A 72,089-nucleotide genomic window follows, 5' to 3' on the forward strand; every position below is an offset into this window, starting at 1 on the left:
ATGTGGCAACCGACTCCTATCACATCCCAGACATGGGGTTACATTAGCATGTCAGGAGAAATTATTTTGTTCGAAAATTACATCTTGCAGTTGCTGAAGATAGGATAACGCCACAGGTAGTAATACGTTATTAATGTAGGATTGAGGGTTTATGTTTCTGAACAAAAAAGCTAGAGGTGACCTGCTTCCAACTGTTATAGTACCTTAAACCATAACGCACTAGTGAACGCATCCTCACAATCTTTCTCCATGTCTATGGCGGACTTTTCTACAACCATCGTGAACGCACAAACAAAAACGGGACTCGTCACTGAAAACAATCCGATTTCACTCCTGATTTCAGTGAGCACGTTCCTGACACCATGCCAGACGCAGCTATCTATGTCTATTGGTTAATGTCCCATGAACTCTCTAATTCTTCTATAAACTGATCTCATGGATATCTAAAAAGAAGACGAAAAAAGACTCAAAGTCTCGGTCTCAACGTTTATATTAAGCTAAACAGTGACACGTGTTTTGCTCATACCAGCATCATCAGATAAATACAATTAACTTTATTAAATATAATTAACTAATTAATTATCGCATGAGCGAAACACGTGTCACTGTTTAACTTAATATAAACGTTGAGACCGAGACTTTGAGGTTTTTTTGTCTTCTTTTTAATTTAAACCAGGTCTCTGAGAAGAATTGACACCTTCTTTAAATTTCATGGATATTTGTTGACCCGTAGCTACAGTCCATTCTTGTCCAATTGTGCTGCTTGTACTAAAACGGTCTCTAAAAGCAGAAGCCTTCCTTCGCGATTGTACAGACCACTCTATCCAACATCGCATCACTATTGTGGCATTCTGGCCAACCCTGTTTTCAATATCCTGAAAGGACATCCTATTTTCTCAAAAACATTTCAATATATATTCATACATATACAGCCATTACTCGCTGACGAGTATTTGACACACATCAGAAGATGGTCACGCAAGGCGTTTTCTTTCATGAGCTTTTCTGTAACCGAAAAGCCCGATACGTAATGCTATCTGTCTACCGCACTCCGGATTCAAAAATCTCATTGCTTTGTTGCCTCTTTACTTTTTAGTTGTCGCTGTTAAGTGAGTTTACAATAATTCTTCTCCAATGAGTTCTATTGTGAGCTGCTTCTTCCCACACGTTCTGCATGTTAATCCCCTTTAAGTTTTCGCGGAAAATGTCCTTGTACCTTCTGAGTTGTCCACCCGGCCTCCCCTTACTGTCTACAAGCTCACCGTAAAGCAGAGATTTTGGTATGCGATTTTCTTGCATTCTGCATACGTGACCTGACCAGCCCATCTTAATCGGGATTTTGTAACCATGACTTCAACACTCTCGCAGTTAGCTTTTTCGAGGACCGATACGTTTGAGACATGATGGAACCATTTGATTCTTAAGAGTTGTCTAAGGTGTCTCTGTTGCAGCTTGTTTAATGCGTTCATGTGTCGTCGGTACGGCGCGGCATGTGGCACCCAGGTTTCGCTCCCATACAACATGATGGCGATTATTATTGCTCGGTAAACACTGTCTTTTAATTTCCGGAACGCTCTTGAGGCGCTGCTAATCTTGTGCTGAATTTCAGAGTCGATATTGGCCTTTTCCGAAATCAAACTGCCGAGGTAATTGAATTCCGCTACATATTCCAATAGTTCTTCTCCGATTTTAATAACATTGTTGTGATCTTCTGGGGGAGTGCACATGATTTTAGTTTTGTCGATGTTTAGCTTAAGAGCCAAAGCCTCATATGCCAGGTATGTGTGTTCAACATTTCTTGTAATTGCTGTAACGTTTTTGCAACTAGAGCGCAATCATCAGCGTATTGAAGTTCTGTGATGAATTTTGTACATGTTTTGCCTTGAGTCTTTTTATGTTGAACAGACCGCCGCAACAGCAGTCCAGCAATAGTGTGTCGGGCATCTGAAGCTCCTAGAATAAAAAACTTGAGAATTTTGTTTAAGATAATTTTGTTCGAGAATTTTGCTAAAGTATGTATGAGGATGTATTTCCGGAAAATATTTTAACTTCTATAGGGTGGCTCAAAAAAGTGTGAGTGGATCTGGATGATTTTTTTTAAATAAAACACCCTGTATATTATTGCATTTTTGGCTTCCTTTCAGATCACTTTACATCATTCTAAGATATGAATAAATCTATTTCTATAATTTCAGAGATATTAAAAAATATATCAAAAATATATGTTTTTCAACACTTCTTAAAAAAAATATTAAAAATACAAGAACTCTTCTGAAATCAAAACTATATTAGATATTTACTTTAGAGGTTCTGGTTCTTACTTTGCTATAAATATGGTAACCGTAAATCATACAGGATGTTCAATATTTTACGCCAAACTTTCAAAAATATAAAATAATTTTTGTTCGTTTTTTTAAATGGAACACCCTGTATATTATTTTTTTATTTGATGGAGAATTAAAAAATGAAAATTTTTTGTATTTAAAGTATTTCAAAATGTTTAATAGTTTTCCGGATACACGCAGTATTATTTCATATATGGCGCTTTCAATGGTAAAATACGAGAGAAAAATCATTGGGTGGCTTTGATAAAAATTTACTGTGGAAAATGCCATATGAAATACAAAACCGGGAATATCTGCGAAACTGTTAAAAATTTTGAAACACTCTAAATGCAGAAAATGTTCATTTTTTAATTCTCCATCTATTGAAAAAATAATATACAGGGTGTTCCATTTAAAAAAACCAAGAAAAATTATTTTATATTTTAGAAAGTTTGGCGTTGAATTGTGAACATTCTGTATGATTTACGATTTCCATATTTATAGCAAAATAAGTACAGACCATCTAAAGTAAATGTCTAATATAATTTTGATTTCAGGGTAGTTCTTGTATTATTAATAATTTTTTTAAGAAATGCTGAAAAATATATAATTTTTATTTATTTATTAATATCTCTGAAATTATCGAAATATATTTACTTAGGAATATGTATAGTGATCTAAAAGGAAGCCAAGAATGCAATAATATACAGGGTGTTCCATTTAAAAAAAATTATCCCGATCCACTCACACTTTTTTGAGCCACCCTATAGAAGTTAAAATATTTTCCTGAAATCCATCCTAGTACATACTTTAGGTTTGCACTTAAACAAAATTCCCAAGTTTTTTATTTTAGGAGCTACAGATGCCCGACGCACTATTGCCGGACCCTGTATATCTAATGCCCAATCCTCTCCTCTGCAGTTTGCTGTCCACTATAATGGACTGCGCTGCCATGAATATGTTGAATAGGAGAGGCGCTGAGACCCATCCTTGCCTAACTCCTGTATTTGTTAGGAAGGGATCGCTCAGTGATGCATGATGTGGCACTCTTAACTTGTTGTTATGGAGTATTTCTATATTATATATATATATATATATATATATATATATATATATATATATATATATATATATATATATATATATATATATATATATATATATATATATATATATATATATATATATATATATATATATATATATATATATATATATATATATATATATATATATATATATATACAGGGAAATCTCAAGAGATCTATTTTGTTGAAAAAGTTTTGATAATCAAGAAATATTAATTTGTTTCTCAAAAAAAATGCAGTGGCGTACAATTGACTTTAAGCCAATTAAACTAGATTCTTTCAATTTTTTTTAACACACTGTAGATCAAAAAGGGATTACTTTAGACTCCGTGTTCATATAAATTATTTTTAGTAAAAACAGATGAGAGAAATCAGACCGCAGACCCTTTTTATAGACTACTTAAGAACCACCCTGCATATAAAAAAAAGTAGTTAAGAAAGTTAAATTAGTGACACAATTATTTTTAACTCAAGAACGGTTGGACCAATTTTAATGATCTCTGATTTGTTGGATTCGTCTTCGACCTGAATATCAAATTCACTAACAAATAATACAAAAAATAAATTAATCTCCCTTATATGCGCTTCTAGCTTTAGTTTTTGCTAAATGAATTTACCAAAAACTAAAGTAATGTGCAACGAACTAATGGAAAGAAAATTTTATTAACATTCTAATACACAACACAACACAACATTGGAAATAGTAGAAGAATATAACATATATTTGGAACAACTAATACACAGTTCAGGATCTGTACTACCAGAAATAAACAGAAGAATTAAGTTAGCATGGAGTACTCTTTTAGAAGAAACTCAATCATATTCAAATATAGAATGCTACTCTATCTAATGAACAAACCATTCGACCAATGTGTACTACCAGTCATGAGCTATGCATGCAAAACCTGGACACTTAAAACGGACATCATAAGGAAACTGCAGGTCGCACAACGCTCAATGGAACGAAATTATGCTGGGAATAACCAAGAGATACCGTAAAAGAATAAAGTGGATACAACAAAAGACCCAGGTAATAGATGATCCTAGCATCCACAGACAGTGGCGCATCTAGAGATTGAGTCTGGGAGTGGTAATGGCACTGGTAATACTATTTAAAAAAAGTAATAGATTTAAATTAAATTTTCGCTCAAAGGTATTGTGACTATGGAAAAAATAAACTTTTGATGTTTGAAAACAGATTGTTTCTGGATTGATATTATTAACTTATTTTGTGACAATTTTATTTTATATACCAGATTTTCTTATTTATAAATTTCTTCCTGGGAGGGGTAATTACCCCCATTACCGCTCCCGTACATGCGCCCCTGTCCACAGAGTCAAATCTCTCAAATGGCAATGGGCAAGAAGAACGGACAACAGAGGGACCACACAAATTACACCATGGCACCCACGAGGAACTAAGAGACCTAGAGGAAGACCGAACCCGAGATGGGACCATGATATTAGGAAATTATCAGGGATAACTTGGGCCCGCATAGCCAACCATAGACAACAATGAGCCCAACTACAAAGAGAGTATGTGAGGAAGGCTAAACCATAATTAAAAATGGTTGAATAAGCAGAAAATAGTGATAATGATGATGTGGGCCTCGAGTTACTTGTAGAAAATACTTGAACCAAAATGTAAACAAAAAAATAAAGAACAAAATGACAACAACTGTTAAATCGATTGGTCAAATCAATAATTACAGATCAATTCGTTAATCAGTCATTCGAAGCACAAGACACGTGACGTGAAATTTTGTGACAAGCACACTTGTCACAAAATTTCACGTCACTATTAAACCTGGTTCATAATAAAAGTAGTTTAACACTTCACTGAAAAAAATATTGTTCATAATATTAATGAACATTGATTATTAACTGTTGTTTCATTGGGACAATGATTTTTTTCATTAATATAATGATTTGTTAATCATAGATCGATGTCCTATTTATTAATACTATGAATCTAATTTCATTAATATAATGAAAATCTGGTTATTAAATTAATGTAAGATTTTCATTATTATAATGAACGCATTCTTTATTTTAGTGCTGAAACTTTAATAAACACATATTCATTATATTAATGTACTAAATTATTGATTAATGAGTTGTACATTGTGACAATGAACAATGTTATTAATACAACGAACACACTACATTATATTAATGTACGCGGTTATTAATATCATAAATATAATATTAGGTTTTAAATGTCCGCCATGTTGATCGGTTACTTTGGCACTTTAATAACGTCTCTGTGGTTGAGTTATTCAGTGAGGCTTTAGTTTCATTAGAGCGGTTAATTTATTGTGTTGGCAAATAAAATTCCGCTGTGTGAGATCTCTGGTGTGGGTATTCATTAAAACAGCGGTTTCCAAATATGTTTCAGAAGATAAAAAACAAAAGAAGAAAAACATAGGAACAAGTCGAGGCATGGAACTGATTATGGTAAATTCGAATGTTCTTTTAATATTTGACATTTTAATTATTTTGGTATACGTCTTTTAGAACCGGAAGAAGATGTTGAGACCTACCTTCAAGCCCTCAAATTCGACAATTTAACATCGGACCCACTTGATGCGACTTGGAAAGCCTGTTGCAAATTCGTCTAGACGTTATCAGGTCTAAGGATACAGCTAATATAATGAAGAAATGGTCTTTTTATAGAAATCCCTCAGGATATCGACTGGTAAATTAATTTTCTTATTATAATTTACCCTAAAATTAATAATAACATTACTATTCTCGTCGATTCGATTTTTTAAATTTTTAATTTGTATATGCTATATCGAGTTTAATAAATTATTATTAGTTTATTACACTTGTTTTTTATTAATAATCCCTAATGGAAAAATTTACTGTACTCGTAAGTAAGTCGGCACTATTAGTAATTTTGTTACCTTTGTAGCTAAGGGCTTGTTCAATTGGAAATCTATTTATAGTAGAATTATTTCAGGTAGTTGGCTGGGAAATGACTATCAATGACATTTCATATCAATGACAGCGATTTTCATCATCGATTATACGGTGTAACAAGAGTTACTAATAGTGTCGACTTTTAAATGTATAACTAAATAGGTTATGAAATTATTTCATTGTATTAATGATAACGGTTCATTAATACAATTAAATAAATTTCATTGTATTAATGAAACGGTTCATTAATATAAGGATTTAGGTACATTATATTAATGAAATCTGTTCATTGTACCAATGAATGTCTTCTTCAAATTAATGAACACTGTTCATTGATTTAATGAACTTAAAGTTCATAGAGTTAATGAATTACTTTTCATTGTGCCAATGAAATCGTTCATCGGCTCAAAATTATTGATTTAATTCATTATATTAATGAACTTTTTCATTATATTTATGTCGACTTTTGGTTCAGTGTTCTAACACGAAGGATAAGTAATAGCCTTGCTACTGAAAATCAGTAAAATTGTTTTGTTGCATATAAAAACCCCCAATTAAAATGCAGTAAACATTTTATTACCTACGTTGCACCAAATGAAATGAAGCCAAAGAAATTGAATTGAAAGCAGTATACAAAAACCACTCAAATGTAATCACTATGTATTTAAGCGTGAAAATAAACACCATAAACCACGTTTAGTCTTGTTTATTGTACTCGGTTGTTATTTAGTAGGTACCTATTAGTAGGGGAGTCCAAGTGGAAATTTTGGGATTTACGCAGCAGAATAACATAAGGGGAGAAAACTTGCACCCTGTTAAGAGTCTATTACACTGTACTGTTAGGTTTGGTTTGGTTTTTGGTTTGGTTCTCAGGGGTCGGGTAAAGCGGGTGTGTGGCCGAAAGAATTACATATTATATTTCAGAAATCTGCCTAGGGCTCACCCAAAATTCAAAACACACGTGCTTTGATTAAGGCTTGATTAAAGTTTACACACTTTAGCATTTGCCATAAAATAGCGAGTAATTTGTTACAAAACCATATATATTATATATCACTATAATCACAAAACTTCAATCTATTTCCGTATTGTAACGGAATTTTAAATTATGTCTTTGTTTTCGAGAATATTTCACTCATGTACAAAAAATCCCATATGAAGCGGGCTTTGGAAGCGGGTAATTTTCGGCGAAAATATCCCACAAATTGTCTAAGCGACAATGACACATTTGTCACTTAGACGTAAATTATTTTTAATAGGTATTCTAAAAATGTCTCGGATTTGGAAACGATTCTTTAAGTGCAATTAAAGAAAAAGTTGCCTAAAGTAAGACGAAAAACACTATAATTGATTAATTATAGTGGTGGGTGATTACCAGTATGTATGGAAACAGTTTATAGACTTTATAAAAGATAGAAACTACTCAAATTCAGCATCTTCAAGTACCGCAACGGAATCTAAACATAATAATTTTTATAACTGTGTTTTTCACTACAATTCTTCATGTAATTTTTAATAATAATAATAATAGCTCCCGTGTATAGCGTTTAACGCCTTGGGAGTAGCAAGGTACAGCTTGCCATACTAGAGCCGTTCGGTATACAAGGAAGGTAATGTGGCTAGCACTACGCTTCAACCGCCTATTGTTACCTCAGGACTGTGAATCCCAAGCACTCATTTAAAGCTGAGTGGACCTAGGTACCCAAACTATTTTTATTTTAATAAAAATAGTCGGCTGATGAAATGCCGGGTGGCATATAAGCACAACGTACATGATTATGGCAAACGCATGGAGATAGAGTTATCTCATTGGCCGATGCCAAATAACAGTACATATTGCTATACAGGCGCCAAAAAATGTACATTCTGCCACAGAGTTTTTCTTCGCCAAATAACAGTACCTATTGCTCTGCATATCTCAAACTGATGTACATTTTGCCATCTCAGCTCCCGCGCTTTTGTTTTTGGTTTGGTTTGGTTGAGTCATTATGTCGTTTATGGAAGCACGGCCTGTTGAGTTGTTTGGTTGATCTTTATTGATTAATTATTTTACCTTGCTGCACTTGTCTTGTTGGTCGGCTAGGTAAAACATGTAAACACCAAGCAGAAGTTTATTTATTTTATTATGACCTGGAAGCAAATAATTCTGAGATCCGTTATCAAATTTCATATTTGGCATTGGGTGAAAAGGTTAAAGGTTGTGAAGTTAGTTCGCAAGAAGAAACATATGCGTCCAATTTGGCATCCACAACTGATTTATGTGAACAACATTCTTATGCAGAACTAAATAATGAAAGCAGTCACAATGAAAATTACCCAGTATCTGAAAATCAAACGCCATACAATAACACTGAGTCATCTTCACTTGAAGCATTGTTAAAACTCATGCAAAATTGCCACACAAGATTTAACACCAGTGAAGCTTCTATCCAAAAATGTTTAGCTCGAATCAAAAAAGTCAACACCAGAAATTCATGGGAGAGTCTTCTATGCACGGCAGGATCCAGTACCCCTTTAAGACGTTGTCGTACGCGCGGCATTTCGTGTACAACCAACAACCATTGCCAGAAGAAGACCTGGTATTACAAAAGGTAGTAAGAGGATGCCCAGCCAATACCGAAAAAAACCAAGAGTATTAAAAAGAAAACGAAATTTACATCTAAATGTGGAACGTAACACTGCACATGCAAAATCACATGGTAGTGGACACTAGAAACTAAAAAAATATGTTTAATATTTAAATATGTTTAATTTCTGTTAATAAATGTGAATATTTTTTGTAGTTTTTGTATTGCATTATACTCATATATATATATATATATATATATATATATATATATATATATATATATATATATATATATATATATATATATATATATATATATATATATATATATATATATATATAATATATATATAGCATATATATATATATATATATATATATATATATATATATATTATATATATATATATATATATATATATATATATATATATATATATATATATATATATATATATACAAATATTTAAAAGATATTTTAAAAGTAAAACTGCATTCTCATGCAGTTTTACTTTATACCATATATACATGGCGAGGACGCGATATATATATATATATATATATATATATATATATATATATATATATATATATATATATATATATATATATATATATATATATATATATATATATATATATATATATATATATATATATATATATATATATATATATATATATACAAATATTTAAAAGATATTTTAAAAGTAAAACTGCATTCTCATGCAGTTTTACTTTTATGCCATATGTACATGGCGAGGACGCGAGTCTGACAATAAGTACTGTTATCTGACAAACACATGCATTTTTAATTCACTAGCAAAACGTACATGACTGTGACTCCCCGCAATGGCAGAACGTACTGTTAACTGTCATGAACCAATCAGAAAGCGTAGATACGGACCGTTTGCCATAATCATGTACGTTGTGCTTATATGCTGCCGGGTGTGGGATTCGAACCCACTACCTTCAGATTGGTAGACGAGAGCCTGTACCTCTACGCCACCGGGCACCTTCATGTAATTTTTAATTTCTAATATTATAAGTTCTGTTTCATTTTATTGCTTCATTTATAAATAGATTTTTTTTAATATGTTGAAATAAATGTTTTTAAAAAATCTATGTATTTTCATGTTTTTTATTCGGGAAATATTCTACCGAATTACACTCGTACATCAAAATCGGCAATTGTCAGTAAAAAAACAGCATTCGTTTATATTCATATTTTGGAAGAGCCCTCCCCCTTCGGAGTCGTGCTCTTATTGCATAATATGAATATAAACTCATGCAGTTTTTAGACAACATGCTTTCATGAAAAATAATCGGTAATTTTGATGCACTTGGGTAATTACTTCCGAAAATTTAGTCCAAACATAAGGAATATTTTGTTGATGTCTGACCATCAAAATCTTAAAAATAAAGAAGTTGTCTAAAAATGTGCTACAATATGGATATAGTATAATCCTTAATCTTTAATTTCCTTCTGCATTTGTGTAAAAATACCTAGCCAGTATTACATAAAACGTTAAATGCCGAAAGCTTATTTTACTACTTTTTCGGACTAGTGAAATGGACTCTTAAGTATTCCCTCCATACATGGACCTTTTATAAGGGAAGTGCGTGCAGGGCAGCAGATCAGAGTAGTAAAAAAAAAAGATTAAGGTTAAATTAAGACAAGTTGCGTTGCAGAAATGTGTGCATTTAAATAATCTGACGATTTAACCGTGAGATAAGTAAATGGAGTCACAAAGTTGCAAAAAAACGTCATCTTGACATTCTCGAGCGGCACTTTTTTTATTTTGAGGGAAACTATTCAAGAATCACGGAAATAACATAATCTGCCGATTTTGAGAAGCGGAAGTAGCTAAAATCATTAAGAGAGTGTAGTGCTGAGAACTGTGTATTTTTAAAAATCTGCCATGAGTTTTGGTCGCCTCCAAATCGTTAGTCTTTTGAATAGGAGCCTTTTTAAGCTTCACTTAACATCCCTGTCTAATATCTGACGCGTTATAATAATTTTTTATTTCCCATTTTCTACCCCTTTGTACGGGCATCCACTCAGAACAACCGAGAAAAATCATAAATTTTCCTTGATTTAAGTAAGAGCAATCTTTAGATTGTCACGGGGTTTAAAACAGGACACTGGTCTCCTCAACAAACACCTCAGTAGATTGAGGATGGGAAACAACGGCGAATCCAGATTCTGTGGGTAAAATGGGGAAACACCAGAACATCTCATGACAGAGTGCGCCGACACGACAACCGTTCGTGCCATAAACTTTCGTACGGCTGATATCGGAGATGGAAAGCTGGCCTTTATGAAGCCGTCACAGATACTGGCTTATGTCAAAGCCCTGAGACCGTATGACCTCGTTATACCTCAAGAAATGTGAACACACAGTAGATCTGAGAGGTCGCGATGATTAACCCCTCCCCTAAACATTCTATGGGCATCCCCGCCATGCAATCCTACAGATTAATATTCCTCCTGTGAGAAACACGTTAGACACATGCACTATTAATATCTAAAAACGCCCAAGTATTTATTTGTAACTAGCCAGTAAAAGAGCATACATCATATAACCTTTTTTCCTTTTTAGTATCTTTCGCAATAGATCCTCATTAAGGTTTCCGAAACTTCAGCTGTTTTTCGGAAATCTCGGTACCGCGCCTTCCGGAACCGGAGGAACTGGAGGAACCGGAAATTCCCGGTTTTCACGGCATTTTCGGTACTAGCTAATTTTTATTCAATGATGATGCAGTTTGCCAATCAGCAAGCAATGGATGATTTTCTAAAGTAAGATCGATAGAAATTAAGTATTTTAAATAAAATAATATCAAATTATTTTATTTAAAATAACACATGAACACAATTGAACACAAGCGAAGAAAAAACAAAAAATATACAGGGTGGTCCGAACTGTATTCCGTAAAAAAGTTCGTATAAATGTATGTTCTAAAATGCTTAGTTTTGGAGATACAGGGTGTAGAAGTTTCATTTTATTTCGATTTTTTCCAAATAATTTCTGAAGTAACGTCAATATTTGGATGAAAATTGGTGGATGGGTGTTTTTTGACATGAGAAATTTGATTTTGATGTCAATATGACCAAGAGACCTTTTTTATGTAAAAAAATCGTAAATGTATATTTTTTTACTTAGTAGTTTTATACAGGTACCGACGAAAGTTATTACTCTTCAAAACAGTTAAAACACATGTAGGTGGCGCCCCCTACAAATAGGAGTAATTTTGACATCAAAATCAAATTTATCGTGTCACAAAACTCCCAGATACCAATTTTCATCCAAATATTGACGTTACTTCAGAAATTATTTGGAAAAAATCGAAATAAAAATGAAATTTCTACACTCTGTATCTCCGAAACTAAGCATCTTAGGACATACATTTATACGAACTTTTTTACTTATTTTGATCTGTGGTATATGCTACCGAAGTTTCCGGAATACAGTTCGGACCACCCTGTATATTAAAATTCGCATCAAACAACATAAACCAACTTAAGTAGATTTGAAAAAAGTCTTACATTATCTCTTACAGCATTTTTGAATAAAAATTCACAGATTTTGCAACATGCGCAACCATCATAGGCGTATTGAAAATACCAGACACAAGTTGGCGGTTGTCGACGAAAAAAAACTTTTTTTTTACACACCCCTTAATTTTAAATGAACTTATTCGATACTTTACGGTCACCCTTATAATGTTTACTACTGAACTGTGATATTTATTTCTTGGTTACAGAAACCATGCAATGTAAGGTCGTGGCGGTAAGCAGCAAAAATAAATTGCATTAATAAAAATTAATGTAAAAAATAAAATTTGGTTACAAAAAGTTTTTATTATTTTTCTAAAGTAATAACCATAAATATAAAATCTTGACACTTAGTGATGGTGGTTTCATTATGTTGTTTCTTGCATTGGACTTTATTAATTAAATATAAATCTGAAACAAAATTTCTTTTAACGGTAGGTACCTATAATTTTTTAATATTAATTCTGAAAAATAAGAAAGTAAACGTAATAATAATTAATATTGGTTTAAAGGTCGAAACTACCAATTTGATTAGATTATCGATGTATACATTACTCTGTTTTTTTTTCTCAGGTAAGACAGACGATGACAAGAAAAGCAGATGCCATCCCATACCAATCTATTTATTTTACTTAAAAAGTTTCCAATATTTTTTAAGTTAGCTATGGATGGGTTTAAATATAAATCCGTCATGCGTAGTCTCTTGTTGTTTTTAACCAGTTTTATTGGTTTATTTCAAAAATGACAGATAATATTTCAATTTTACTGGTTTGACGGAACGATGAACGACAAACGGACGCCGGATTAGGATTCTAAGCCCCTCAATTTTAATATCTTTGACATGTGTGCCTGTCCAGAGGCCTGTCATAAAATATTTTTGAAATGCTGCGAATAAGAAACTTCTTATTTCTTATGAAAATCATTTATATTATCTTGGCTCTCCGAGACGTTTTCCATATCCGTATATACACCAGTGGTAAGTCACGGTAATATTTATTAGCCATATTCATATTAGGTATTATTACTTACCTTCCTAATTTATATTTCCTGTTGTCTCTGATGGTCCTTCAAAATCTTCCAAGGTCGATAAAGAAGTACCGATTGTAGTTACTGATAAAACTTTCTTGCGATTTCTATAGGCTCGACAACGTTCGACGTTTAATTTACGTTTTCTAGCTTTTTTCTTTTTAATCTTCTCTAGTATTTAATATTTTTTTAACGAAGATTCAGTTAATGAACGATGAACCGTTTCGCTTATCCGCCATTTTTTAAAAGGTACCACAGACCACTTGATTCGAGTCATCACGTGAACTATTGGATTTTATATTTATATATTATATTTGCATTTTATATCCGATTCAACTTATGTCTTCCGATCTGATTACTCCTACACTGATATAATCTGTATTACGACTTATGCTAGGTTAATTAAGGAAATTTGCGACCAATTTTGAATTAAGTTATACTGCAAAGACTAGCATAGCCTATGATTTGTCGTTGTCAATTATAATTTAAAAGTAAAAATATGTAAAAATATTATTTTTATAAAGCCACAAAGGAGAATAACAAATTGATAATGATTAAATAGACCATCCAAGAGATAATGAAATTAAAAAAAAAAATTAAGTTTTAACTGTCATAATTTACTAAGAAAAAGCAGTTCTAGCATAATTCAATAGGTTCAAAATTTACTCGACCATTAGTCTTTACCTTTTCGATAAGTTATGAGATCGTTGGGATACGAGAGGTGCTTAGACATTTTCATTTTCAAAAACGTCTTGTATTTCGAAAATGAATTTTACTTCGAAGTGCAAGTAAATTAGTGGATATACCTAAATACGCCAAATAGGTATCTTTTTTTCAAGTAATTATGTTTATAGAATAGGCGAGTATTGTTTTAACAAATACTTATACGTATATTACGTCAAAGTACAGAGGCAACATTATTTTTGATGTCGACTGTAAAATAATGTGAAAATTAAGGGAGATATAAAAACTGATATACTAATACATAAAACATGATAGAAAGTTTAGCAAATATTATATTACAATCAAAAATAACATACATGCATACATATAAATTTAAAATGTGGTAAAATACAAATATGAGGTATGGGTGCAAAATATAACATGTGCATTGGTGGCTTACACACTGGATAAAATCAAAAAAGTTGCTAATCAATTAAAAAATGCAATAAAGAAGTTAGCGTCTTTTTAACTTATATTAATAACAACTAAATTATACTAAAATCAATAAATTTTACAACTAGACAATTCCATAATTTCGGAGAAAAAAGAATATTATCATATGTATCGATTTAAAGTCTAAAGCACTTCGCTATTAAACACTTAAGAAAATCAAGAAATCAGATTTAATTAACTAACCCAATTTCGTAAGGACGCAACTGAAATAAAAATTACAGAACTGTATTTATATGAAAAAATACATCTTGATACATGGAAGACGTGTACTAAATTTACCAAACCAAACCAAACCTAACAGATTTTAATCAATTTTCAACACTTTTAACATTTCGAAGCGTATTTTAACATTATGGATCATTTTATTTACGACCTCTACCTTATTTCGGCCTTCGAACGACCTTGCCCTATTCCATATTCCTATAACGCCGGCTAAACTATCGACGTGTTGACAGGCAGGTTATCGAACCCATGCGGCTCTAGCATGTCGTTTTTTCAAAGATGGGTCCCATATAAACGCGGCCAGAAGTATTTTCAATACTAAAAAAGCAAACGGCTATAAACATAACATAAAATATAATTAATACATTGAACAACACTATACTACATAAAAAATAACATATTTAAACTTCAATAATTGGTAATACACGTTTTAAAAATTTCAAAAGGGAAAAGAAGTAAACACAATAGGAAATAACATCATCGCTGTAACAAGAATCTCAATCTCAGAAATAAAAGTACGTCCACACTATGCTCACTCAAACGAGACCTAATAGTATTGCAAAGTAAACCAGCCGCAGCCGAAGGAAAACTCTTTCAAGTTTGACGCTAGTTGGCGGAATTGTTAAAAGATGGTCATATGCGACAAATAACACCCACGATCTCATCTTTCCTCAAAAAGGCGCATTTCAATCTTCAAAAGAACCGAAAATTAATTTCGAATCCCGGTTCTTTGATGACTCAAGAGAATCCGGAATTCCCGATACTTTCTAGACCAGGATTTTCCGATTTTGAACTCTAGTCCCCAAGCTCCAATCCCTTATAATCCCCTTTTAACGCCTTGTGCTTCCCTACTATTATTGTATTCGGTTGTTATTCAGCACCTATATTATGGTAATTTCTCTGGTTTAATGTGTTAGAATTCCATTGAGAAATAATGCCATTCTGATTTTATCGTCGCTTTTGTACTAAATGCTATTGATTAATGAAAAGCGAGACAAGCATTGGGGTATATGCAAATTAAGGGTGTGTATGTTATACGTCTATCGTATAGTTCAATGAACGTCAATGTGTGATATAGCCACTCATACACCAGCGAATTTGGTGTGCGGATTTGTCTGCGGACTTGGCTTGTCACGTACCAAATCTCTCGTATTTTGGAAGACACAATCTAGCCCGTCAAGTTGGTCTGCCGTTAGATCTTTGCCTGATTAAATTTTTTGACGTTTTATAAAAGCGTCCACGGACTTTCTCCTTCGTTCGTTTTTTAGACCAATCTAATCTGAGAGATCAAGCCTGCGGATTTGGCCCGTGACAGGCTTGGTCCGCCACAGACTTAGCTCGCCACAGACTTGGTCCCCAAACAAAAAGTTATTATCCGCGGATGTGGCACGTCAGCAATTACGTGGAACGTGGAGTTGAACCATTATTTGGCGTAACTAGCAATTTATCCTGGGGTGGGCATGGGGGGACTAGAGCTTTTGTTTTTTTAAGAAAAATAATTTTAAAAAACACATTTTTTGAATAAAACGTTTACATGAATTTCATTATCAATAAATTTCATAGACTTGGATATCAAACCGTGTTCCCGTAGATTACTTAAATACCTACAAATTTTAAAAAAATAAAAATTAACACGCGTTTTTTGAACACAACAAAATAATTTTAACTAAACAAAACTAAAAAACGTCATTTTTACTGCATTACAAGCAAATAAGAATTAATACGTAGCCAAGAGTCATAATAATTCAGGATTTCTCTGGGTGGTGCCCAGCAGTACGTGGGGGGGGGGGCGGCACCCCCGGGTACCCCTGTTGTTACGCCAATGAGTTGAACACCTGAATATAAACCTACAGAAAGCTAGTTTCTGACCTAAATAAAACGTCATCAGTCAACAATGGACTGGACTCATAAGGACATTATCATCTATGATATACTGAAATTAATAGGTGCATACAATGTCACATAAAGTAAAACGTATGGAATTTTTTTATTTTATTTTATGGAGTGATATGTACTTGAAATAGAAAAAGGACCACGGATCTCGAAAGGATAAAGTGAAGACCAGAACGCTCAAATTAAAAAGTAACAGCGACTTGACATTTAAATCAAATTATTTTATGATGACTAAATGGTGAAGGGTAATTTGTGAAGTGTAAAGTGTATATTAATAAAATTAAGCATTGTTTTTATTTTTTAGACTAAATCATGCAGCAAAAATAAGGTGAGAATAGTAAGTATGCGTATTTTAATAGTTAACGATAACAATAATTATAAATAATAAGTAAATTTGTTGTTTATAAAAACATATTATTATTCATTATTCTGTCATGTTTTTCTTGATAATATGGCGAAGGTACATGCAATAGACAAATTTTACTAATTTTTTTCAATGTAAATGAATATCTTATGATTAATTTGATAGCATGTATAATATAATTATTTTTTGATAAATAGGATATAAAACTCCTATCAAAATCAAAGTAATTCATGATTGTTTTTAGTTAGAGCCAACTTCTCCTATGAAAAATATATATTATTTTATAAATATCGCAGATTAATAATGAAACATTACTGTAAGAAATCGCCTAAAAATTAATCGAACGTTTAAAAGTTATAATATTGGTTTCTTTTGTTGGAAAAAACCGCTATATTAAAATGATAGTTTAGTTAGTCTTTAGAGAGAGAATGATCTAAATCGTACGGATTTTTTTATTTTTAAGCACTTTATATTTTATTTTTTTAAAATTTAAGTTCAGAATTCATATAGACACAAATTAGCCTCCCTAGCAATACATCAAAACACAGGACAAAAAAATATTTTGTTTGTAGATTCTAATAAAATATTCTATTGACAAAATGGTGAAGGTAAAATTAAAGTCTATAATAAGAAAATAAAAATTAATCCTTAAAACGTTTGTTTTTATTTTTAAATTAAAATTTGCACTAAACATACAGGAGAAACACTATGTGTACTTTTTCTAACAGCAATAAATACCTGTAATGTTATACAGGGTGGTCCGAATTGTATTCCGGAAATTTAATTCTCTATAAAAAATAGAAACTTCTCGCTATATGTCCTAATATGCTTCGGCTCGGAGATACAGGGTGTAGAAGTTTCATTTTTATTTCGGTTTTTTCCAAATTATTTCTGAACTAACATCGATATTTAAATGAAAATTGATGTCTGGGTGTTTTTGGGCATGAGAAATATGATATCGATGTCAATATGACTCCTACTTATAGGGGGAGCCACCTTCATGATTTATTCTTATTTTATATTGATTTAAAAAGTTATAACTTTTCGTCCGTGCCTGTCTTTACCTGTCTCATCTCAAAAAACACTCAGGGACCAATTTTTATCTAAATATCGGCGTTAGCTCAGAAATTATTTGGAAAAAATTGAAATAAAAATGATACTTCTACACCCTGTATCTTCGAAACGAAGCCTTTTACGACATAAATGTATACGAACTTTTTTATTTATATTTATCTGCAGAATATGCTGCCAAAGTTTCCAGAATACATTTCAGACCAACCTGTATAATAAGTAATTTTTTATACGTTAGCCATGGAACTTGTTTCCATGGCTAACTAAGTGAATTGGTTTAAAAATCATAAGAATTGACTTTAACGCAGTAATTTTTCGAAGAAAAGATATTATAGCTTTTTAGTGATATATCACTAAAAAACTTAAAAAATGGCGCTTTTTATGAAGTCACGGCCAACTATGGTTTCCATTTAAAAAAACCTATGTTTGTGTCATATGTCAAAAATGACAGGCTTTAGAAAAAAACGGAGGACACAGTCTCATTAAGGATGTGATTATCTACAACTTTTATCTGAAAACTTTTTGTCTAAAATAGATTATAATGGAATTACGGACAATTTTTAAAAAACCCGAAATTTGTTTTTTTCGAAATATCTAGTAAGCCATCAACTTTTTCAAAAATCTGAAAGGCGCATATTTATGACCCCACATAACTGCAATTCTTTCCCCATTTAACCGACTCTCTATCTCCAGTAGTTTCCGAGATACCCATAGAGAACATCGTAGGAATCTCACCCTGTATATAAAATACCTTTTTCTTGACAATATGGCGAAAGGAAAAGATAAAAATAGATTTTACTTATTTTTTCAATGTGATTGAATCTTATTAATAATTTGATAATATTATTTCTTTAATGTATTATCAAATTTACTTCTTTAATTTTTTCAATATGGATAAATAACATAACAAATAAGTTATTAATAATTTTATAGCATTATTATTATTTATTGTTGAGTAAGATAGAAAAACTACTATCAGAATCAAAGTAAATCATAATTTATGACAATTTCTAGTTTTTAAAGCACAATTATTATAATTATTTATTATTAATAAATTATTTTATGAATATAGTAGATATTAATTATTAATAATCTAAAAACGTTTAAGAAAACACCTAAAATTAATCGAACATTTAAAATTGATAATGACGATTCTCTGTGATGTAAAAGCCCGTTTTATAAAAATCATAATAATATGTATATAAATATAAACTGAAAAGTTTTGTTACTTTATATTTTTACGGTATTTCCTTACTTCAATACCATCTATGTACATACAAATATACCAGGTAGGTTTCATTAATTTAAATAATTTTAATACTCAAATGTTTAGCTTGGTAACTAAATGGATAATCGAATTATTAGTTGTTGTTTAATATAATTAAATTTATAAGAATATAATAGTCTTATTAGCAGACAGGAGAATTTAAATTACTAATATCTCTCTGAGAGGCTTTCTACACGTTTCTGTTTATTTGTATGTTATTATTTATAATTTTAAAGGTAGTATGATTAGTATTCATATTCTTAAATCTCGTTAAATCATCTATATCCATACTTCAAAAATCATTAAAACCATCGAATAATACTCTAATTACTTGTGCTGCTAGATTAATAGTTATTTTTAAACTTTTATTTTTTATATTTTTTTAATCTCTTTTTTGCAGAGTTGGAAATAATCATGATTTTAAAAAAAAAAATAAAAAAAATATGATTTTTTTATTTAAATCAGATTTTTTTGATTTTAATTCAAAACAATATTTAAACCAAACCAAACCAAATGACTAGGACTTATTTCCAATTAAAGTCCTATCCTAAATGGCTAAATCTCTACCTCGATACCGACAACAATTCTAACAATTCTACGGGGCGTGTGATTTTTCCATCGGTCACCAATATATTCCGCAAAAAAAGTCGTTCGCATCAGATGAAAAGGATTTGATTTCAAACGTCTCAAAAGTATTAACTTTTGTCATTTTAACACCTAGACATAAAAGTAAAACACTGTTACGCCTAAGCACAAAAGTACAAAAATATATTATTAAACTGATATTAAGTGTCAAATTCAACGAGTGTACAAATTGTTACTCGATTACTGTTTACATTATTTGCAATGTTTGAAATTCATTAAAAAAATATTTGTAACGTTTAAAAAAAATAGTATGTTCTATTTGGAGTAAAAATGTACTTTTTATGCCTCACTGTAACGCCGGAATAGCTTTACGATAGTCCTTCAAAGGTACAGCATCGTCGAAGAAAGTATAATTTTTACTCCTAATAAAACAATACACTATTGTTCGGAAATAGTCTTAAGTCGAGAATGAAATTAGTATGTATTATCTAATATCAAAGTGTAAAGTACTTACTGCAGATCAAAATGTCGGTAGGAATTTGGAAACATACAACCGTTTAAAAAAAATATATATAACAACATATTTTCTGACAACGATTGTAGATTCTCGGGAATGAAAATATAGTCCCTCTATAAGTAGAACCTAGTTCTGCATTAGACTTTGCGAATGATATGTATTCGAATAGCGAATTTTTGTAACTTATACATAATTTTTAAAATCCCTGCATTTAGCGGTCTAATGAATTAACAAGAAATTAGTTCAAAAATCGGTCCAACAATTAAATTGATGAATAGTTTTTTATATAGTTTTATAACGTTTACAATTATTTTTCGATTTATTATCTGTTATATCTGTTATAGAAATATTTTTTATAGTTTTCTAGGACACATTTTTATAACTTTTACAGTTATTTTTTGATGTATTAAAAAGTTTCAATAAAATATTCTTTTTTGATTTAAATCACATGATTAAAATTAAAAAAATCACTTGATTTAAATCACGATTTAAATCATGCCAACCCTGCTTTTTTGTATATTCTTTTCATTGGAGAACTTAATTGGGAATTATTAAATAAATAGAGCAGATTTTTTATCGTAGATTTAATTAATAAGGAAAATTAATATCAACTTTTATTTTAAGCAATTTTAGTTCAAGAATAAGCTAGCATCAAACAAAACTAAAAAACTAATAGGAGGAACAATATAGAAAAAACTAATAGAAGAAAACACATTTTTTTCCATCATAATCATTTCTTTTAATTTCCACAATTTTTACATCTAACAAAAGTTTCTATCAACCAATATTACAAAATTAAATAACTTTCTCAAAAGAAAAATATATACATGACTAGCAAAAATATACAAATTTATATATCTTACAAAAATTATTCTTAATAAAAAATCAGTCTAAAAGATTCTCTATTATTCCTAGTAATATTTATTTATACAAAAAGAAATTCAAGACAAGGTTATAGAAATTTAAAAACTTAGAGAAGGTATATTATATTATGTGTTCAAATATAAATCAACCTGTACAAATACTGAGGTAGAATCTAAAATTAGTTCTTATAAAAATAATCAACAAAAAAAATATTTTTAAACATTTCTGGCCTATCAAGAGACAAGTGTAAGTAACTAAGAGTGAACAATCTATAAAATTACAGCATCATATTCATAATAATCAAACCAAATGATTGAAAACGGAACAGCATCTTGCAATTATTATATTTAAATTAAACTGGCCTAAATATAGGTATGAAAATGGTAATATTCAAGCCATATAAGTACTACTTCTATAGGCTAGTAAAGATTTTAAGCACCTACAAAGAGAGTGCAACCACAACAACATGCAGAATGCTGTGAACAAGGATAAAAAAGGATATCAATTGTTAGACCGCGTGTGGTGCATCGGAACATAAAACAGGAAATCTCAGGTAAACGAAATTTTTATTTTGAAAAGATAAATTGTTTTATGTATTATTACTCACTAGCCTTATGGAGAGTTTTACTTATATGATTCAAACATATGGTTACCAAAAACAAATTGAGGTCAATATTTAAGGTAAGACATTATATCCAAGGAACTTCACGTAACCCTTAAACTCATTACGCACTTAAACGATACAAATATTCCTAAAATAAATAGCTTTTTAACAAAATCGGGGATGTCTAACTTCTGGAATACATAGCAGCGCACAGTCGTAGCTGGAAATCTTTGTAGAGGAGTTTTCCCCCTAGCGGTACCCTGGACAGGAACATTCCGGGGGACATGAGGCACAGAGCTTTCCCGTTCATGAGAAACCTGGAAGGATGGACATCGGGAAGACCGTGGACTTGGGTGGTGTATCTCAGCCATTGCATGACGTGTTCTCTGGACCACTGACGAGGATCTGGAAAAGAAAAATCAGAAAATAGGTAAATAGATTTTTCCAGAGAATATTTAAAATTGATGTTGAATTAACGTTTATGTTGACGCGATATATGGACGAATAATTCATAGTTTGCATCAAGCTAGCCAGTTTTTAACAACAAAATTTAACTTTTCGTAAGAAAGTGATGTCATGTTTAAAACATTTAACTAAATATAATAGATAAATATTTGACTGGCAAATGGGATTCCATCAGTTATTTTTATTTCTATCACGAGGGTCGGTTGTTATTGTTAAAAAGTACATTTGTTTTCATATAGATGTCTAGAAATTGGTATGTTTATATGAGAATTTAAAAAAAAACACAAATTTTTCAAATATAGATTTTCGAAATTCAGCCAGAAAACCTATTTTACAGCCATATATTATTTTAAATGTCAAGTATGACAGATACCCGAAAGCTAAGAAGTTTTTCTGATGTCAGTTTTAATCTGAATATAAAGCAAAAACTATCGCCGAAGTCAATATCAAGTGAAAAAAAGTTTATATATTATAAAATAAAAAAGGTCCATATGATGCGGACCTTATCTGTAAAACAGCCTCTACACTGTCTCTGTATGTTTTGCGAAATATTTCTGGTAATATTTCGTGAACATTTCGCAAAACATTTCTGGAAATACTTTCAGAAGTAAAATAAACTCAAATAAAGCCCGTGATATAAAAATTAGTTCCCAGGGACCCGATTCTGTAAACATATTTCCTGTCTAGTGACTCATCAATCGTATACAAATAGCGTAGGCTAGACAAGGAAATTTCTTGCTACGGAGCTTACAGAATCCCACTGCAGGTTTCCTGAAATTGATGGACACGCGCCGTGATTGGTTGTTTGTTTTGTTAATCAAATTGTTGTAATAATATTGTTAATATGGGTTAATAATAAAAAACAAACAAACAATCACGGCGCGTCTCGATCAATTTCAGGAAACGTTGGAACTAATTTTTATAACACGGGCTTATATTTATCGTACTGTTTTGTGAAATAGTCAACAAATCAAGGTCAAACGTTGTGTGGCTTCAGAAAAATAAGCAAACATGGATTATGAATAAATATCATTAATTTGTAATGGACTGAAATGTAATACCACTATATTAAATTGATATGAAAAATCAAAAACAGTCAATTTAGAAAACAGTTACCGATGGTAGATTAAATTAGCTATTCCTCTAAGGTTACACAAGAATATTTAGTTTTAATCATTGTCTAACATTATTAATTACAAAATTAAAAAAAAATCAGTTAACTCTCCTCCTTTTTGCTGCCAGTGCTAATCTGGACGGGGCCTATTTTGTTTACGCGGAATCCGAACCGCGGTCCTCGGTCATATCATGGTCAATAGCCTACCGACTTGGCAAGTGTCTAAATCGACTCTTACTCACGAGATATCCGATCTCATCCGGCCTCGAACCGGCGTGAATGAGCAGTGTGTGTCAATAGATTTTACACTTTGCCTTTTTTGGACAACAGCACGATACAGAGTTTCGAACCGGTCACCCGTCCATCCACTAGTATCGCCTTACGTCGCTTAACTTCGGTGTTCTAATGGGAACCGGTGTTTCGACGTAGCTGGGCCGTTGCCAATTACAAAATTACAAAGAAAATATAATTTCAAAACTTAAAATCGTAAACCCGCTGAGCAATACGCAGTGACTAACTGTTCTGGCGGACCGCCTTTTATAGGTTATAATCCATCATTATAATAAAATTAATAATAAACATATTGTGTAATTATATTCCTGCAGATTGCGTGAAAAGTTTTGTTCTTAAATATCTACTCTACATATTATAAACGCGTGTTCAAATATTAATTTTGTGGAATATATATCCACATAAAACGAGAAAAGAGATGTAATTAATGAAATATCATCGTATCAACAGCTATTTTAGAAACGTCTAGGTTTACTTATTTCACTGAGATTTATAAAAAAAATCCTTTGACTCGGGTACAGATACCGCCACGTTTTGGAAATAGCTCAAAACAAAACAAAACTGAACGAAGCAACACGAAACGCGTAGTTTTCAGGCGCTTTTAAGAATCGAAAGTAGGTCGAGGCAAACCGAAGTGGGTCAAGACAACTGGAAATAAATCGAAGAAAACTCAGGAATGGAGTAATAAACTTCCCAAAACTGGAAATAATCGAGAAAATGTGACAAAGTTGGTTAGGTTAGGTTCGGTAAGGCAAAATGCGACCTTGACCTGTTTCGAAGAGTTATCCGCATAGTTTAAAGGCTGTTTAACACTTTATGTATTTACAAGATATATTCGATACTCAACCTACCTTTAGGCAGTGTATCTTCCTCTTCACTATCTGAATGATTGACGTTGTAATTGTTGAATCTTTCCCATTCGGACGGTAAGCCATATCTGATTGGTCCTTCAGCTGCCTGTAACGCCATCTTTATCTTCCTGTTATAATAGCCTATCTTGAGATGGATCGGTAGTTTAGAACGTATGTCGCTCTATTTGCGCAATCTGAAAACAAAAGATAATAATTAATTAAATGAAGTGACTCTTAGGCATACCTGTAGGTAAAAATTAAAATAATAGTAGGTATATTGTTTTATTAAGAGTAAAAATGACACTTTTTGTGGCGAGTCTGTGCGTTTGACATTACTGGCGAAAGCTCAAAAAGTAATTTTTACTCCGAATAGAATAGTATTTAACAATCTCAAACGGTTCAAATTATGTAAAAATATTTAAAGTAATACCAACGGTAATATCTTGTAAGTAATTATACCGGGTGCGTCTCAAAAGTGGCTCACCCCTATAACTTTTTTATTTTTTCAGATAAAAAAATTAAATTTGGTATGTTAGTTTATGACATATGTAAATTATGATTGATTGGGGTATTGAATTGTTTTCGGTCACTTACTGTTTCACCGGAAATGACTACAACTTTTGATTCTTAAATGGCACTTTCGGTATTTTTTTACCTTATTCGATAGAAAATGATACTCTGAATCGAAAGACATATCATATGTCAACTTTTGACATATTCGCCCAAAGTGAAGTTGTATTTTAAATTTCAATCTAGAGTGCCAGGGCTGTGTGAAAAACACGAATTTTTAATCAAGGAGCCTTGGAAAAAAGATTTGATCGTCTAATGTTTTTAGTGTCTTGTCCTAGCCGGTTAAAAGATGTCCAAATCGTATTTTTAATCATATCTCATTTTTTTCAAATGGAACGAGGGTTGCTCATTAGCATATTTGAAAAAACCATTTTTTACGAATAATTTGATACCACACACATATTTCGAGTGAAATTGTCGTTATGCACCGCATGTTACAATTTGAAATAAACCATATGCAAAAATGTCAAAAGTTGACATATGATATGTCATTCTATTCAGAGTGTCATTATCTATCGAATAAAGTAAAAAAATACCGAGGGTGCTATTTAAAAATCAGAAGTTGTAGTCATTTCCGGTGAAAACGGAAGTGGCCAAAAACAATTGAATATGTCAATCAATCCTAATTTATGTCATATACTAACATACCAAGTTTCGTTGTTTTATCTGAAATAATAAAAAAGTTATAGAGGTGAGCCACTTTTGAGACGCACCCGGTATATAGAAAAACTATGATTACGGAGGCTCGTTGAATTTGACACTTAATATCAGTTTAATCATATATTTTCGTACTTTTATGCTTAGGCGTAAAAGTGGTTTACTTTTATGCCTAGGCGTGGTTTTTTTTATTTTGTAGTTTTTATATAATGGTTTTTTTATATTGTCAATCACGTTGCAAAAATTAATACTTCTATGACGTTTGAAAAAAAATTACTTTATCTCACTAGTATGATTGTGGATAAGTATTATTATTATTGAACTAATAAAATAAAGAACAATTTTATAAACCTTATAAAGGAAATAAACGATGAAAATGAAAACAGCCTGTAATAATAGACATTAATCTCTAACCACTCGAGTGAAAAAAACGCCCCATACAGAGTATTTCCTTCGTTTCGCTCCTAATCAATGGAGCGCTTTTTTCGCATCCTAACCGTCAGTCGGATATCTATTTAGACAGAAAACATGTGCGTCTCGGTCGGAAACACTATGAAAGGATACACCCCCAAAGAACGCCGTCTGACGATAACGGTTCCGTCTAAACCGTTTTTAGCACACACTAAACCTATTTCGATTCACTTCTGGGTTAGATAGAGGTTGGTCTATAACAGGACCGACATATGTCGGGATGTTACAAGGGCCAAAAGAGCCGAGCAAGGTTAAAAAAGTTTGTCATTTACTGGGTTAGAAGAAATTCTAGATTATGTCCAATGTACGAAAAGTAGTAAGTAGTACTAAAGTACAGAGTGCAAAAAAAATCCTATGGCTACTTATGCAAAAATAATCTGGGGACACAACAGTGCCCCAGCCAAGTCTGGCACAATCATACTATCCTTTTCTCGAAGGTATTAGCGGCACTTATGACCACCCTGTAACTTCGTTGTGGATAAAGCAAGAATATTAATTTTTACTAAAAATGTGGATACATAGCTGGCTAGGTTACCAAAATATCTAGTAATTATACGTCATAGTTTATCAATTATCGGTTGTCAAATTTCTTAAATTTTGACATTGCCTCACTGAGAGATCATCAAAATTCTAAGGTACTTCTAGATGTGTCACAAACTTTAAATTTTGAATTTTAGGTAGCTTAAAACTTGTAACGGAAAGGGAAAAAAAATGGCGCCGGGAGGCACGTATAGCCGCCCATACTAAAATATGTTAATAAAAAGTTGGTAGGCAGTTCTTTTAGTTTCAAAGTAAAGGAATTTTTCCAATTTTTTTTATCTCAAAAACTGCGACTTTGACTGATTTTGATGTTATTACAAATTTTGTTGCAAATATTATTCCTAATCTTAAATTGAAAACCACGTTTCGCTAGCTACTGCGTAATTTTGGAGTCACAATTTTTTTAAAATTTTAACCCCCTCCCATACCTCCTTCACAACCCCCCACCCCCACCAAAAACTAATGACCAGATTCTCGGGTGCCACAGTATTTTTGTGCCAAATTTGGTTAAAATCGGTTTAGCGGTTTTTGAGTTATTGTGTTACAGACAGACGGACAGACAGACACCATGAAAATATTTTGTATTTAAGCAACAACTCCTATAAATTTAGGTCATTTATAACCCAAATAACTCATTTAGAGTGAAATTAAAAAAAAAACTTTTTTTGCCGATCTTAATAGCCTACCATACCTGTTGGTATGGTCGATTAATAAAAAATCTCGAAATATCCTTATGGATTAAAAGTTAACGGTCTAGCCGTTACCGGTAACTGACTTTCCAGTCGACGAAAAGGTAGAAAACTAGAATTAATTGATATGATATTGTCTGATTTTATTTGTATAGGCTTGGTGTATTTCAGTTGATTTTAACAAATTCCGACCGCAGAAATCAGATATTATCAATATATAGTTCACGCAGCCGTCATTTCGATCGCATTAAAATAATATTGAAATCGAGGTCTTGTCACAATATTTAAGTATTTTAGTTTTTTGCTAATGTATATTATTAGATCACACACTGAGATTTCAAATTCACAATAAAAAAGTTAAAAATAATATCTTTAAATTGCTGACCTGGATATTATTTATTTGAATCTTCCAATTGGCTCGATTTTCCTTATTCAATGTTAATTAGCGCTGATCAATATTGTTGCGATGAATATAATCAGATTAAATAATTTAAAAAAACGGAGTCGGACTTTAAATAATAATTAAATAGTTTTGTTGTTGTTAAAGTACCCAAAACAAAAAAAGTATATAGTGTAATATATCTTGTACCGAGTTCTTTCAAAACCTGAAATAAAAAATGCAGGTCTGTATTTAAAAAAATTAAGTTGGCCCCGTTATCTCACAAATTATCAGCTAATTTGAAAATCTAAGAATACTATCAGATAGTCCTAATAAAGTGACCAAGAGAATGTGCAATTAGTTTTTTGACTTTCTAAATAGTAACGACAGGGAAAAATAAAATTGATTTTCCAAAAAATTCATTTTTTCCAAAAAACTCCGCAATTCTTGAAATTTTTAAAACTTTTTTGATGGCATCTTGGCGAACATCCCAAGGCGCAACTTTGCCTCAATTTAACCATGTTCGTATCTATTACGGTTACCGAGATACCAATGCTCGTACCTCGAATTTGTAGCACCCTGTATACTGATAATTTCTGATTTTTGCCGTTGAAGCGCTGCGGTGGGAATTTGTTGAAATCAACTGAAATGCACCAAGCCTATAAGGAAGGTCTGAAACAAAAGTCCCTGGAAAACTAGAATTAATCGATTTGATATTATCTAAATTTATACAATACTTCTTTAATTTCGACTTTTTGTGTTTCGGTTAAAAATATGCGCTCATTTTGATTGATTTTACCTTAGACTAAAGATTTTACCCATTTTTGAGTGCTAATGCTAATCTAATCGAATTCATACAAAACCGATGCCTGTGTCCTTTATCTGACAGACAAATGACGTAAACATGACGCCCACACCGCCTCACCTTCCGAAGCGGCGGTAATGCCGGAAACGAATTAATATACGATAAGAATAATACAGGAACGGAAACCGATATCAATGGGAGGTATTAATACCGACGCTGTTGTTGATAAACAACGCGCGCTATTCATGCCGCTGCAGGATGCGGTCTAGTCTTACTAAAACATCGACATGATTAGGTTATTTTTTTTTTCAAAAAATGTCTTTAATCCGGCTTATTGGAATATCAATAACAGAAAACAGAAAATTAAATTCTAAAAATAACCTAGTATACAGGGTGCTTCAAATTCGAGCATTGGGATCTCGGTATAACTGTAATAGATACGAACATGGTTAAATTGGGGCATAGTTGCGCTTTGGGATGTTCACCAAGATGCCATCAAAAAAGTTTTAAAAATTTCAAGGATTGCTGAGTTTTTTGGTAAAAATGGATTTTTTTGAAAATCAATGTTATTTTTCCTGTCGTTGCTTTTTAGGAAATCAAAAAACTAATTACACATTCTCATAGCCCTTTTATGAGGACCATCTGACAATGTTTTTAGATTCTCAAATTAGATGATAATTTGTGAGATACAGAGGAGAACTTAATTTTTTTAAATACGGACCTGCATTTTTTATTTCAGGTTTTGAAAGAACTCGATCTCCTGAGTACAATGATATGCCACACTTAATATTTTTTTTTTTGTTTCGGACATTTGAACTATTTGAACACAGTTTACTTAAACTAATTTCAAGTCCGGCTCTTTTTTTTAAATATTTAATCTATACATTATTCATCGTTACAACATTGATAAGCTTTCAAACTTAACAATGACATGGGTAAAACATTGAATATGGAAAATCAAATGCAATAAAATTATAAAAAATAATATACAAATGAATACATTACTTCACGTCATTTGTGAAATCAAAAGTGAAATCAATATATCTCAACATTTACAATAAAGAGTATAAAATGCATTCGGAAGTATAAGAAGAAAGTTCAAAGAGCTATAAATAAAATTGAACGAAAAATAAATTTGTGAAATAGGGAGGGTGGTAACCCTTTCGAACATGTAGAGCATTAGAAACTAGTTTGTAGAAGTTGGTTTATTTATAATAACTACGATTAATATTACGCATATTATTAGATCGCACATTGAGATTTCAAATTCACAATAAGCAAAGTTAAAAATAATATCTTTAAATTGCTCACCTGGATATAATTTATTTCAATCTTCCAATTGGCTCCATTTTCCTTATTCAATGTTAATTAGCGCTAATCAATATTGTGGGATGAATATAATCGTATGAAATAATTTAAAAAACCGGAATCGGACTTGAAATTATTTTAAATAATAATTAAGTAGCTTTGTTGTTAAGATACCTACCCAAAACAAAAAAAAGTATAAAATGTGGCATACCATTGTACTCAGGAGACCGAGTTCTTTCAAAACCGGAAATAAAAAAATGCAGGTCCGTATTAAAAAAAAATTAGTTGGCCTCTGTATCTCACAAATTATCAGCTAATTTGAAAATCTGAAAATACTAGCAGATAGCCCTAATAAAGTGGCTATGAGAATGTGCAATTAGTTTCTTAAAAGTAACGACAGGAAAAAATAAAATTGATTTTCAAAAAAAACGCTTTTTCCAAAAAACTTGAAATTTTTAAAACTTTTTAATGGCATCTGCATCTTGGAGAACATCCCAAAGCGTAACTTTGCCCTAATTTAACCATATTCGTATCTATTACGGTTACCGAGATACCAATGCTCGTACCTCGAATTTGTAGCACTCTGTATACATAATAATATTATACTGGTTTTTAATCTTTATTTATGGAATCAACTGGAGGAAGTCGGAATCTGCTTGTGTGGCGCCTCACGATCGAATCTGATTTATTTTTTCAGGTCACTTTTAGTGGCAGTAAAAGAAATAAAAATGTTTTTAAATTTTTATTTCTTTATCGCGTTTACGACCGGATATACTTTGTTTTATTGGTGTTTAACTGTAAAAATTATATGCATTTTAGAAAGAATATTTTTAGATGTACAGATCAGTCAAAACAAAATTGGTATTTTTGAAGTGAAACTTCTTCACCCGCGCTAGGAGTAAAAATTCAAAGCCTTGACACATGAACTTACCAACTAGTGGTAACGATCGAAAACGTTGTAAAGACAGCCTAAAAGCTTAAGAAAAACGTAGTGACGCAACGTCTATTTGTGAGCAGTCCACGTGTTTTTCAAAAATATTGATATTTTAATACAAATTTTGTGAAAGTGAATCAAATTACTCCGTTAAAAAACTCTGCGATGCCTTGTACTTATAATTTAATACTAAGGGTCGGCATTTCTGGTCTTGAGTGCCGATTTTCATGTGTACGAAGAGTACGGTCAACACGCTTAGTAAAATAAGATGTACCTACTGAATAAAGACTGAATGCAATTATTTTTATAAGCGCATGGAATCTAGCGTCAAATTAAGTGATTATGTAATAAATACTTCGTAGTTTTGCTCTCTCCGACTTACTAGATTGCCATAGCGATTCACTCCTATACATGTAAATGCCGACCCAAGATTTCGCTTGCCAGCAGGGTATAAGTTTAATAATAATTTGTAATAATGGTTTGAAAGCAGGGTGGTACTGAATAAGACGCGAACTGATACTGAAACTAATAAAAGATGTTTCAAAATAAATACGAGAAACTTAAAAAGATGATTTCTTGTTAAAAATATAGAGTACTTTATTATACTCCCGTTATAAACGTATAGTTCTTATTGAACGCTATTCTTATTAATAGTCAATTAAATAAGCGGTAACTTGACAAAATCCCGAAATCACTCAACAAAAGGCATTTCTCCAGAAAACAGGATATCCCGTAGCGAAAAAAAATTCGTAAATAGGTCCTATACATCCCGCTGGGGTTGATCGCATTCTATGGCACAGGAAGGGGTGTTCCTAACCGACGATTTTGTCGTTTCCGTTTTCTGGTACTACCAGAGCAGCCCGTTACGACTCTTCAGGGAGAGAAACGTGTCAAAAATATGTTTTTGAGAGGCCGACAAAATTTCGGCAAAACGGTCGATAACGAGGGAGGAAGTCGTAATTTGGCGGTCGTGTGGCGCCCAGACGTTTGGATTGATTTATTTTTTATTTTACTTCTTTACTTATTCTATTAATTTTTTACCTGAATTTTACCTTGATTATACCCAACCTAAGACCACAACCTTAAAAATCTATTGTGTCCCTCTTTCTTGAGTTATAACACATTATACATCACTAAAAGCCAGTATCTGAAACGGTTTTACAGAGTCTAGTGCCTCCAATATCAGTCATACCAAAGTTTATAGCACCAATGGTTATCGTCTGGGTGCACTCAGTGATGAAGAGTTCTGATGTTTCCCCATTTTCCCCACAGAATCTGCAATCGTCATCTTAGCTTCAACCTACTGAGATGTTCGTTGAAGAGACTTGTTGTTGAAGTTGAAGAGTATCCGAAAATCGTCCTTACTTAAATCAAGAAAAATCTTTTATTTTTCTCGGTCGCAAGTTCTGAGAAATTTCTTCGATTGTCTTAGACCGTTGGAGGATTCTCATTTCATGTTACGGACGGAGACTTCCAACTTCTTGAGTTCTACTTTAAGTTGGTTTCCACTTGCATGAGAATCAGAATGGTTCTGGTCCAGTTACTGGAGTGTTCGTTCATTTTTCAATCGATCATTTTCTTTTTTATTGCCTTATATCCCTTGGCCCCTTGGTGGGCTGGTACCTGGAGTAGGAGGACTTTATTATCTTTACCTAATTTGTTCTGTTTCTTTAGACATTCTTTAACCAACTTCGAATTGATGGCTACTGAGTTGATCACTATTAATCGGCAGGTCTTAAATAATATGCGGTTCGCGGACGATACCATCCTTGTAGCAGACAACGTGGAGGGTCTGCAAACACTTCTACAAAGACTAAACAACACGTGTAGAGTCTATGGCCTGAAAATGAACCCTAAGAAAACTAAATTTATGATCATCACTAAGAGAGAAGATGTCCAAGCCAATGTTCTAATAGATGATACACCTATGGAGAGAGTACAAAAATATAAATATCTAGGCAGTTGGTTGACCGAAAACTTGGATCAATCAGCAGAAATAAAAGCTCGAATAGAAATAGCCAGAGCAGCCTTTTTAAAACTCAAAAAATGTCTCTGCAGTGGAGACATCAACTTAAAGCTTAGATTAAGAATGCTAAGGGGTTACATATTTGCAACTCTACTCTATGGTTCAGAGGCTTGGACACTTAAAAAGGCCGAAATGGAGAAGCTTGAGGCATTCGAAAGATGGTGTTATCGGCGTATGCTGAGGATTGCATGGACTGACAAGGTTACAAATGTAGAACAGCGACGCAGAATTCAGAAGGACAAAGAGGTGATTAACACCCTTAAAAAGAGAAAGCTTGAGTACTTTGGACACATAATGAGAGGACCTAAATATGCCCTGCTGCAGAACTTAACAGAAGGAAAGATAAAGAAGAACATCATGGCTCAAGAATTTGAGAGAATGGTTTGGAATGACTTCAAACCAGTTATTCAGAGCAGCTGTTAACAAAGTTAGAATTGCCATGATGATTTCCAACCTCCATTAGGAGATGGAACCCGAAGAAGAAGAAGAAGAGTTGATCACTTTTAATGCTGCTTGACTATCAGATAAGATTGTTATTTCTTGTTTCCCATTGTTCCCATTGATCTATCTAAGATAAGTAGCACGCATCTTTCAATAGCGTAGATTTCTGTCTCAAGGATGCTGTAGGTGCCTATTGGTACGGGGTTTTTAGTTTTCGACCCAAATACTCCTATCCCTGTTCTTCCTTTTGTTTTGGAAGCATCAGTATGCTACGTTATAATTGGTTAGTGATCATTCTGACCGAAACGTTGTGTAAGTAAAATAAATAAAGACAATGGAAATGCAAAGTCCTTTTAGCTTCAAAACTAAAATGCTGTGTGATAACTACTGAGGTATTCCGATTATTTTATGTTCAGATTATTGAGGTTGCACTTTAGTTAAAATACTATTTTTACTAAAGATTTTCTATATAGACAGTGACTCGAGTAATAGATAACAAAAATCTATTAAAAAGTGCAGCTGTTACAAGAATCTTGTAGCAAGACCAAGGCGAAGACTAATTCCAAGACCGAAGAATACAGGGTGAGTCTTAAATAAGTGCAAATATTTTTAGAGGTAATATTTTAGAGGTAGTATATTTCGATCCCAGAAACACGATTGTGAGGATTTTTTTCCGGAATTTTTTTTGGAAAATTTGATAATATGGTAACATAGGTAGTAGATTAAGTTTCCTAGAAAGAAAATCAAGAAAAGATGTAGTAGTTCTCAAAATTTTGCCAAAAAATCATTTTTTGGGAAATTTTCAAAGTAAAATGACTCGGTTATTTTGGATTTATTTCAAAAACGGTAAAGAGAAAATATGTTTCTCTTATCGAGATCCTGGAAATATTTGCACTTATTTAAGACTCACCCTGTATAATCCTCATATTTTTAGTTCACATAATAATAAAATTATATAACAAAATTAAAAAATTAAAATTAAGATGAATCTTGAGGCTATTTAGAGTACATAGTATAATTTCGCTAATAGGTTATTATAAAGGAAGAATACCATACACAAAAAAATAAACATCAAAAAGAGAATAAATACGGCCTTGAGTGTTTTGACGAGCTTCAACAATTAAAATTGTTGTTTCTTCTGAACAGGATACATAAAATCCGGACCACTCAAACCTTTTTATAAACGTCTCTCCTATCTGTTTATGTAAATTATAATGTAAGTATCGCCCGCTAAGTAAATATTACAATAAACAAACGCTTCCGACCGACGGCTAAATGGAAAAATGACGAACTTTCTTTCACCAGCCGTCATCGGACCGCCTAAATGCAGGAAGTTGTAAAATTGCCCAGAAATAAGACCGCTTTGTTATTTGGAGTCCTGCGTACAGGCCAGACTTGAGCTCGTGTGACAGGTTTAATTTTAATATTACTTTTTGAAATTGAGATTTTTCATTTACATTCTTTATACAGGGTTATTCACCGCATTCGAGACGGAGTATTGTAGCCACACGAGATATAGTTGGAGAACTACTAAAGTCACAATTTCAAATTATTTTCAAAAGGTACAGGGTGTCCCAAAAAAAATTAAATATCAAAGTTAATTTTTTTAAATGGAATGCCCTGTATATTATTACATTTTTAGTTTCTACGATTAAAATAAAGGTAAATTTGATTAAGGTTTGCCGCACTTTAATCTTACAGTTTTTGAAATATTTACGTTTTTGTGAAAATACAGTACTTAACAATTTTAATGCTTCATTTCTCTAGGCGTATTTAAGTTTATTTAAGTTTTTAAAGCCAAATATATATTATACAGAAGTTTTCTACTTACTAAATTTTGTATTGCAATAATAAAAATTATACTACCTTATACAGAGTGTACTTGTGAAATACTGATGACACACATCACAAGTAGATGCGAAAGGTAGCCGACGCTCTATATAGAGTATCGCACTGTAAGAAGCAAGATACAGAGTGTCTAAAAGATTATTTTAAATGATTACTAGCTTTAAACGGCAATAACTTATTTAATTTAAATGGAACACTCGGTATATTTTATGAAAATGAGATGTAAACTTTAAAAATGTTAAATTTAACTAACACAATTAAGTATGTAATTAATGAATATTTGAGCGAAAATAATGGTGCCATATTTAATTATTGATATACCTACTCTTTCACAAAGATTTAAATAGTTTTCTTTTTGTAAACAAATAAGCTAACAATATTATCATTTTTAACACCTGTACATTTTGTGCATTTGTTGCTTTAAAAAAATATCTAAAATGTCAATATTCCATGGTTATATTTATAAATGAGGTCTAAATTATAAAAATATGCATTTTCTACAAAAACTTGATGAGATAGGTAAAAATGGTATAATACAATTTGATAGACAATTAAATTATGCATCTTATTCACGTAAAATATACAGGATGTTCCGTTTAAATTAAACAAGTTATTACCGTTTATAACTAGAAATTATGTGATATAAATTTTTAGACACTCTGTTATAAGGTAGTATAATTTTTATTATTGCAACACAAAATTTAGTAAATAGAAAAACTTCAGTACAATATTTGGTTTCAAAAACTTAAATACGCTTAGAGAAATGAAGCATTAAAATTGTTACCGCACTTTTACAAAATCGTAAATATTTCAAAAACGATGAGATTAAAGTGCTGTAAACCCTAATCAAATTTACCTTTATTTTAATCGTAGAAACTGAAAATGTAATGATATACAGGGTATTCCATGAAAAAAATACAACTTTGATATTTTTTATTTATTTAGGACACTAGGTACGTTTTGAAAATAATTGTAAATTGTAGCTTTAGTAGTCCTCGAACGATCCCATCACTCACAATTCCTAAAAATCTACTCATACCTTAAAATTTTGATGACTGGTGAGTGTATTTGTATTTGACTAAGAGTGGGTCCCAGGTGGGACCCTCCACTGCGGCCGCGAGGGCCTATTGTGGCTCAGTTTCTACAAGCTCTTTAATAAAAAAAGAGCATTAAAGTTCACTCTCAAGACCCAGCCTTTTAACATAGTCCGTTATGTCCGGGGATGATATGTCTTCTAGGTCTGATAGGTTTAGCGTGGGTTTGCCAAACACCTCAAACCTGGTCCTGCCCCCAGCGGGGCAGGTACACATAACATGCTTCGTTGTTTCGTCATCTTCCATACAGAGTCGGTATGCGGCGTCTTCCACCAATCCCATCCTCTGTAGATGTAATCTCAGCCGGCAGTGGCCCGTGTATACTACAGTAAGCGTACGAGCTCCGTTCCTACCAGCCTTTAGGAGTTCATCTGTTCTACGTTTGGATGGCCCTGCTAAGATTGTCTTGACATGTTCCATTCCGGGACTGTCATATACCAGTCCCGAAACGTCGCACCCCCAACTCATTCACAGAGCCTGTCTCTTGTAAGATTTTTTTGGTAGGCTAAGTGTCGGTTCTGGGCCCACGAATGGCGAGCCTGCACCAGTTTTGGCGAGGGATTCAGCACGTTCATTTCCCTCTAGGCCGACATGTCCCGGTATCCATATTAGGACACTTTGTTCCTATCTCCTAATATATTGAGTAGTTTCTTACAATGAAGAATCGTCATAGACGTGCTTTTCGTTGCCTCAAGTGCTTTCAACGCGGCTTGACCATCCGAAAATATGCTTATTGTTTTCCCGGTGTATTGCTGTTCTACCAGTAGTTGCACACAGGTTTCAATAGCATATAGCTCAGCTTGGAAAATTGTGGTGTGTTTTCCAAGACTGTGGTTGATCTCAGTCTTTGGACTGCTGCAGTGAATTCCTGCACAAGATCATCGTTTTTGGATCCGTCCGTGTACCAACACATTTCCGCATTTAATAAGCCGTTTCTCGACTTATCCCATTCGTCCCTATTCGGAAACAGGACGTTGTAGGTGCGCGTCAAGAGTTGGATTGGTGGTGTTAGATCCGAGACCATTCCCAGAATCTCATCCACTGGTGAGTGAGTCAATGTCGAAATTTAAGAATTTTAACTAGCGATAATTCATAAACCATAAGGGAATTAATAGATATTAATAATTAATTAATTATTAGATATATTGGCAATATAGCCAGTTATGGATACTAAAAATTAAGATTCTTGTTTTATCCATAATGAAATTAAAAGGTCTGTCAAAGTTTAAATATCTTTGAGGTCAGTGCAGTGAGACACTTCGAAAAAGCATTATACGGTTGTGCACGACTTGGTGGGTGCACTTCTGTGCCCCCAGATTTGTTGATTCGATAACTGCATTACTGCTCACTAATGAAATTAAGGTCCCTCAAAAAGAAGAAGACTCATAGTCATATCTGTTTTGCAGAAGTACAGTAAAAACGGACTAAGCTATAATAAAAACAGACTTAAATCCAAAAAATCAACATTTCTAGCATTAGAATAACAAGACTAATAATAAAATAAGTTAAAACTATTTTTCTAACTCTAAAACTGTCTTAAGAGATGACTTAAGCGTATCTAACATAATCACGCGTTTAATTGACCTATATAATTAATCGGACAATTAAGAATTCGTATACCGTGCCCGTATGACGCGCGAGAACAAATGGCATTAACATAACTGGCATGCCATGCGGCTTTCTAAAAAATACTTTAATTGACCTTTGTAACACCAAAACGGTTAAAGATAATGGCCCCTATGATTAAAAGTTTTACGTCAGTTTATAAAGTCGAGTTGAAGTTTTTTAGGCTTCGTTAATTTAAACTTAAGTTGAAATTTATTAATAATGTGTAAATATAAAATGATATGAAAATAAATAAAGTTATTCTACGTAATGTCGTTGACGCTCAATTTGAACAGTGCGCCAATAACTAAATCACATGCAAGGTGAATGGCTATCCTCATCAAAGACATCAATTAAATTGATTCACAATTTAACAGCTGTATGTATTTTTCAACAGATTCTGTGTGCCGTTTTGGGACATATTCTGTATAATATACCTACACTGGTCGGCATGAAAAATTGTCACCTTCAAATTTTCATGTACTTTAAAGCTCAATATATTTTGTTCTAGTGGGACGATCTTGGTTATTTTCTTATTTATTTTACTGTTTAGGCTCTTTTTAATTCCACAAAGTGTGAAACACCCTGTGGAATATTTTAGCATAGTAAGGAATTTAAAAACTACTTTATCGTCAAGGTGTATTTTTTCTCGATAGTTTGTGTTTTGGTTCATCTCGATAGCTTTATTTTGTAAGTTTCTTCCTCTAATATCTAAGTAAGCATTCAAAACAGATTCAGAACGTCAAAATTAGTAGTAGTAATTTTCAGTTAGTAGAAAAAGTTAACAAGCTTTTAGCTTTTTCCACTAATTATACCTATGTCATTTTGGCCTTTGATTATCATCCGTGAAGAGAAATTGTGGTTAGAAAAAAAAAGTTGATTGTTTTATAAGCTAATTATTAGGCTTTCTCTATAGAAACAAGTAGTTATCGCAAGCTGTTGCTATTTTTTAGACATTGTGAATGATCGTAAACTCAAGTATAGAATATAATTGAAGCCACTAAGTCACATACAGTGGGGTCAAAACTTTGAGAAAAGTGTTTTTGGCCATAGTAAATAATTTCGCCCTAAACCAATACGTTTCTTACCATAAATTATGAAAAATTAAAACATGTAGAGATGACAACAATCACCTGTATAATTGAATATGCCGAATTTAGCGCGCCTGACGAGCGTTGTACGAGTCTGGCAAGGCTTTCGAGATGTTCCACATGAGCCAGACTATATTTACAGCTGTAATTATAATATAAACTATCATCTGACAAATTTTTAGAACTGCGAAAGTAAGGGCAATGGTTTATTAATTTTTATCCCAATTTTTGACCTGCTAGACATATTACCCATTCCCACAGATTAGCCAGACTATTTTTTTCTTAACTGCACAACATCTCTCACTAACTATTTTTATCGCTGGAAAAAAAGTGCAATATAATTAACTGTACTTTATACCGCAATTTCTGTAAATTAGTGTTTTATTTTACTGTTATAACACCAAAGGTTCCAATTACTAACTGTAATTAATACAGTTCAAGTAAAACGGACCGTGTGTTTTTCTACATCTACACAAAGGATTTTACTTGATATGTTTTCACTGAACAGATAAGCCTGACAGGTAAAACTTTATGTGTAGACGGAGCTTTAAAAAAGCGTTTAACTAAATAAGAAATATAGAAAAATAAATACAGATGTAGACGGTAGCAAAGCCGGCCGCGAGCACACGTCGAAACGAAAACCAAACCATAATTTCTCTGAATTAATCTGAATTCAAGTATGGAATTCCGTTCTTCCATTAACGATTTCCTTCGACGGGACTCGTTTCCTTCCTCCGAACATGATGATTACCGTCTAATTACCGACGAGCCGTTTCCTTTTTTCGCCAAGCCGAATAGATTTTCATTATTTCACGGTGCCGCGGAAAAATATTTGCCAGTGCATGAAGGAAAAAATGAAGAGCCGGCCGACTTTGTATCTAAATTAATTAAATTTAAATAAAAATCCGGTCGCGGCGCGCTCTAAGAAGCAAAAGGAAAAGGAATCTTATGCATTATTAATAGTGGTGTGCACTAAAATTGCTCCTTTTGTCCATTGTATTATAATAAACCATTATATTTAGGATATCCTGTTTATAACGTTGTTAAAGAGCAAATTTGCTTTGATATGAACGTACTTTGTTTTAATTTAAAGAAGATATTAAGTAATAAATTAAGTATTCAGAAAAATAACTAAACGTAGAGGAGGTCTATTGACACAATGGTTTCCTTGTACGTTAGAGTTGGAGGTTGCAACCTTTGGTGTTACAACAGCAAAATAAAAACACTAATTGACCACAATACACTAACCTAACCTAACCTAAACACTTTTACTTTTGCACTGGACACGCATTTCGCTAACCATGTTTAAGAGTTTTTAATCATCTGAATGATGCTAACAGGGTTAACGAAACGCGAGTCCAGGTTAAAACTAACAGTGTTATGGTGTATTGTGGTGAATTAGTGTCTTTATTTTGCTGTCCTTGTACGTAACGGATAAAATTTATATATTTATGATTTCTACCGCATTTTTATTTAAAATCTATAAATGTAAAATCAGCATGTACAAATTCTATCTGGAAAGTATTTAAATTAATGATTCATGTTGACCCAAATCATAAACTCAAACTTAAAGATATAAACAAAACAAAGACTCCAAGGCCATAAAATATTAATAAACCACTGTGATGCTTATTTACAAGTGAATTTTGAAATTCAAATTCCATATCAAAAGTGAATTTTGAAACCCAAAAAATGACGTACCCATATGACTTTCCAATTCTGAGTTTTATGAACAAATTCAAAATGATATTATAAGTAGTATATAAACTAGAAGAGCAATTTAATAAGAGCTAATAAGCGTTTAATAGCACCTGTTTCAAAAGTCTCTAGTTAAAAATCGAATTGTAGTGGGCGACTAGCCATACTGGCAATTCTTTAAGTGGGCACTTAACCAAATGACAGGCTATTAAATATATAATTACGTCAAAGTATTCTCTTAATATTCTTTCATCAATTTGCATAAATTTACTTTTAATTTAATGATAACGATAACCTTTATTTAAGAATATAATTAGATATATTTTATTGAAGTTAATTAAAAGTCTGTAAATAGTAGATCATTAACTGAAATATGATATTTTTATCAACTGTATTAGTCCATCTTGGAAAATTATTGCTTGCCAAAATGATATTCAAATAATATAGGAAATGACTAATAAGAAGTAATTAAAAGGAAAGTATATTTACTTTCTCCTCTTTGCTGGTCAGGCAATATTTTATAAATCAAGGTTCCTTAATGTCTAGTCCTACAAAGTTTATCTTGAATTTTGTAGAACCTTCGATAGAATACCTCCCAAGGATGGCAAGGAGGTTTCAAAGGTTTAAAAACGGTAGTAATGTCTAAACCTGTGGGGTTCTTTGGAAAAGTTAGTTTCTTGAAAAAATCCTGAGTATTTTTCCCGCAATGAATATAGAATGTAGAATGTTTAGGAGGTGGGTTAATTACCGTGGCCTTACAGATCTATTGTGTGTTCCCCTTTCTTGAGTTATAACAAGTTATAACTCATCATACACTGTCAGGGCTTTGACAAAAGCCAGTATCAGAGACGGTTCCACAGAGGCCAGCTCTCCAGCTTCGACATCAGCCGTACCAAAGTTTATGACACGAACGATTGTCGTCTCGGCGCACTCAGTGATAAGGTGTTCTGGTGTTTCCTTATTTACCCCGCAGAATCTACTGAGGTGTTCGTTGAGGAGACAGTGTCCTGTTAAAAGACCCGTGACAATCCGAAGATTGTTCTTACATAAATCAAGGAAACTCTTTGATTTTTCTCGGTCGGAATTGTTTTCGAGTGTTTACTATCACTGCCAAATGATTAACTATGGAGAACTTCAGTAGTTAAACGAGTGCAAATAGATCATTTACATTAAAAAATATAAAGATCCATGAATAATTATTGTATATTGTAACATGTGGGTAAATTAAATAGTGAACATCACAGCTAGTTTCATAATAGGTTAAGAAATTGTAGATATCCTATTTTATCGCTCTCGAGTGATTAGTGTGGTTTGATTTTATTAATACTCTAATGAGAAATATTAAACTTTACCCAACACAGTGGGGACTAACGTACATTAACGGCAAATCTTCCCAAAGGAAGGAAGATATCAATTTTGCAATTCTATTGTTTTTTTACGGAATAGTTTTTAAGGACACCGAGAGGTAATTGTTATTGTTAAGCGTCACGGGACAGAACGTATCCTGAGTATACGGTGTAGAATTTTTGTTACTAGCCGTATAATATTGTTAATGAACTATAGAATAGAGAGCCTCACACTATCAGGGAGCTACTTCGATTAGTATAGTAAAATACTGGAGACAGAGTACTGGTGTACGTAAAAAAGTAGAAGTTATTTATATTTTTGAAAGAAAATAAGAAATAAATTCCAAGTCCGGTTAGTTTACACCATTTATAACTCAAGAAGGGCTGGGCCGATTTTAGTGATCTCTGATTTGTTGGTTTCGTCTTTGCCCCGAATAGCAGAACAACTATTAAAATGTCTTAAAAATTGAAGGAAAAAATAATACAGAAAAATAATTTTTACACAAATTAGGTTAGGAACATCGCGATCTTCCGCAATTGACCGCTCACGTCACACACAACTTATTTGTCAATGAATAAAATACAAGGACATGTAACGCCCATATACGGGCTGCAGCAGAATTTGTGATGTTAGAAGCCATTTTTTTGGTTATAATGAATAAGTCATCGGGTGGTCATCAGCGAGGTCATCAGCGACAATTTTCGCGATTTTTAATAATTTGTGTAGTAAATTATGTATAAACTTTATTACAATGGTGATTATACTTGTTCAGCTTTCAAGTGTAAAAGCCGCAGCGATAAGAAAGAGCCAGGAGTAAAGTTTCATAGGTAAATAAACAGTCCATTCCACCTTTTTACCATTTTCTTATTGAATTTTTCCGATATTATGTCTACTTGATATGTGCTGTACTTTTAGGTTTTTTTGTTAACATTTTAATACGTCTTTTTTTTCTTAATTAATTAGTATGATACCACCTCATACACCATAAGTGTAGTCAAAACATTTATCAAAAAAATAAATATATCTTCAAGCAGCTAGGTTAAGAAAAATATGTGCCACGGCAGTGTTTGATGGTATGGTAACAATTTGGTCTCGGGTGTTATTAGTCCTTGTATTCTTTAGTCATTATTATTTGTATTGTAGGAATTCAACGAAAAAGTGTAGTGGGACAATAGCATATTTAACTCTATAAAGATACTCATATATATAATAAAAAAATACTTTAATCGAAATGGAAACAAAAATATTGTGACAAGTGACAACAACTACCAAATCGTCTGATCTCAATCATTCAAGATCATTCGGTCAATCAGTCATCCGTACCAAAATTTGATTGTCAAAAAAAAAACTACTCACTTCAATTCATTGTTAGGCAGTACGAGGTTAGCTTGATGAGCTAGTTTTATATAAATTAAACCTGAAGACTGAAATTCAACTGATACTACGGCGACCTTAGTTAAGGGTGAATCTCGTACGTTGAGGTCGTCGTGTAGGTGTACCGAAAACCAGTTTCGGCTGAAGTGCATCAGCATTCCTATGGAGATTCTCGATATGAAACCGGATGCATAAGGAATTTTCGAGCGCCTTGTTTCTAGCAGAAGTACCCGGGGTACTGCTTTTCTTTATTTTTATACATTGGCCCAATAAAAATTGTATCTATTCAATTCCCTTTGAATCCATTAAATAATATTTCATTCAATATATCCATTATTATATCTTTTCACACTTTCTGGACATGATAATATGACATTGAAGGTGTCAATTTTAACAAACTTACTTTTATTTCCCTTGCAATGCTGGTGAAGTCATTCTAATGATTCAGGGAAGATTGAGACAGACGACATCCGAAAAAATAAGAATTCAATTTACCAGCGAATTAAAATGACATACAACAGCTGTCACTGTGTATTTGCATTCTCTTTTTGAAAAGTCTTTTTTTGAACCACCACAGTTGCTTTTTTACGATATCATTTAACCACTAAACAAGGCAAGGATCAACGGAATCCTATCTTGGTCTAATACTAGTCCTACAGTACCCAAATGTACCGCCCCTAGTGCAGTAAAACTCTAAATCATAGACAAAGACTCTGGATTAGAGAAAAGCAGACCATCCACTAGAGAAACAGTCAGGGGCACTGATGTAGCAAGGCTTTGATCCAAGGATCTAATTCCAAAACACAAAGGAAATGCTAATGCTCAGCAGGAATAAAGTGTAGATTACAAGTCTCTTGACAAGACATATGGTTGTCAAGTGCTATATGAACAAGCTCAACATGTATCAAACTATGTATTTACTGCAGACTTCTGAAACAGCAGAGCATAAAATATGTCAGTGCGAGGCTCTGGAACGCAAGTGCCACTTTCTATTTGAGAAGGCTACTAGAACCAGGCTACCAGAACCTACTAAACTCTAGAACCAGAGGAACTATGCTCCCATTTTATCAAGGAGCTGCACAAGGTGGTGCAGGGTACATGGGATAGGAAAGTGGATGCAAAAATAGAAAGGGAACAAACACAATAGACCGCATCAGTATTTTTGGCATAGGAAGACACCTTAATAAATAAAAAAAACTCTATTTTATGTCATTCCTAGATGTTTCTTCCAGTCCCAAAAGAATTTTAAGGAGAAAAGAAACATTTACATAATCCGGTATTTCAATTTTATTGATCCTGTTCTATTTCAAAGAGAAAAAATAAACTAAATCCCACCAAAATCTTTTTAGTTACCAAAAATACGAGAATTACACAGACACCTAAAACCAACACACATAAAACTGCTTGTTTTACACAACAAATAATTTAACTCCAAAAGAAACCTCCCAGAAGTATAAAGTTTGACATTTATCTATTTCTAGTTAAAGGAAAAACAGATTACAAAGGATTTATTTGATAGCTGATGCAAAGCAGGGTTTCCACGAAAATGGGGGGAAATGTCGAAAATCCACAGATACCAATCTAGCTAAAAATAGGTAAATAGACTTCAAATTGATTTAGGGTTTGTGGGAAATGTAGACGTTTTCAAGTCAAGCGACGCGTCGAGTCCAATTAATCTATTTTTAAAGCGGGCGACGCCGACGCGACGTTTAGGAAAAATGTCCAGAATGCGTGTTTTCCAGGTTGTTTTCGTCGAAATTCGTCTGGCTGGAAAAACAGGAAGACGTGATTTTAAACGGTTTTATGAGACGATTCCTTGTCGCTGTGTTAAGCCATAAAGATGTTTGAGTAAAACGATATATCAAAATATCGATACCTACATCTAACCTTAAGTTAATCACCGCAACTTTATAGATCTATTGTATCCCCCTTTCTTGAGTTATAACTTATAACTCATCAGACAGTCTCAGGGCTTGGACAAAAGTCAGTATCTGAGACGATTTTACAGAGGTAAGTTCTCCATCTCCAATATCAGTCGTACCACAGTCTATGGCAAGAATATGGTTATCGTCTCGGCGCACTCAGTGATGAGGTGTTCTGGTGTTTCCCCATTTTCTCCACAGAATCTGCATTCGCCGTTGCTTCTTAGCTTCAATCTACTGAGGTGTTCGTTAAGGAGACAGTGTCCTGTTAAAAGACGTGACAATCCAAAGATTGTTCTTACACAAATCAAGGGAAAATCGATGTATTTTTTTGAATATTAATAATTAAAAATATCGAACCTTTTTTAAAATATCGACATCTCTATATTACATTGCCGTTTCTAGAAATGACCGTCTAGTTGAATTACTCGGTAAAGGACATATTATATGTAAAGCAGGTGTTGCTGCGACTACTGACGATGCAAATTGCGAAAAAGTGCATGCTTCCGCTTTAGAGAATTTATTTATATAATTGCAACAGAAAATCGAAGCTATATACTGGGTGATCTGCCGTTCCGAAACAGCTCTATATCAGTTGTCCAGATATTTTATCTCGTTACAAAATACGAAGACAATGGTAATGCATCCACTTCAAAATATAAAACTTTTTTTCCAAAAAAGTTATTACTATTGTAGTGTATACATCCATTAAAATACAGACCACGCAGATGAGGTGTCCAGGATGGTATACGGTATACTAAAAAATGTATAAATTATAAATTTTCTTAATCAATTATACAGGGAGTCCCAGAAATAAGTGCAAGTATTTTAACTGGTAGTATAATTCAAATGAAACACGCCTATGAGTTTTTATTTTCGCGAAAATTCGAAATTTTATGGATTTTTTTTTTGTTTTTAGTTAAAAAACATAATTTCTTGTTAATAGGCAAAATAGGTATTAGATTAAATTTACAAGAAAGAAAATCCAAAAAAGATCCTGTGGTTCTCAAAATTTTAACAAAAAATATTTTTTTTTGGAAATTTTCAAAGTAAAATAACTCTGTTATTTTGGATTTATTTGAAAAACTACAAAGAGAACATATGTTTCTTTTATCGAGATCTACCAGCCCTTAAAATACTTGCACTTATTTCTGGGACACCCTCTATATTAATGATGTATGTTCGTCAAATTTAATAGAATTAACGGATGGTATACAAGTAGTTGTATGACCTAATATAATATTTTCTGATAATATGGTATTTATTCTTTCTGTAATGTTTGTACAACAACCTGCTTAGTACTAAATGATTCATCTTTTAGTATACTAAATTACATTTTATCCTTGAAGGTAAACTTTGAGGAAGTCACTATTTACTGTTTACCTGAGCGCGGCACTTTTCAAGAAAGTCTGATAATGATAAAATTCAAGTACTCTGCCAGTATTACTTCCGTTAAAGTTAACACGTAAGCATACAACATAATATGATAAAAAAAATGCGTTAAGTTATCTTCTATTTTCTATATTACATATAATGAAACAACGAAACTCAAACCGATTGGCCCAGAAACACCAAATATTGCACCTATGTCCCTTGAGTTTGGTAAATGAGCACCAAGAAGAGATTTTTGAAAATTCAACCCCTATGGGGAAATTATTCGTATGCAAACTTGCGCGTACAAATTTATTAAAATCTGTTCTAAAAGTCTGACGGATTTGCATAGAGGTTCAATTGACCCCAAGAGACAATTTTGGGAAATATATACCCTAAGAGGGTGAAATTAGGTGTAAAAGATTTATAAATTTTCTTGATAGGTCTTGAAGTTAATAGTAAGTTTGGTCATGGTCTTGCTGCAAGACTCTTGCAAGTATTGCATTTTTTTAATAGATTTTTATTAGCGGCACTTTCTACATAGGAAATATTTAAATAAATGGTATTTTTACAAATTTAATGTAAATAAAACTTTAATGAAAGAAATTATTAGAATATTTGACAAAAATTTTTATTTTTCGATATACCGGGTGTGTCTCAAAACTGGCTCACCTATAACTTTTTTATTTTTTCGGATAACAAAACAAGATTTGTTATGTTAGTATATGACCTAAATTAGGATTGATTGACGCATTCAATTGTTTTTGGTCACTTCCTGTTTCACCGGAAATGACTATAACTTTTGATTTTTAAATGACACCCTCGGTATTTTTTTACTTTATTCGATAGAAAATGGCACTCTCAATAGAATAGCATAGCATATGTCAACTTTTGACATATGATTTATTTGAAATTGTAACATGCGGTTCATAACGACAATTTGACTCGAAATACCAAGTGTGTGATACCAAAATTTCGTAAAAAATGCTTTTTCATGATTAAAAATACGATTTAGGCATCTTTTAACGGGTCAGGACAAGACACGAAAAACATTAGACGATCAAATCTAGTTTTCCAAAGCTCCTTGATTAAAAATTAGTATTTTTACCACAGCCATGACACTCTAGATTGCAATTTAAAATACGATTTGTTTTTAAGCGAAAATGTCAAAAGTTGACATATGATATGTCATTCTATTCAGAATGTCATTTTCTACTGAATAAAGTAAAAATATACCGAGGGTGCCATTTAAAATTCAAAAGTTGTAGTTATTTTCGGTGAAACAGGAAGTCATCAAGAACAATTGAATACGTCAATCAATCCTAATTTATATCATACAATAATATACCAAATCTCATTTTTTTATTTAAAAAAAATAAAAAAGTTATAGAGGTGAGACCCACCCGGTATTATATCAATCAGCATTTTTTCCATTAAAATTTTATGCAATAGTCGGGCAAACAATATTTGTAATGAATTAGAACAACAATTTTTTGAACAAATAAGTAATTTCTTATATTATCATGTAAACGTGAAAATAAAGCAAGGCCACAAAACTCTTTTTGCATGTTCTTTCTTGGTCTTGCTTTTTGTACATTGTACAAGACCAAGACCAGTTTCTCATTTAACATGTTTTAAACTACCCTATCTTCTACATATTAAAGTATTAATGCACGAACCATGTAAAAAATATTTAAAAAAAACGAATCCAAGAAATGAACCCTAAATTTTTTTCGCATTTGTTTTGAGACAGTCTTTGTAATAAATATTATGTGCGTCACTTACTTCATTCAAACTTGTACATACTTTCGTGTCAAAAGAAATTGGCAAAATCAATTACTGGAATCGAAAATGAAATTATAACGACTTGGGGGCTATATTTCAAATGATTTCAACATACCAAATAGAAACGCGTACTGGCGTCGGACGCGTAATACACCGAAAGGACACTAGGCGATGGCCGCCACAGGATATCCGTATCCTTGCTTACATAAAAGCAACATAAAAGCCTCCAAAACAGGAAAAGGAAACATATTATCACCGATTTTCAATTGCCGCTGCCAGCACCATACTATCGCGCTTTTTCCGTTTCATTCAATATGCACACAAATGCAAAAATCCTGTCTTTCTATATGTGTGCTTTTCAGTTAGGTTTTTTTGTTTAAATGACGATAATGATGGAAATAGATAGGCGAATTAAACAGATTCGGTAATGACGGTACAAGCATCGAACAATGGGGAAGGTCGCCGGTAAACCACGAAAATTATCGGCTGCAGTACTTTCCCGGGAAGTACTGAATGCCAGCGGATCCTGCCTTTATTATTCATTTTATCATCAGGCTCTCCCGATATCAATTATTATACAGGTTGTCAAAAAATAGTGTACTTAACTTCGGTGGATGACTCTACAGGTGAAAAAAAAACAAAAAGTTTTCTTATGAACCTACCGGGTGCATCTCAAAAGTGACTCACCCCTTTAATTTTTTTTATTTTTTTTAGATAAAAAACGAGATTTGGTATGTTAGTACATGACATAAATTAGGATTGATTGGCGTATTCAATTCTTTTTGGTCACTTCCTGTTTCACCGGAAATGACTACAACTTATGATTTTTAAATGGCACCCTCGGTATTTTTTTACTTTATTCGGTAGAAAATGACACTCTGAATAGAATGACATATTATATGTCAACTTTTGACATTTTCCATTAATACAAAATTGTACTAAATTTCATTCTATAGAGTGCCGTGGCTGTGTTTAAAACACTAATTTTTAATCAAGGAATCTTGGAAAAAAAAAATTGATCGTCTAATGTTCTTAGTGCCTTGTCCTGACCGGTTAAAAGATGCCCAAATCGTATTTCTAATCATTTCTCAATTTTTTTCAAATGGAACAAGGGTGGTTCATTAGCATATTTGAAAACAGGCATTTTTTTACGAATAATTTACACACTTCGTATTTTGAGTCAAATTATCGTTATGAATCGCATGTTACAATTTCAAATACACCATATTGGAAAATATGTCAAAAGATGACATATAATATGACATTCTATTCAGAGTGTCATTTTCTATCGAATAAACTAACAAAATACAGAGGGTATCATTTAAAAATCAAAAGTTGTAGTCATTTCCGGTGAAACAGGGAGTCACCGAAACCAATTGAATACGTCAATCAATCCTAATTTATGTCATATACTAACATACCAAAACTCGTTTTTTTTATCTGAAAAAACAAAAAAGTTATAGGAGTGGGCCACTTTTGAGACGCACCCGGTGTATGCCCTAAAATGAGTACACCCCTCGAAAGGGTAAATAAAAATAATATATTTTGTTTTTTAAGAACCTTGTAAGAAACTTGTATACCGACCGGCTCTAGTATGGCAGCCCGTACACACATTTAAAAATGAAAATAATATAATTTCGATTTCATTCTTTGATAGATGGTTATTATTAATTTTGATTAACGTCATATTTTTTGCTGTCGTTAAAGTATCACATTTTCCGATAACTACATATCATCACCCTCTCCGTAGCATTGAACTAAATATATTTTGTGCTTCTTTAACATTTTAAAACAGCAAAAAATATGAACTATCTATCAAGGAATGAAAACGAAATTATATTACCATAGAAACGCAATTTAATTTATAAGACTTTAAAATATAAGACTAAAAAGTCAACTGTTTTTTCACCGGTATTTTCATTTTTTTTTTTTAATTTTCTCTTAAAGGGTATGAAAATTTGGAAAAGTATAAACGGAATTAATCATTTTAGCACAAACAAAAAGTTTTACGAAGAATGCATTTTTCGTAAAATGTCAATAATAAAAACGTTTTTCCTCTTGTAAAGAAAATCAGGGGACATACTGTAGATACAGTTAACTTCAACAAATAATTTACATTAGAAAAGTGATATTTGCATTGCGATTATAGTTTATTGGAACCCCCTGCATAAATATAGACTTTTTTAGAACCATTGTAACAAAATAAAAAATGGCTTAAAGGAAATGTATCATAGGTCGCGGTCAATAGGTCACATTTGCCATAAAACAGAATTCATTTCCTTATCGAGATATAAAATATACGCACAATGTTTTAAAAACGTTCTGAATTATTCATTCGTTTGTGTTGAAATGGTCATTTAGCTTTAAATCACAGCCTATTCATAATCAGCCTGCCGCCTTAAGAGTCTATTTTCTCATCTTTAATATATTTTTCATCTTTAGTCTGTTTCTATAATTAGTATTAAGTTTTGAGAAGTTTTATATAAATTTTTAGTTTTATATCACTTATTAGTCGTTTTAAATTACGTCTAGAGACTGACCACGCCAAAATTATCGATTGTCCTATATAACATTACAAAATCAATATAACAAAAAATTCTAATTATAAAGATTCAAGCAAATAATTTCCACAATGAATGAATAATAGAAAATGCTGAATGGTTAAATATTTAGCAAATGCGCTGCTCATTTAACATACAAATAGTGTAGCTTATTGTTTAAACTTCCTGCATTAGGTATATAAATTCAATATAAAGTATTTAGTACTACATATTCATAGTTTATATATTTAAAAAATCCGACACTGATTTTCTTCTTAAAACAATTACGTAAACCAGCGGAAATGACTAAAGTGTTATTATTTATTAAACATACCAGATGTCTCAGTACTCCTGTTGCAAAGTAATACAATATGATTAAAGTTTATGATGAAATCAATCGCTACCATCGCTACCTATATTCACGCGGCAGAGAATCCACGTGGACTTGACCAATATGTCACCGCCAAGCACATACCGCCTACTCATTACATTGGTTACTTGCACATTTGTCGAATTTTTATTGACGGGGTACATCCTCTATTTTTTATGATTAATGAGTTTAATGATCGAGTTGGCTTTGACCTTGACAGTTTGTCATATAGATTGTTTATCTGGCATGGCACAAAGTACACTTCAGTAGTGATCTATAAAATATATTATTGCTGTTTGTTTAAATATGTTTCAATATTTTGTCTACATTCTTGAAATTCCTTTCATAGACACAGATCCAATAAACGTACTATACAAAAAAAATTGTAAAAGATACAATTATCTCTACCTTCTTTAAAATATATAGTAATTACAAAATGCAGTAAAGCGGGATCCTACGAATATTTTGTCAAAAAAGTAAGAGATAATCTATTCCAAAAAGATGCATTCCCCAGAAAAATATTTCGGGTGAATGAATATTTTATAGTATAGGGTCCGGTAATAGTGCGTCGGGCATCTGTAGCTCCTAGAATATTTTTTTTTGTTTAAGTGCTAACCTAAAGTACGTACTAGGATGTATTTCAGAAAAATATTTTAACTTCTACAGGGTGGCTCAAAAAAGTGTGAGTGAATCGGGATGATTTTTTTAATAGAACACCTTGTATATTATTGCATTTTTAGCTTCCTTTCAGATCACTTTACATAATTCTAAGATATGAGTAGATATATTTCGATAGTTTCAGAGATATTAATAAATAAATAAAAAATTTATATTTTTAAGCCTTTCTTAAAAAAAATATTAAAAATACAAAAACTGTCCTGAAATCAAAACTAGATTAGGTATTTACTTTAGATGGTCTGTACTTACTTTGCCATAATTATCGTAATCTTAAATCATACAGGATGTTCAAAATTCTACGCCAAACTTTCTAAAATATAAAATAAATTTGCTTCGTTTTTTAAATGGAACACCCTGTATATTATTTTATTAGTAAATGGAGAATTAAAAAATAAACATTTTTTGTATTTAGAGTATTTCAAAAATTTTAACGGTTTCGCAGAGATTCGCGCTTTTATATTTCATATGGCATTTTCCATAGTAAACTTTTATCAAAGCCACCCAATAATTTTTCTCCCGTATTTTACCGTTGAAAAAGCCATATGAATAATACCGCTAGTATCTGCGAAGCCGTTAAAAATTGTTCATTTTTTAATTCTCCATCTATTAAAAAAATAATATACAGGGTGTATACCATTTAAATTAACGAAGAAAAATTATCTTATATTTTAGAAAGTTTGGCATAGAATTTTGAACACCCTGTATGATTTAAGATTACGATATTTATAGCAAAGTAAGTACCATAGAGTTAAAAATTAAAAGTACAGACGATCTAAAGTAAACACCTAATATAGTTTTGATTCAGAACAGTTCTTGTATTTTTAATATTTTTTTTAAAAAAAGGCCGAAAAAAATATTTTTTTTATTTATTTATTAATATCTCTGAAACTTATTTAAAAATATCTTAAGATTATGTAAAGTGATCAGAAAAGAAGCCAAAAATGTAATAAGTGTACAGCGTTATGTAAAAAAAATCATCCTGATCCACTCACACTTTTTTGAGTCACCTTGTAGAGGTTAAATTATTTTCCTGAAATACATCCTAATACATAGTTTAGGTTTGCACTTAAACAAAATTGCATTTTAGGAACTACAGATGCCCGACGCACTACTGCCGAACACTGTATTTTTTAAGTTTTCAATTTTATTTTTTATTACTAAAAATATTGCTATATTTTTTTTAAATATATCTACAATAAATATTTTTTGAAGCTCATTTACACATTTTTAAGTAAAATTTGCATAATGCAGTGCATAACACTTTACTCTAGAATCGTTCTTTAAAACCTGTTGCTAACTACGTTAACACCACCAGCAAATGGTTAGAACTAAAAAAGTGTTTGTTTTAATCATCTTAGCGAATACAGTTGGGAGTTGAAACCTTTGTTATTACAACAGCAAAATAAACCAATAATTCACCACAATACACCAAAACACTACTTTTGCACTAGACAATTTAGTTTTTAATCATCTGCTGATGATGCTAACATGGTTCATGGGAAACGCGCATCCAGTGAAAAAGTATAGTATTTTGTGGTGAATTATTGGTTTATTTGGCTGTAACACCAAAGGTTGCAACCCCGAACTGTAATCGCTAAGATTAATTTTTATTTTACCACCTTAGCGAAACGCGCGTCTAGTATACAAAGTAAAATGTTTTAATGTATTTGTAAAGACAACAATATTATAACAAAAATATAAAAAAGAACAGTACAAGAAAAATATCAAATAAGTGTTAACAAATATCCATTACTTAAATAATAATGTTAAAATAAACAGTCCTTACCTTATTGATTTACTTCTTCAAATCGATACCTCAGCTGGCTGCACCTTAACACAACTTTCTCGAAATTCACTTGAATCCCTTTTTATCTATTTGTTTAAACCGTCTAGAACTTATACCCAAACTCAATAAAGTCTTGTTTTATTTTTCTACCGGCTGTTGAAATAACTGTATACGAGTACTACTACAATTTCAGACGCTAGGTCGAGGAAGCGACACAGGCGCAACTGCCGGCACAAACTGAACCGCACAGAGGTTTTTCTGTGACTGCGAAAGCTGGGAATCGATGCCGACAGGAAAGCTGTGCTTGGAAGCGGGTCGCCACGTGCTATCCGCTCACGTTTCCTTCAAAAAACAAATAATTGGAGGCACGCTACTGGTCCAAAATGCCTTTGGTGGGGGTAGAGTTAGCTTGGGGTATTGGCTAGCTCGAATAGGTACAGTTTTTTGAGATATATCTGTAAAGTCGGATTTTCACCAAACTGAATCTATTTCAACTAGTTTTGTTTGCAGAAACAGAAACTTTTTTCAAAACCCAACTCGAATTCCACTAATCAGAGTGAAATCGCGCGATCGGCCCTGTACACTACGAGTGTTGTCTTTTATATTTTGCGTAAACATAGTAGGAGCTTATCAACAAATATTAAATGTCAAAATTAACTGTCATCTTTAGTTATCTTAACGTCAAAATTTTAGATTGCTTTGTTTAAAGCTGTAGTACCTAAACTGATTTTTTGAATTTGACTGAGATTGATTGAGTCAGTCGAAAAATGAAATTAAATCGAGAAAATATTCGCGCAATAATTTTTTAGTTAGTTTAAACCAAACCAAACCAAACCAATAATGATTGAATGCATGAAAATCAAGCTTTAAGCATCCGTTGTCCGACGATACAATGCGATACGATATTAATTTTATTGGTTGAATTTAAAGACTTCGATTGGTTAGAAAATTACGCAGTTTTTAAATTTATTGCATTTTCATGCCTCAGTTCACTGGATGTACGATTGTGATTGGTGTCATTTTATATTTTCATTTCCATAACGATTTCGTTGTTTTACTTATAGTCTAAGAACTAGTAACGTTTTTTTTTTTCGAGAGAGAATTTTAAGAAAGCTGGTTCTTTAATATATCTTTTGCTATGCTCTCCTGAACAGAGTGCGGACCGTCTAGCTGCCGGTAGACGTTGCGTTCACTAATGCGCATCATATCTGTATTCAACATCTGTTCATTACTGCGCATCACAAATTCGCTCTGTATTTCCGGAACTAAGGAGGCTAGGACAAACATATATATATATATATATATATATATATATATATATATATATATATATATATATATATATATATATATATATATATATATATATATATATATATATATATATATATATATATATATATATATATATATATATATATATATATATATATATATATATATATATATATATATATATATATATATATATATATATATATATATATATATATATATATATATATATATAGCATATTTAGTTTCATAAAGAAGTAGCAAAGTAATCAAAGTGAAAAATGGGATACCCTGTACAGATATGATGCGCACTAGTGAACTGCAGTAGTCTACCGGCAGCCAGATTTCCCGCTCTTTGGTCAGGAGAGCATAGCAAACGATATATTAAAGAACAAGCTTTCTTAAAATTCTTGTTTTCCCGACGCGGGACGTTGCTAGATCTTGTACTATTATATTTTTATTAGTGTTAGATTAAATTTGCCAAAAAGTGTCAAAACGTCCGTTTTCGTACGATCTTTCTCCGTTGACAGGCTGGAGTAAAACATTTACGAATGAAAAGTGGCGCGAAAACGCTATGACCAATCAGGGAGTCGCGTCGCGTCGTCGGACCATCGGCATCGTATCAACGGATAATGAACACATGAAAAAAAACTTTAGCAATCAGAGTCAATTGGTGTCAAAAAACTCTACACCGGTTTAACATTAGATACTCAAAAAATCTATACAGTATTATCAATGGTGATGAATCCTGAATTTGCTCTTATAAACTCCAATCGGCTGTTTCGGTGTTCCGAGATGAACCAAAACCGACGATAGTTATCCGTTTTCGAAGTGTTTCCAAAAAGATGGTGGCAACATTTGTCTCAAAACAGTCAAAACTGGGTAGGGTTTCCATACGTCTGGATTAACCCGGACATGTCCGGATTTTTAAAGTGTCCGGAGCGATCCGGTCCAGATTTGGAAAAGCGCCGGGAAACCTGACCGCAAAAACAATTTAACTTAGTAAAATATTTTACAGTTACAATTGAATTCATTTCTCAGTTACTTTGTTGAATATGAATATTTTAGTCTCTACGATGCTACAGCTCTACTTAACCGATGCATGTTCGAAATTACCCATTTGTATACTTTGGCGCTCAATTTTTTTGCTTTTGCACTCTTGGAAAGTGAGTGTTTTTTTGGTTTATATTTTGTTGATTCCGTTTTTTTTTTAATAAAAAAAGTGAATTTAATTAAGTAAATTTTGATTTGCGTCCTATAAAAGTTCATAAATAAATTTATATTTTCTTTTTTGCGACGCGACGTCCGGAACTGCAACCAAAACCGACGAAAGTTATTCGTACTTCGTACCCGTAGTGTTTCGAAAAGATGGTAGTGACATTTGTCTCAAAACAGTCAAAACTGGGTTATGTAGGAACAATTCCTCTGCAAGATCAAAGAACTGTTACTGCTGATTGGTACATTTATGTATTTGTTTGCCGGAAATAATTGCTGAATTTCGAAAAACCGACCCTCAGCGATTAATGATCCTGCACAAAGACCAAGCAAGTTTCCACTCAGCTCGAAAAACAATTGAGTTTTTAAAGATATAAAACATCGAATTGTTTCAGTATCAATCATTAGTTATATCACGGTTATCTCTCTTCGACTTATTTGTATTGATTAATACTACAGTGAGGTGTTCTCAAAGTTGTAAATCTTCTTCCTCAACCCGGATTCATCTACTCCTGGATATAGGTTTCTCCTATCCTTTTCCATGTCTCCCTGTTTTGTGCTGAATTTAACCACCGTTTACATGCCACTTCTCTAATGTCGTCCACCCAGTGGCGGATACAGAGGGAGGCCCATGGGGCCTGCCCCCCCCCCCCCCTAAAATCTATAAATTGGCTCAAATATTAGGCTTTTGGATTAAAAATGGCCCCCTAAAAGGAGATTCTACATTACTTTTTATTTTGAACCCCCCGTAAAATAAATTCCTGTATCCGCCCCTGCGTCCACCCAACGTTTTTGTGGACGCCCCACACTTTTTTTAGATTGTCTTGGCCTCCACACTGTTATTCTATGCGTCCATCTGTCTTTATCCAGTCTAGCAACATGGACCATGGACAGCCCATGCATTGCTATTTCATTTTATCCAAAAATGTTATATCCAAAGTTGTAAATAAAAACATTCAAAGCAAGAAATGAGTGATATTTTTTTGAAAAATTGCTTTTAAACATCATTTAACGCCCCCTTTATTAGCTACCGATGCACCGAAACGTTGCTGACGAGAAAAAATTAAGTGCTAACACCAATTATAGCTCTACACAAACGCCGTCCAATTAAAAAGGGATTTTCGTCGGCCGGCTGTTAACATATTAAAAAGCGGAAACCTATTAAGAGAGAGTGGCCTCCACGAGTCGCGCCCGGGCATCCCCATCCGGTTCTGTTCTAATAAAGCATCGATCAGAAAAGCTGGAATATCGGCAGAGAGATAGGCGATAGGCGGCGACACGCCGCTCGTACCGGATACGCTTTATCACGGTAGGAGATGCGCAGCCTCTTAATTAATGGACCTATTAATATTCGTCGGCCGTACTAGAGGTATTTCTAGAAGACGCGCGGGATTGCCGATTCTCGGTCAGGTGGATGCTTATTATAGCGTGTTCTATCGATAAAGTTAATGACGGTGTCACCTTCTAAGATTTTCTTTTAGCATCTAATGAATATGGTACTTACTTGCTCTATAATGCTGTATTATTACTCTTTCTACGTATTTTGTCGTTAGTAGTGATCAGCATAAATGCAAAACCAAGACCAAGACAGGCTTGGTTTTGGGCTTGGTCTTGTTCTTGATCTTACTGCAACGTCAATCGGCTGTTTCGGTGTTCCGAGTTGAACCAAAACCGACGATAATTACCCGTTTTCGAAATGTTTCCAAAAAGATGGTGGCAACATTTGTCTCAAAACAGTCAAAACTGGTTCATGTAGGAACAATTCATCTGCAAGATCAAAGAATTCTTACTGCTGATTGGTACATATCTATTTGTTTGCATTCTTTAAAATGAAATGGGTGCCAAAGTAATTTAAAGAGCCTGTCAAAGATCTTGTCCTGACCCTGACCGATACACGTAAAGATATAATCGATATGAAAAACAAAAATTGGACACTTTAAAAAACACTGGTGAATACGTAAAAAGAAAGAAAAAGTTGAATCTTATAACATGTTTTTAGATGACTCTGATTCCTCGGTCGGAAAAACATTAGTTGCAATAAATTAAAATACTAATTTTGAAAAAATAAGTAATTTTCTTTTGAAAATGTCATATTTATTTACTTGTATGGTTCAAAATCATACAATTTCATCTAATACTGAATCACACATTTGCGGCCATTTGCCAAGCTATCAAACTGCACGTTTTCTTCCTTGATATAATTTTACCAGACCAAGATCGCAAAATAAAAGGCTAAATCACCCAGTGGTGGACAAAGGGGGGGGGGGGGGGGGCGGTCCGCCCCGAGCCTTGTCTTCCAAATCTCAATAAGTAATTTTTTAAATAAACTGGCAAACAAGACCAATATGTGCTGAGTAGTTATGAAGCAATTTATAGGTGGAGTATGCCAACCATACGTATACGCTATAAACAGTATAAATAGAAGCAGATATTTACTTAATTATCAATTATCAGGCCCCAGAAATTCTCAATGCCATTTTCTATTTAGGAAATTAAATCAAGAGATAATTTTCTTTGTTTAAAATATGGAATAATTATTATTTTTTATAATTTTAAACATTACAATAATTATGAATATAAACTTGAATTTATTTATTTTAGCTTTTAAGTTATATTTCAATGGTTTCATTATTTATTTTTACTGAACAAACATTTTAAATTACAACCAACGCACAGCTTGTATTCAAGCTTTTTAATCGATGGTGAGTACTGCCGTCAGTATAACGGGGGCCACAAGCCTGAGACAGCGAAGGGGCCCCTCGAATCTTGGAGGTCTTACAGAATCGCGATATTTTGTAGCGGTATTTACCTGGAACGGTCGCGAAAGTAACGCGGCTCATTTGTGGTACCGGTTCCACAAATGAGCCGCGTTTCCATCACTTTGTCATCATAAGTTGCCATTAAATACATGCGAACATTCGCTCGGGGATTTTCCGATCTAATACTGCAGGGCCCGTGAATGGAAGCATGTGGCTCGTTAGCAAAATTATGTTCAATAATTTAATCCCTCTAAGTTATTACAGTTGGGGTTGGAACCTTTGGTGTTACAACAGCAAAATAAATCACTAATTCATCACAATACACCAAAACATTTTATTTTTGCACTAGACGCGCATTTCGCTAACCATGTTAATGTCATCAGCAGATGATTAAATCTATTTAATTTTGCCACCTCTAATTTAGTTGACTATTAGATACTTGTTTTATTACATCAACATTTTTTTCTGTCCAAAAATTATAAATATTTTTTTTCCTTAAAAACGTTAAAAAAGTTAACGTTAGGTAAAGAGTGTTTAATATCAAAATTCAATAAAATTTTACAGAGAATTTAAGTATGTAAAAAATGAGGACACCCGTTTAAAATAACAAAGTTGCTGTCAACTTCCGGTACTTCCGGAAGTACCGCCATATTGAAAATGTCGATAGATCTCGTTGTGAAACAATGAGGTGCAAAAAATCTCCGATCTAGATATTGTATTGTGATAGTGTATTGTTCTCTAGAAACTTCTAATGCACGCTCAGCCTGGGACATCCTGTATAAATACTTGAATTTTGTCAACAATTATACATACGTCATTCCATCTTTACAAAATGTGCATGAGAAGTATATAATTTACTGAACAGACCGGGGGCCACATTTAGCTTCGCCGCCCCGGGCTCCCGACAGGCTAAGTCCGCCACTGAAATCACCACAATACATCAAAACACTTTCACACTCGATCAAGTCTTGATCATCTGCTTATGATGCTAACATTCCTAACATGGTTAAAGAAACGCGCGTTCAGTGTAAAAGTAAAAGTATTTTGTTGTATTGTGGTGATTTAGTGTTTTATTTTGCTGTGTAACACCAAAGGTTTCAACCCCCAACTGTAAAGACCAAGATCGGACGGAGAATGAAATATTATCGGCATTCTAGTGTAAATCGACCATTAAAGACATTAGTGTAAGTTAAACACAAAGGTTAAACTAAGGCTCCATATTGATTATTCCTGACGATTCTAGTTTTTGTTGGTAGATACAAAAAAAATTACAAATTTTTCCAAAATTCTGAAAACGTTATGATTTCAAAAGAAAGATAATAACGTATATCCAATGTCCAGTCTATAAAAATAAAGAGAATGGTTAAATATAGAGTATTTCAGAAACGCGTGCACTCATCTTCCAAACAAAACCGTATCGAAACCCGACACTGCACGTACCTCCTGCATTTTCTGACTGCATCAGCTGCCGCCAATTTTTTTAAGAAAGTAGGTAAAAATTCCGATCGACCTTTCGATAAGAGCGGAGCAGTTGTTACGGTGGCGTCCCGTATTTCCCTTCTTTTGTATGAATGCGTTTGGTTGAAATCCGTTCGCGTTTCGACCATCAACATTAAAAATAATAGAAAACGAATTATTTCATTTTCCAACAATGATACAGAATGGTCAAGAAATTGTACAATGTCAAGAGTATGGACACCTGGGAATCACGTTTAATAACATGATTTAATAACTGATGGTGGAAAAAAAGAGAAAAGGATCATCAACACGAAAAATTAATCCGATGTCTAAATGAATCTTTTAAAGAAAATCAATAAAAAACAAAGAAAATCTACTATACAGGGTGAGTCTTAAATAAGTGCAAATATTTTCAGGGGTGGTATATTTCGACCCCAGGAACACGTCTGTGAGGTTTATTTCGCAAAAAAGAGGTGTTGAAAATCGTGCATTTTATTTTAAATTTCCCTGTATATTTTTCGAAAACTTTTTAGAACTGCCTGTTCACCGCAAATTTCCCCACGGTATAATTTCTTAATCTCTGATATTACATAGTTACGGCTTTGCTTTATGGTTACGGCATAAAAGGGATGCAATTACAGAAAAAAATCCGGTGGCTCTCAAAATTTTTTCAAAAAAAAAATCATTTTTTTATAATTTTCAAACAAAAAACTCGGTTATTTTGGACTTATCAGAAAAATGGTAAAGAGAAAATATGTTTCTTTTATCAAGATCTACCAGCCCTGAAAATATTTGCACTTATTTAAGACTGATCATGATAAAGAGCCTATACCTATACCGGGTGTTGCATCGTCGAGCGGGACATAGGAAATCCCATGTAAATTTTAATGGGGTCAATTATTGGCTTCCCTAATTATTTAGAGAATAATTCTATTTAGGTTTATTGAAAAGCACTAAAACCCACATTCAAAAGAATAACTTTAGATATTTTTGATTAGCCCGTTTACGAATTATCGCCGATTTCTTTTTAAATAATTCTCCTTTCTTATGGCCCTGTATTAACTTATGAGCACCAGTCAAGGTAAAAGATAACTGTCAAATGAAGTTGTCATTTAACAGTACCTAAATTAATAAGTTATTGAATATTGTAATAATACTATAATTAACCTTGTAATTGATTACTTTATTTTACTTTAATTCATATTAATTTGTATTTATAAATAATAATCTTTAAGATTTCCGATGTGGGAATGAGTTTTCTGAAATGACAACTTCTTTCCAAAAAAATCCTTTATGGGTATTTCGCCACTGCACTGCAAGAAAATCTACAAAATAAAATAATTATTTTTTGTAAACACTTCTGCGTTAAACCTAAACGGACGCTGCTTGTCAGAAGTTATGTTAATAGTAATACAAATTTGCCTAACAAAGAAAAAAAAATGCTTAACGTTTCGGAAAGTTATCTCTTTTTCGGAAAGTTATCTCTTTGCTCGGAAGCAAAAAAAATACAAAGAATAAAGAAAAAAACTATTTAAAATATTTAAATTCAAATATTCGAGAACACTTTACTTTTTTAATATAATAAGATACGTCTACAAGAAACCGTTGACGTTCTGTTAAAATGACATTTTTAACTTGATATTTAAACTTCAAAATTAACAATTACTACCTGATAACAATTACTTAATAAGGTAAAACCAAAAAGCGCCAAACTTTCTGTATGATTATTTTTAAATTTTACGTATGTTATGTTTATTTATATTGTTGTATCTATTGTTCTTTAAAATCAAAAAAGCGATTGCCATACATTACTAACATCTACAGATGCATGAGCAATACATTTATTTTTATTAGATTGAATTAAAAAAGCCTCTTATTTTTCTTTTAGAGGCTATCGCTTCCTTCATTATAATTTTGGCGTTATTAAAAAATTTATTCTGTGCCCTGTGTCCCAAAAATGCTGACAAATCTTAGATTTGTGAAAATCTCTTTTTCTTAGATAATCTTTATGTTCTTTAATTCTGACATTTAAGGGTCTAGATGTTTCACCAATTGAATAACAAATAATTGGTGAGATACAAGCAAACTGAATTTACAGTAGTAACTAACCGTTAAAGCAGATGGTTCGGAAGATGAGTTTATTAAGATGATGTATTGATGATAAAATATATTAACAAATATAAGCCTGATGTATTTTTATACCACTGTACAATGATGAATAATTATAAATAGTTAAACATGTTTCAGCTATATTTCAGATAATCAGCAACCGGTGTCCTGATCCTGAATAATGAAATAATGCTAATAAAAATCTGAAAAAAGTATATGGAAGAAATCCAACTAAATATTTTCGCGAGCCAGAAAATTCTCCTGTGTCCTGGATGTCGTTTACTTTAAAATCTGTTATAAATCTGTCAAGTCTGGACATACAATTGGCTAAACATGTTGCATTATCAAGTGTCTAAAACCGCGTCCAAAAAAAAGACACGTTCTATTCTTTTCAATGTCTATAGTATCTAGACCAACATCGTCTACAACTGTTATTATATTTTTTCTCTTTGAATTAATTTAGCAATCGGCGGATGTGCCTAGGCTAGCGCTCGCTACCGGACTTGGAAATTTGACGCTGGGATGTGAATTTTCTCAGATTTGTTCGTTTTTGAGAAATAGCCATTGTTGCTTATAAATTAGTACAACACACTGAATAGATGAAGCAACTATCTAATATTAAGTCTTGTTGACATTTCTATAGGATGTTCCAAGTTCCAATAGAGATAGTATATGTAGGGTGGTCCGAACTGTATTCCAGAAACTCCGCAGGCATATTCTGCAGATTAAAATAAGTAAAAAAGTTTGTATAAATGTATATCCTAAAATGCTTAGTTTCGAAGATACAGGGTGTAGAAGTTTCATTTTTATTTCGATTTTTTCCAAATAATTTATGAAGTAACGTCAATATTTGGATGAAAATTGGTGTCTGGGAGTTTTTTGACATGAGAAATTTGATTTTGATGTCAATATGACTCCTACTAGTAGAGGGCGCCACCTACATGTGTTTTAACTGTTTTGAAGCATAATAACTTTTTGTCCGTACCTGTATAAAACTACCGAGTGAAAAAATATACCTTTCTGTGAATTTTTACGTAAAAAAATATCTCTTTGTAAAAATCGCTACGAGCAACCGTTCTCTGAAGATATTTAGAATGGAAATAGTAAATACATCTCATTATTGACGAAAAATAAACACGTTGAGTAGATAGTTATTTCATTGAAATAATAAATTTGGGAAATTTTTATTTTTTTTTAATTAATCATAAATTTTTCTGCAAAAAATGATGATAAAACAGTTTCTGTTGAAATTTTGGCACGAAAACATTTCAAATTTATGATTTCAGTCTAATAACTATTTAGTCAACATGTTTAATTTATGTCAATGATGACAGGTATTGATAATTTCCATTCCAAATATCTCGAAAACTATTACTCGTAGCGATTTTTGCCAAGAGACCTTTTTCATATTTTTTTACTCAGTAGTTTTATACAGGTACGGACGAAAAGTTATTAACCTTCAAACCAGTTAAAAATATGTAGGTGGCGCCCTCTACTAGTAGGATTCATATTGACATCAAAATCAAATTTCTCATGTCAAAAAACTCCCCGACACCAATTTTGATCCAAATATTGACGTTAATTCAGAAATTATTTGGAAAAAATCGAAATAAAAATGAAACTTCTACACCCTGTATCTCCGAAACTAAGCATTTTAGGACATACATTTATACGAACTTTTTACTTATTTGTATACTGGCTTTTACATCCTGTATACTGGCTATCAAAAATATAAAAATACACTGACCGGCACGAAAAACGGACACCTTAAAATTTTAACATTTTTAAGGTCAATATATATTTGGCTGTACTTAAACTGCCGTTAAACGGTAGCTTACTAAAATGCCGTTAATAGGTATGACGTCGTTGATGTGACGCACTTGACGGCTTTATGAAATATAGGAATTTTATAAGGACTAACCAACGCTACCCACCCCACCAAATAACCAACTTAACCAACGCAACTAACCTCGACACTGATAAAAAATATAAAAAACAAATATAAATTAGTAAAAATCAACCAACCCCACCAAATAACCAACTAACCAATGAATTAACACCCTCCAAATAACCACGCTAACCAACCCGCCAAATAACTAAACCAATCCAACCAAAAAGAGTGAAACCAATGCAATAAGATCACGCTATAAGCAAAAAAAATAAAAAAGTTTTGGTCGGCGTGAGATTTGAACCCCGGACCATCCGTATACGAAGCGATAGCCTCAGCCACTGACCCACAGGTGCTCTTGCAGAATGCTTAAGGCTAGGCATTACTTTCCGCCGACATGAACGACGTCACAATATCTATTAACGGCATTTTAGTAGGCTACCGTTTAACGGCTGTTTAAGTACATCCTATATATTTTTCTTAAAAATTAAAACCCTTATGTCGAGGAAAAATGAAATGTTGTTATTTTCAAGAAAATTTGAAACACCCTATGGCATGGTTTAGTGCATCTTTTAACGATAGTTATTTCAGGATGCATTACTATAACTCCATTTTGATTGGCGATATTGGCTTTTGAAGAAGACACTGAAGACAGTGATGATTTACTGCAATTTTAGCAAATAGGAGCCCACAAAAAAAAAATAAATCGTCTTCCTTCCTCTTTTGCTTTTGATTCCATATTTGCTGACAAACCACTAATCTAAATATTCTAAATAGAGTCGAGCCGCGAGACAAACACGCAGAGAAAACAAATATATACTGAACTGTTGTGCAATATTATCCACACACGATACAAACTAATCACTATTGCACAATAAAAATCAAACTGTTTTTGATTGACACAATATATTGTGCAACCTTTCAATGTAAACCGTGAACGGTCAATATTATTGCACAATAATATTGACCGTTTAAATTCGCGTTAAGCTTGATATTCATGCATCGTTATCCGTTGATACGTTGGTTCGACGGTGCTCTGATTGGTCATATAGCGTTTTCGCGCCACTTTTCATCCGTAAATATTTTGCTTCAGCCGTCAACGGATCCGTTCATACGACAACGGACGTTTTGACACTTTTTTGACACTTTTTTGACAAATTTAATCTAACCTTAATAAAAATATAAGTAAAATAGCAAAATTGTTATGGAAACGAAAATATAAAATGACACCAACGTATATTCGATAAACGGAGGCATGAAAATGCAATAAATTTAAAAACTGCGTTATTTTCTAACCAATCACAGTCTTTAAATTCTACCAATAAAATTAATATCGTATCAACGTATCGTCGGACAACGGATGCATGAAAATCAAGCTTTAGTCAGCACGGTGCCGAATATGTCCATAGTTGGCAACAATGAGTTTAAAAATCGCGCCCTCGATTACGTAACTAAGAGTTTAATTGATATGACGTATAGGTAAAATCGACAGGTTAGTTATCTAATTATGAATAGGGAACGACCCAAGATCCTTTGGTACGACTGTAAACATTAACTTTCAAACAAAAAAAATCCGTCAACAAACGTAAAAATACGAAAACGGAAGAGTGAAAATATTAAAAGCAAACAAAAAATGTCCGGGCAAAGTGTAAAATGCAAATGACAATATTGTTAAGACGTCACCTTGTTTGACAAACGTGGGTACCGGTCGTCCGTCCCGTATTTTTTTTACTTTCTATCGACCGCGATGAAAGGATTTTCTACGGGAGTTTCTTTGGACTGGGAGGAAGTTTGTCTTCGCATTGTCCTCCTCCGGTCGGTTTTTACTGTTCTTTTGTGATGGATCCGGAAGCATCTGCGTCAAATACAAACATTCGGGTTAAAGATTGGTATGGCATGGACTTGCGCCAGCGATTGTTCAATGAACGTCCATTTATTTTTAGTACAACCGTGTGTGTAGAGATGAGGAGAAATATCTTTTATGGAACTTTACTTGAAAAAGTGGTCACAAAAATGGGGAGAATAAGGGTTCACCACATAACCACACAGGCATTAATGACGCATAAATCTAAAAAATGAAAAGTAACCATAGATAAGAAATAAAAGAAACATAACCAAACATTACCCAAAAAAGCTTTGTTTTTATTTTTTAGTCCGTCTTAAGTCTTCCCTTTTTATGGTCATTTTTTAATGCACGAAGATAATTTATCCTTACCTTTACACTACATACCTCTCACCCTCAACCACAAAATACCTGGCTGGGGAATTACAATCGATGATAATTTTCGCGAGGCCAATTTCTAAGTATAAATTAACGAGATAAATACAGCCAGCAATAAACTAGGTCTCAAAATGAATTTAGCAAAAACTAAAGTGATGAACAACGAACTAGTAGACAGAAAAAACATTCTAATAAATAGCACAACACTGGAAATAGTAGAAGAATATATATATTAGGGACAATTAATTATTACTATTACCAGAAATCAATAGAAGAATTAAGTTAGCATGAAGTACTTATGGAAGAAACTCAATCATATTCAAATCTAGAATACCACTTTATACATATAAAGAAGAAAACATTCGACCAATATACAGGGTGTCCCAGGCTGAGCGTGCATTAGAAGTTTCTAGAAAACCACAATATCTAGATTGGAGATTTTTTGCACATCATTGTTTTACAACGAGATCTATCGATTAAAAATATTTTCAATATGGCGGCACTTCCGGAAATACCGAAAGTTGACAGCAACTTTCTTATGTTAAATGGGTGCCCCCATTTTTTATTATGTACTTAAATTCTCTGTAAAATTTTATGAATTTTGATATTAAACACTCTATATCTAACATTAACCGTTTTTGAGAAAAAAAATATTTAAAATTTTTGGATGAAAAAAACTACCTGTCAAAAAAATTTGTATAGCCTAAAAGTCAAACTTAGTGATTGCCACAGCCACTGTGACATAAAGAGAAGACATGTGGCTATCTATTTCAAAAATTAAATAGTTCAAATGTCATATAATAATGGCGGTAACTGTCATGGAATTGAGTGATTAAAAAATTATCATAAATCATTTTTTTCAAACGGAAAACCACTTTTTTTATTTCACTAATGCAACGGTTTTTCAATTCGTTACTTTTTAACTATACATGTTCCTATACCTAACATGAATCGTTTTTAAGTTATTTAAGATTTAGTTTGAAAACGTATATTTTTCTTGATTTTATCTAGCTTCCTTTGACATTAAGTGTCAAACGGTCAGACATTTTATTTCCATCTGTCAGAAAACAAATTATTTGAATTTCCTATAGTATAAAACTGCCTGCTTAAGAATTTAAAAATTGTATTTATAAAAATATATGTATCTCGTATTTTCGCTCTTTAGCGATATCAAATAGTTGATATTACCATACACGTCAAATTGTTATTCGATCAACATTTTGATAGTCTTTTAAAAGATAAAAGTTGCTTTTTCAAAATGCCAACAACTTCAACTACTTCAAATAATAAAGGCATTTTGAAAAAGCAATTAAAACATTAAAAATGCTGCTAAGACTATCAAAATGTTGATCTAATAACAATTTGACGTTTATACTATTACATCAAAAGCAACTTTTTTCCAAAGCCTACCATGACTTCACTGAATCATCGTTTCTTGTTCACTGTTATTAATATCTTTATTATTAGATATGAATACATCTGGTATTATGGTATTCTGGTATTTCTTCGATTTTAAAATAAACTAACTGTTTTTATCTTATTTTTTTTTTGTTAAAATGGACATAATTTAGAGGGCTACTGATACCGTGTTATAAAAATAAGAGAGTTAAGGGCAAATTTTTTCGTATTTATTATATTTTTAATAATGTCTTCGGATTAAAAAAAGATATCAAAATGAGGTTCTCACTGAATTCTTAAACTTTTATTCCTCTTTACAATCACCTGAAATTACATATACCGTTGTATTTAATTTTTTTGGGAAATCACGCATTGTTTGTTAAATTGCAAGACAGCGCCCTCTAGCGTCTACTGTTAAAAGCATATTATTATTGTTTATATGGTTTTATATAGAGTACGAAACGCTCTTTTAAACGAGCCCTCACTTGTTAGATTCCGGTCATCCAGTCCGGAGTTATTAATATTTAAATAAAAACAGATCTAACCTTCCCCCACCACTTTATTTTAGCAGATAGGGAAAAATGGTTTGGACAAAAAAAGTCCGAAATTTTCTTAAGATTGTGAAGCTATTATTCACAGTAGCCCTTATCTAGGCAGAATTTTGTAAAAATTGTATTTTCTTATTTACCGTAGCAGTTGCGCCTTCTAGCGGCCACTCTACTAACTTGAAAATAATTTCCAGCAATTTCTCATAGCCTCTTTAGTTATAAATATTTTTTTCCTCAGGTTCTACGGCCAATACTTTCCGAGATACAGCCGAGAGCTATTCTTAGTAAGACACCCGGTACAACTTGTCAAAAATAATTAGGATGAGTCAATTTCGTTTAGATATTTCAGGAGCGTATTTTGTATTTTTAGCAATTTTCGATAACTAATAACATTTATTGACAATGTAAAACAAACCCAACAAAAAAAATTGAAAATTAAGAACAAACTAAGAAAACCACTAGATTTGGTAATTCATTTTTTTTTGTAGTAACGAACACTCCACATTATTAAACTTATGAATTTGAGAAAAAAGTTTTTCGGCCTGTGGCGCAAAAACCTTTCCGTCCAACTCATCACTTCCCCTTTATTTTTACCACCTTAGCCTTTGGACAGGTGTCAAACGTAGCGAAACGAACTGTTTTGTCGGCAACTGCCAACAACAACAACGGTACGACTGACAAAATAAAAAAGACATCGAAAAGAAATTAGGCATCGGAAGTGACAATTGGCGACGGATATGCCACCGCACAACGAGACCAGTTTGGGAAACGTGACTGCGGGACTGATTTACCCGTAATAAAAAAAATATGGCCGGAACGTATATACGATAATTGGAGGGTAATAAATATGATTTTCTGTTTATTGAAGGAACGGCTGTAAAGTAATAAACGGAGAAGCATAAAACTTCCAAACATCTGGATTTTATGAACTGTTTTGGTCCTAGATTTTATAACGTATGTTAAATATATTACGTTTCATTCTGGTTGAAAATATATTAGACATTCGTTATCCATTATTTATCCTTGATCGATGTTCTATCTTTCTTTGGTGTATCTGTCGAGCACAGCCATACCATTCTTTTTCGAAGCGACTCAGGCACTCAAAAGTGGCTCACCCCTATATTTTTTATTTTTTTTTAGATAATAAAACAAGATTTGATATTTTAGTACACCGGGTGGGTCTCAAAAGTTGCTCACCCCTATAATTTTTTTCTATTTTTGCAGATAAAAGAACGAGATTTGGTATGTTAGTATGTGACATAAATTAGGATTGATATGACGTATTTAATAATTGTTTTTGGTCACTTCCTGTTTCGCCGGAAATTACTATAACTTTTGATTCTTAAATGGCACCCTCCGTATATTTTTACTTTATTCGATAGAAAATGGCAATGAAATGACATTTTATATATCAACTTTTGACATTTTGACTTAAAAAATCATCTTTTAAATTTCAATCTAGTGTGCCATGGCCAGGGACGGATACAGGAATTTATTTTAGGGGGGGGGCCAAAATAAAAAGCAATGTAGAATATGCTTATTAGGGCGCCATTTTTAACTCAAAAGCCTAATATTTTACACAATTTACAGATTATAAGGGGGGTCCGGGCGCCATGGGCCCCCCTCTGTATCCGCCACTTGCCATGGCTGGGTTAAAAACACTATTTCACAAACTATTTTTTAATCAAAGAGCCTTGGAAAAATAGATTTGATCCTTTGATTGTTTCTCTTGTGTTGTCCTAGCCGGTTAAAAGATGCCAAAATGGTATTTTTAATAATATTTCAATTTTTTCAAATGGAACAATGGTGGTTCGTTACCATATTTGAAAAAAAAACATTTTTTTACGAATAATTTGGTACCCTACATTTGGTATTTCGAGTCAAATTGTCGTTATGAACCGCATGTTACAATTTCAAATAAACCATATGCGAAAATGTCAAAAGTTGACATATGATGTCATTTTCTATCGAATAAAGTAAAAAGATATCGAGGGTGTCATTTAAAAGTCAAAAGTTGTAGTCATTTCCGGTAAAACACGAAGTGACTGAAAAAAACTGAATGTGTCACTCAATCCTGAATTATGTCCATATACTAACGTACCAAATTTACCGCGTTTATTTATCTTAAAAAATAAAAAAGTTATAGGAGTGAACCACTTTTGAGAAACATCCGGTAATGATAATATAACTAATAAATTATACCTTATAGTTTGAGTTTTATTTGTTATTTCTTGGGTTTGTGGGTAGATTCAATTAAAAAAAAATTCTTTTGTTTTTAAATGTAATGCTTCTTCTGGTTATAATTTAATGTAATGCTTCTTCTGGTTACTCTTTTTTCTTTCCTATATCTTGGACAGTAATAATTCTTCTTTCGTTTGTTTACCGAGAATGAAAAAAATGAAACTTACAGTTTGAGTTATCGCTATGTTGCAGTCCAATCTTCTTTATAAAATATGCAGGTAATTGCAATTGTATTTTCTAACACAGTATAGGTTTGTCATTAATTCACATTTTCTAAATACACAATAAATTTTATTTAAAACAATGGAGAAATTTTGAACTAAACTGTATAGTATATTAGACTGTATCTGTCATATTAATTCACAGATAAATTGTATTTTCTGTCAAAAAAATCTTCCCTGACCCGTTATACAGATATTTTTAGTTTTATTCATATTTTAAATAAGAATAATTAATACAATATGATCGAATAAAAGACGGCGTCAGCGATGATTATGAAATGAAGATCGCTGTCAATTTGTATGTAAAATTATTATCGATCGTCATTCATTTCCAAGCCAACAGGACGCCTATATAGCACCTATAGCACCTAGTCATCAGCTCTGATTTTGAATTTCCATATCAAAAAGTGTTGTTGTTATTGACTCATCTGAAAGAAATTTCCCTGGGTTCCTACAGGCAAAATGAGTCAAACCGATTTAAATGATTGTCTACCAATTCATACGATTAGTCATGTATGTAAATATCGTGAATGGTTAAGAATGCACCGGCATGAATGATAATATGGGTATTTTTCGATAATTTAGTTAGTATTCCAACCGAAATAGGGTTAGTAAATTGAATATAAGCCGTTACCAGTATTCCAGTATTACCAGT

The 72,089-nt window shown here is 32.5% G+C and overlaps 1 protein-coding gene across 1 annotated transcript; it reads right to left on the minus strand.

The window, feature by feature from the left end:
* Nucleotides 1-21,326: 21,326 nt before the first annotated feature.
* LOC115884900 (transcription factor ETV7) lies at nucleotides 21,327-54,384 on the minus strand. Its single transcript, XM_030903623.1, has 3 exons — nucleotides 54,102-54,384; nucleotides 24,773-24,966; nucleotides 21,327-22,456 (listed from the first exon to the last, which is right to left on the minus strand). Exons 2-3 carry the CDS (start codon nucleotides 24,888-24,890, stop codon nucleotides 22,236-22,238), a joined length of 339 nt encoding a protein of 112 aa, XP_030759483.1. The 5' UTR covers nucleotides 24,891-24,966; nucleotides 54,102-54,384; the 3' UTR covers nucleotides 21,327-22,235.
* Between the last annotated feature and the right edge of the window lie 17,705 nt (nucleotides 54,385-72,089).

The sequence above is a fragment of the Sitophilus oryzae genome, unplaced genomic scaffold (genome assembly GCF_002938485.1).
Source record: "Sitophilus oryzae breed Bouriz unplaced genomic scaffold, Soryzae_2.0 scaffold_111_pilon_pilon, whole genome shotgun sequence".
Lineage (NCBI taxonomy): Eukaryota > Metazoa > Arthropoda > Insecta > Coleoptera > Curculionidae > Sitophilus > Sitophilus oryzae.

What these genes read in the sequence shown, in the direction of transcription:
- LOC115884900 (XM_030903623.1), bottom strand. Translation starts at nt 24,890, where the DNA reads ATGGCGTTACAGGCAGCTGAAGGACCAATCAGATATGGCTTACCGTCC. An exon ending in GGAAGATACACTGCCTAAAG is followed by an intron (nt 22,457 to 24,772) that starts GTAGGTTGAGTA and finishes TTTCTTTTCCAG; the next exon opens with ATCCTCGTCAGTGGTCCAGA.